This window comes from Zingiber officinale, chromosome 6B (assembly GCF_018446385.1).
Source record: "Zingiber officinale cultivar Zhangliang chromosome 6B, Zo_v1.1, whole genome shotgun sequence".
Lineage (NCBI taxonomy): Eukaryota > Viridiplantae > Streptophyta > Magnoliopsida > Zingiberales > Zingiberaceae > Zingiber > Zingiber officinale.
Window position 1 is genome coordinate 1,863,836 of NC_055996.1, and position 64,993 is coordinate 1,928,828.

At 38.7% G+C, this 64,993-nt stretch overlaps 3 protein-coding genes and 1 long non-coding RNA gene across 5 annotated transcripts; 1 reads left to right on the plus strand and 3 right to left on the minus strand.

Annotated features, from left to right (window-relative positions):
• Positions 1-1,876: 1,876 nt before the first annotated feature.
• On the minus strand, positions 1,877-16,953 carry LOC121991683 (pto-interacting protein 1-like). Its single transcript, XM_042545685.1, has 8 exons — positions 16,785-16,953; positions 15,334-15,481; positions 14,924-15,174; positions 14,726-14,852; positions 11,653-11,926; positions 11,399-11,531; positions 11,204-11,290; positions 1,877-2,256 (listed from the first exon to the last, which is right to left on the minus strand). Exons 2-8 carry the CDS (start codon positions 15,416-15,418, stop codon positions 2,125-2,127), a joined length of 1,089 nt encoding a protein of 362 aa, XP_042401619.1. The 5' UTR covers positions 15,419-15,481; positions 16,785-16,953; the 3' UTR covers positions 1,877-2,124.
• Positions 16,954-35,323: 18,370 nt separating this feature from the next.
• LOC121991684 (E3 ubiquitin-protein ligase ZNF598-like) lies at positions 35,324-39,965 on the plus strand. 2 transcript variants are annotated; one of them, XM_042545686.1, is made up of 7 exons: positions 35,324-35,674; positions 36,050-36,355; positions 37,171-37,379; positions 37,459-37,507; positions 37,748-37,837; positions 37,946-38,008; positions 38,102-39,965. In XM_042545686.1, exons 1-7 carry the CDS (start codon positions 35,507-35,509, stop codon positions 39,722-39,724), a joined length of 2,508 nt encoding a protein of 835 aa, XP_042401620.1. In that variant the 5' UTR covers positions 35,324-35,506; the 3' UTR covers positions 39,725-39,965. The 2 variants fall into 2 exon arrangements, with proteins under 2 accessions (XP_042401620.1, XP_042401621.1); XM_042545687.1 differs by having other exon boundaries at positions 36,111-36,355.
• A 3,722-nt stretch (positions 39,966-43,687) lies between these two features.
• LOC121989865 lies at positions 43,688-44,928 on the minus strand. Its single transcript, XR_006114347.1, has 2 exons — positions 44,522-44,928; positions 43,688-44,203 (listed from the first exon to the last, which is right to left on the minus strand). It is a non-coding gene; the product is annotated as an uncharacterized LOC121989865 (long non-coding RNA).
• Positions 44,929-46,266: 1,338 nt separating this feature from the next.
• LOC121991685 (protein WHAT'S THIS FACTOR 1 homolog, chloroplastic-like) lies at positions 46,267-50,241 on the minus strand. Its single transcript, XM_042545688.1, has 2 exons — positions 48,715-50,241; positions 46,267-46,747 (listed from the first exon to the last, which is right to left on the minus strand). Exon 1 carries the CDS (start codon positions 50,224-50,226, stop codon positions 48,973-48,975), a length of 1,254 nt encoding a protein of 417 aa, XP_042401622.1. The 5' UTR covers positions 50,227-50,241; the 3' UTR covers positions 46,267-46,747; positions 48,715-48,972.
• Positions 50,242-64,993: the final 14,752 nt, after the last annotated feature.

The window sequence follows — 64,993 nt, forward strand, 5'->3', positions numbered from 1 at the left end:
TTGGCCGAACCTAGCTAGGAGGAGAAGAAGGTGGTTGGTGGTTTCTCATCTCGGAAGATCGTTGCCCACACAACGTCCAAGGTTAGAAGAGGAATACGGTAGAAGATCAAGAGGTTTTTCTACAAGGTATAACTAGTAATTTTTCTTTCCGCATCATACTAGTTATTTATGGAAATAATAGCAAATACAAGAGGCTTACGATTCTAGTATTTCGAATATGGTTTTCGATGATGTGTTCTTTTGTTTTATTTTTCCTTGTGATTTGATTGTTCTTTTCGGTTAACCTAAAGTTATTTTAGGAAATTAAATATTAGCTTTCTATAAAAGGTTTTGTCTAGTCGGTGGTGGTTGCTCCTATATCCAAGAAGGTCATGTGCCTCGACACGTCAGTACTGGGAACCAATTATGGAAATTAATATTTAATGGAATTAATAACTTAAGGAGACTTGGGTCGAACGTGTTAAGTTCCGCAGGAGATCCAAGTCAAAACCTAAAAGAACAAATAGATTAAGTTTTGGATCAAACGTGTTAAGTTCCGCAGGCGATCCAAAATTTAATTTAAAAGAACACATGGTAGCTAGGAAAAGGTTCAGACCTTTGTACAAAATTTTTGTACAATGGAACCTATAGGTTTTCGGAGTAGCAACCAACACTGCGAACCGGTCGAATTTTATCTGTGGAAGGCGCCTTCCATAGCCATGAAAGACGCCTTCGGGTACTGTTCACCCGAAGGCAGTTTTGCTTCTTTATTTACTTTCTTACCCTGCAACAAATGTGTCAGTCCAAATTACCTTGCAAGACAAGTGTTAGCACAATATAAAAAATAGAGTAATTAATTTCTGTTCTCACAGGACCAGAAACTAGTCAAGATCTCAGTTTAGGGATCCCAAATGGACCTAAACTAGATCGACGTCTACTGTCCCTCAACTGAGACGCGCCCTTGCAATTACTCTCCTCCAGTGACTTACCTTTACTTACCCAGAGCCCGTCGACCTAGCTGGACTTCGTGCCAGCTATTCGGTCGGTCCGTTGACCTAGCTAGGCTTCGTGTCAGATATCCGATCAGCCCGTCGACCTATCTGAATTTCGTGCCAGCTATCCGATCGGCCCGTCGATTTAGTTGGATTTCTCCTGCACACTCAGTTGAAGTGTTAGATCACAACAAAACTAACTTAACCTACTTTGTCATTCATCAAAAGCTGAGTTAGACCATTAGTACTAACCGTACCAATAAAATTAAGTACTCTAAACTAGAATCGAGTATATTTTCTATCAAATTGAACACAACTTTCTAATTGCTCCTCAGATTTTTTAGGTATAAAAAAAAAATCTAAAAATGAATATAATTATTCTTAAATACAACATTTTAAAATAGAATCGAGTATATTTTCTATCAAAATTGTCCCTCATATTTTGTAAGTACAAAAAATCTAAAAATAAATATAATTTCTGTTAAATTCAGCACTTTAAACTAGAATTAAGTATATTTTTTATCAAATCGAGCATAATTTTTTTTCTACTTAATATAATTCCTCCTAAATTCAGCATTATTTAAAGTAAATCTAGTATATTTTCCATCCAATTGAATATCATTTAAAAAAAATCTAATATATTTTCCATCCAATTGAGATGGAAAAAGAGTCGTGTTCAATTTGATATAAAATATACAAGATTCTAATTTAATGTGCTGAATTTAAGAAGAATTATATTTTTTTTTAGACTTTTTTTTTACCTAAAAATATTAAGAATAATTAAATAAATTAATATCCATTATATTTAATTGAGTGAAAATAAATTTTGTTTTAAATTTTCCCTTTCTTTTAAGGGTGGTCGAAGGCTATTTTGAAAGTGCATCAAAATGAATCGATCTCAGAGCTTGCCTGGCCAACAAGTCCTATCACTTTGCCATCATATCGAATTTTACAAATGCATTTAGAGCAAGAAAGCAGAATGCAACTTGTGGAACAATCCGAGATCATACCCACAGGACAAATTCGAGTTCGAAGGATATTCAAAACTAGTGGGCAGAGGTTTGAAATAATGGATCCATCGAGAACAATGGTGGTATATAAAATCTACAGGTTAGGATAGGACTGCACTTAACTCTAGACATATGATTAGGGTTCACATTCCAGGGCCTTCTCCAGGTTGGCCAGACCGAGTATTCAGTAGCGGCTGTAAAGCTTTGACGACGATGCTCATGTTTGGCCGGAAATCAGCTTCATATTGCACGCATAATGCGGCCACAGCAGCAAACTATTCGACAAAATGAAAGCATCATCATGTCCTAATTATTTAAAGTTCATCGTATCCTTTCACAGACTTGCATATTATCAGTGTATTCAAATTGATAAAAATTGCCAATGACAATATCAAGGTCCAGATTGCTAGCATTATATATATTTTTTAACCTATGAATACAATGAAAGTAAAGTGATAATAGGTCTTTGAGTCGTGCAAAATCAAATTGGACTAAATTCTAGTTACGAACTTCAGACAGAGGAAATAATCAAAGTAGTTTTGCTTGATGTCTCTTTTGGTATCAGACTTCAAAATCTCAAGAAAACTATTTCTGAGAAAAAAAAAATAACTGAAGATCTCTAGTAAATCATTTTCAATATGGAAAAGGAACACTAAAAAAACAAATAGAAATATTAATTTCTAAAATTAGATGATTTGAAATATAATTACTGTTACTTTGCAGTTGGAATGCTGAATTACTGAGTTATAAACCCTGACGTGCTTACACGCCCAATATAACCTCACTTCATATGGGATTTACATCTGTAAGATTTCTGTGATAACCAAATTTAGATTTCCTATAAAATCTCATGACATGGAGAAAGATCATATAACAAACAAGCACTAGAAGAAAGTTCATTAGTTTGTTATGGGATTATGCACTAGAAGAGAGTTCATTGATCAAGCACTAGAAGCAATTCATTGGTTATCAGATAGAAGTATAATCAGGTTCCCCAGCACACGTAGATAGGTGAGATGGGTTTAAATAGCATTACAGTAGTTTTATATAAAGCTGTTTTACCTTCTAGATATTAGCATCTATAACAATATGCCAGATTTGTGAGTTTGTTACAACATTCATCACTATCTAAAAAAAAAATATGTGGCTCTAAGCTGCTTATGGGACTATATAAGCTTAAGCAATCAAAATCATAATAATTAAGCAAGCTAAATCAATAGCCATGTCCAAGCTAATGTGGGTGGTTTGACTAGACAACTTTTTCAAATAGATAAACAAGAAACATATTTTATTTCTTGCCTTAATCAATGTATACATTTTCTTTGCTACAGGCTGTGTTGTTTGTTAACAAGTATTACAATATTCGACTACAAAGCATATAGATATATATCTTTCTATATTTTGGATCTCTTAGGAAATTCATAATCCTTTGAAATTCCAAGTCGCAGTGGAGTTTCAGTTTTTTGTCGAAATGAGGCGGTGTTGTTAGTGAAGTTTTGAGAGGAAAAGATAATCTTATTCATAGACAAGAGCAGTATAAATACATGAAGTATTACCTAAAATAAATACCTAATTACATATTCTAATTTATAGGAAATTGACAACTAATTACGTGATTGATAACTTATTACAGGGAATAACTATAAATACAAGATATTAACAGCTATAGCAGAATATTAGAATCTTCTAAATTATGATAATTTGACTTTCCACACTCCCCCTCAAACTATTTGATAGATACTCATTAAGCTGAGTCTGAGATTAAGTTCACCGAAGTTGGGTCTGAATAGAGCCTTGGTGAGAACATCAACAACTTGTTGATGAGAAGGAACATAGTTCATCAACACAATCTTATCTTGTATCTTCTCATTGAGAAAATGCCAATCAATTTACATGTTTTGATCGATCATGTTGGACAAGATTCTTAGCCATTGCCATAGCTAACTGATTGTCACACATCACTTGTATAGGACCTTGGAAACTGATTTTGAGCTCTTTTAGCAATCGTTTTAACCATATTCCTTCACAAACACATTGAACTAAGGCTCGAAGTTTTGTCTCAGCTAGGGATGGTAATTTCACCCGAACCCGATGGAGGATCCGACATCCGACCCGAATGGAGGAGGGTATGGAGGGACTATCAATACCCGATACCCGACCCGAATACCCGATTAAATAATATATATACATATATTAAAGAAAATTTTCTTTTTCTAAAATCAACTTACTATTTTTTTTATATTAGTAGGAGACTATATAGATATTTAATCTATTTTTTAATTATATATATATATATATATATATATATATATATTTAATAGGATGTTAATTTTAATATATTTTTGTTGAATGATAATAGTTCGATAGAAAGAAGAAAAATTATACGTTTAGAAGATATTCGATTCTTTAATGGGTATGGGTATACCCATCGGATATCCTATACCCGATGGGTATGGGTACGGAGGATATAGAATCCGACCCGAACCCGACCCATTGTCATCCCTAGTCTCAGCATTACTATGAGTAACCACCAACTGTTTCTTGCTGCGCTAAGTGACCAAATTTCCCTACATAAATGAACAATAACCAGATGCTGACTTTCGGTCACTCTTAGATCCTACCGAATCAGCATCTCTAAAGATTTTCCCAGATCGATTTGTTATTTTTTTTAAAAAAAAAGTCCTTTTCCAGGATCTCCCTTCAAGTATCTTAAGATTGAATGAACAACATTCAAGTGATCAACCGAAGGGTTGGTAAGGAACTGGCCGACATAAACTCATTGCATAACTGATATCTAGTCGAGTGTGAGTGAGGTAAATCAATTTACCTACTAGGTGCTGATATTGCTCCCTATCAACAGTTTCTTCTTCTATTCTAGCCTTCAATTTGATATTAGGATCCATAGGAGTTTCCGATGGACGACAACCACTCATACCAGTTTCAAGAAGCAAGTCTAACACGTATTTGTGCTGAGAGACGGATATTCCTTAACGTGATTTACTGACTTCCATGCCAAGAAAATATCTAAGTCCTAGGTCCTTCACCTCAAATTCTTTGGATATGACAGTTTTAAGTCTTTTTATTTCCTCTTCATGGTCTCCTCTCAGTACTATATCATCGACGTATACAATTAGAATGGTCACCTTACCATTTGAGGCCTGCTTAACGAACAATGTGTGATCGGCTTGAGATTGACAATAGACATCCAACTTCAAGACCTTGGAAAACCTCTCGAACCATGCTCGCGATGCCTGCTTGAGTTTACACTTTCCCTCTTGTCCAACCATTCTCAAATCCTTGTGGAATCTCCATATATACTTCTTCAACTAAGGTGGCGTTTGGTTTAGGGGTTTGAGATTGAGGGAATGGATTCATTCTCAAACCTTGTGTTTGGTTGATGGAATAGAATTAAAATTTTGGAATGAAATCTAAAAACTTGGGTATTGATGAAACCCACCTCCTCCCTTGGGTTTTGATGAGAATGAGAGTGAGAGTTTAAGTTTTGGACGAAAATACTTTTAATATATTTGTTCAATTTTTCTTTCATATCACTTTCTCTCTCCTTGTTCCCTCTCATCATACTTTCTCTCTCATCCTATTTTCTTCTCTTCAATCTCTCCTATCATATACTCCCTCTCCTCATTTTCTCTCATCATACTTTTTCTCTCTTAATTCTCTCCTATTACACTTTCTCTCTCATCATACTCTCTCTTCTCATCCTCTCCCATCACACTCTTTTTTCTCATCACATTTTCTCTCTCATCATGCTTTTTTTCTCATCATACTTTCTTTCTCCTCAATCTCACCCATCACTTTCTCTCTTCTCATTTTCTCCCATCACACTTTCTCTCTCTTCATTCTCTCCCATCACACTTTCCCTCTCCTCATCCTCTCTCATCATGCTTTCGCTCTCATCACACTCTCTTTCCTCATTTTTCCTCATCACACTTTTTCTCTCATCATACTTTCTCTCTCCTCAATCTCACCCATCACACACTCTCTTCTCATTTTCTCTCATCACACTTTCTCTCTTCATTCTCTCGCATCACACTTTCTCCTCATACTCTCTCATCATGCTTTCTCTCCCATCACACTCTCTTTCCTCATTTTTCCTCATCACAATTCCTCTCTCATCAAACTTTCTCTCTACTTAATCTCTCGCATCACACACTCTCTCATCACATTTTCTCTCTCCTCATCATCTCTCATTATGCTCTCCCATCACATTTTCTTTTCTTATTTTCTCTCATCACACTTTCCCTCTCTTTATTCTTTTTCATCACATTTTCTCTCACGACACTCTCTCTCATCATATTTTTCTCTCATATTCAACTTTCTAAAAAAAAAAAAAAAGGTCAGCCCGGTGCACGAAGCTTCCGCCATGCGGGGTCCCGGAGAAGGATCCATTGTACGCAGCCTTACCCTGCTTTTTGCAAGAGGCTGTTTCCAGGATTCGAACCTGTGACCTTTTGGTCACATGGCAACAACTTTACCGTTGCGCCAAGGCTCCCCTTCTCGTATTCAACTTTCTCTCATATCTAATTTTTTCTCTTATTTTCCTCTGAGGGTAAAAAAGAAAATTTTAGTTTATTCCGATAGAAAATATTCAACTAATCAAACATTATTTTTAAGAATGATATCCATACTCATATCTATTCTCATTCCACAATACTATGATTCTCATTCCTATTCCAATTGCTAGAAAAGAACCAAACGCCACCTAAGTCTCCATTCAAGAATGTATTTTTCACATCCAGCTGGAATATTGGTCACTCTTGATTTAAGACACAAGATAGGAGAACTCTCACAGTATTGAACTTGGCAACTGGAGCAAAGGTCTCATGATAGTCAATCCCGTAGGACTATGTGAATCCTCTTGCTACTAGACGTGCCTTAAATCGATCAAAACCTCAATTTGCCTTTTGTTTCATAGAGAAAATCCACTTACATCCAACAACTCTCTTTCCAGGTGGTAGTGGTGTGAGTACCCAAGTCTTATTTTTCATTAGAGCTTGATATTCTTCAAGGATAGCAGCATGTCATGCAGGACTTTGTAGGACTTCAAATGCATCTCTGGGAATATGGATTTTATCTAGGGTTGACACAAAAATCCTAAACTTCCGTGATAGACTGGCATATGACAGATGATTCTAAATTGGATGCATTGTACTGGATCTGGTCCTTTTTCGAAAAGCAATTGGTAGATCCAAGTTGGAGATAAGATTATCTAATGATTTAGAATCCATGGGCTTTGACTGTGGACTAGTTGTTGGTTCAACCTGTGCTATTTCATGCATTATTGGATTCAGAGTTGATTCCTGGTTGTGCTCAGTCTGTTCCAGGCGTTTTCTCCTCGTGAAAACTTTAATGGACTTATCTGGAAGATTAAGATGACTGTGTTCACTATCGAAAGGCTGAGGTTGGTTCGCCAAAGGAGGTTGGTCGACCAAATGAGGTGGTGGTTGATTGTCAGAAGGTAGCTGAGACACATGCAGTAGAGTGTTAATGAGAGAGGACCAGTTCCAATTCTAAGATTCAAGTGTACAAAACTCCCCCTGAATTTTGGAATTGGAGAAGAATGGACGTCTTACAAAAAAAAGATGACATCCATGGTAGTGTAGAATTTATTGGTTGTAGGCGAGAAACATTTGTAGCCCTTTTTATTCGAGGAGTACCCAATGAACATGCATTTAATTGCACGCTCATCAAGTTTACTTGCAGAGAGTGAGTTGCAATCTAATTCTGGGGCATATAACACAACTTAAAGGGAAAGCGTGGGTGTCAGACATATAATCCCTCTTCCAATGACTTTGGATCGTGATCCATTAGCTATGTGTACAGTTTAAGAACCATAGTATGAAACAGATGTAATAAATAATCTTATATCACCTGTCATATGGTCAGAGGCGCCAGAGTCGACTATCCAAGAGGAGGATGGGTGCTAATTTGTTACATGAAAGGCAAAATGTTCAGTACCTAGAGAATCATCAGCGGTTGCACCCTACTCCACAAAGGTTGTTGTATTGGTAGTGACTTGAGACTTGAGGATTTGCCTGAGAGCATCCATCAGTTCCTTGGTAAAGGGAGATGTTTTTGGTGCATCAACAGTAGTAGTATTGCCTCGATGTTCATACTTTCATGTAGGCTTCCAATTTGCAAGTTTGCCATGCAAATCCCAACAAGTCTCCTTATAGAGTGGCCTGGTTTCTCACAATGTTCACACCGTGAGTGTCCTCTTCGTAGAGCAGGGTTTGGAGGTTGCTTTCAGGCAGCGAGAGGTGTGGATTCTTCTCTGGCAGTGGCTAAGGCAGAAGAATCAGGCAAATGTGTCTTGATTGGAGTGCCCATCATGATCCTTTTCCGGCTTTCTTCATGACGGACTTCAAAAAATACCTCTCGGAGATTAGGGAGAGGTTTCATGCCGAGGATTCAGCCACGCACTTCATCAAGAGACTTGTCAAATCCCATATGAAATTTGTCAAGTCCCATAAGAAATTTGAATACCTATTTAGTCTCAATGATTTTCTTGAAGTATGCAGCGTCGTTGGTGCACTTCCACTCATGGGATTCAAAATGATCCAATTGTTGCCAAAGCCCTGTTAATGTGGAGAAGAAGGTAGTGACTGATTGATCTACTTGGCGCAAGTCTTGGAGAGTGCTTTTGACATGGAATAACTCCATGGTATTGTCGCTGATTGAGAATGTTCACGGGCAGCATCTCAAATTTCTTTTGCTGATGAGTGGAGGAGAAAATTTTCTCCTATTTCGGTGATCATGGAATTGATAAGCCATGACATGACAAGGTTGTTTTATGTTCTCCAATTTCTGATTTTTGGATCACCAGCAACAGGTTCAACGGCTGCCCCTGTGAGATGATCATCACGACCACGATCGACCACAAACATCATCATGGACCAGGACCATTGAAGATAATTGTGACCATTGAGTTTGTGACAGATGTTAAGGGCAAGGGAGGAGTCGGCTGGTGTTTGGGAACTAATTGGTATATCGAAAGAAACATGAGTGTTTGTGGCAAATGAATCGTCAGAGGTTTGGTTGGAATAGGCCATGGATTTTGAGGCAGAAGTTTTAGACTGAGAAAGAGGTTGCAGTGACTTAGACAGAGAGATGATAGCTAGGGATGACAATTTCACCCGAATCCGATGGATAATCCGACATCCGACCCGAATGGAGGAGGATATGGAGGGAATTTTTATACCCGATTATAATAAATGGGTATTCGGTTATGGGTATTTCGGGTATGGGTATGGAGGCGGATGTGGTAAAATCCTACCCATACCCTACCCGATACCCGATATATTTATTTATTTATTTATAAGCCTCATTTTTTATTGGGAAATAAAAAACTTTAGCTTTTCCGTTTTAGAAAAAAAACTTAGTTTGTCTCTTTATCCTGTTATCAACACGCATCTATCTTATTTTCCACGGAAAATGTTCACCCGATCGAAGGAGGGCGAAATGAAGAAGAGCTGACAAGTACATTGAAATATTTTTTTTAAAATGAGAATGGTAGGAAATAATAGGATGATGGGTAGGATATGGGTACCCGAAACTCCGACGGGTATGGGGATGGGTATGAAAGTTAAATACCCGATGGGTATGGGGATGGGTATGGGTATAGATATAATAAATGGGGATGGATACGGAGGATATGAAATCCTATCCAAATCCTACCCATTGTCATCCCTAATGATAGCTTCAAGGTTAGCCTTGGCTCTGATACTCTGAAGTTTTGGGAGGAAAAGATAATCTTATTCATAGATAAGAGCAGTATAAATACATAAGGTATTACCTAAAATAAATACCTAATTACAAATTCTAATTTAGAGGAAATTGACAACTAATTACGTGATTGATAATTAATTACAAGGAATAACTATAAATACAAGATATTAACTATAAATATAAGATATTAACCGCGGTAGCAAAATATTAGAATCTTCTAAATTAGGACAGTGATATTCTAAATGAAAAAAATTGTTAAAATATGCCACATTGAATTCAAATAAGTTTTCCCCCATTTGATCCTCTTTCACTTAAATTTTCAATTTTTAATAGGATTGTATCAATTAATTGAATCTAAAATAATTTTATTCACTTCTTACTTTAATATGTGCCAAGACCAATTTATATGTTTTCCTCCAACCATCTTTACCTCTTTACTTATTTCCTTGACAAAATATAACTACAAGAATTAGATAATAAATTGAATTAGAATTTTGGATAACCAAGAGAAAAATGAAACAAACATTTCCAAAATTCATCTTGATATGTGTCAAGTGTCAACACTATCGCATTGAAAAAATATGCAGTGCCAACCAGTATCGAATTTTGATAATTAATCGAAATGATATGTATTCACCATGTAATTTTGATAATTAATTGAAATGATATGTATTCACCGTGTCACTTTTTATGATACGAGATCTCAAACTAATAGTATAATTGTTAAGAAAAATGTATTTATTTTTAACTAGTTACTTAAGACTTGATATAGTACCTAGTTTATAAAAATGTATTTTTATATGCATGATGAATTATTGCTAATATAAACTATATGTTATTTCTTATTAAAAAATGGACAACATACTACAATGCATCTTGTAATGACTCAACTGCTTATTTCCTAGCAAGTGTTTTTTAGATTTTAAAATTCATATAATCTTGAACAATGTTTTATGTGTACATACAGGCTTGTATTGCTTTTTTAAGTATTTAATGTCATATGCTATATATTCGTAGCTTAAATTTCTCATTTTAGACAGATTATCCATAATTTACTATTTAAGTAGCCTTGTTTAAGTATTTAGATAGATATATTTATTTTTTCCTTGTCAAATTCATGGTAATAGAAATGTTATCAAGCCCAATACATCAGTTCTAAGAACTAGATTTACTTGGTTATTAAAAAATTTATATTGCGTATTTTATAAGGTTATCAATGAAAAAAAAATCTTTAGTTTATGTTTGAGCTAGCCTATATTCTCAAACTTAGTCTAGCTCTACTTTGAGCTCATCCATATTCACAAACTTAGTCTAGCTCACCAACCTTTCTAGTTCTTAAGTGAAAATTGAGCTCAGTTTGAGATTGAAAGAACTCAAACTACACTAAGCTTCTAGTCATTCTTTCGCTTTAGCACACTCTATTTCAGCCCTAAAATTCAACATGAGATACTACAAAGTAGAGTATAAGATGATTACCTTGGCAACTGCTTTGGGGGGATACTCTGCATTTAGCCTCGAGTCAATACATTGTCTTACTTTGTCTTCACTGAGTCTTGGTGTTGCCTGTATATTTTCAATATGCCAAATGACTTAAGATGATTTATCTAGTCAGCTTTACATCATCACTCCATTACATAAAAAGAAAGAAGCTAAAAAAATCAATCACTTTACCCAAGTGACAAGACTTTGTTGTCCTCTTGGTAATGTGTGATCCACAGGCTTACGACCGGTCAAAAGCTCTAATAGAACGACCCCAAAGCTGTATACATCACTTTTAGAGCTAAGCTGACCAGTCATTGCATACCTGTAGGCTCCAACAAAAAACTCAAATCAATAGCATGCTGATTACCACGTAACAAGTATAATTCAGTTGCACAATGGTTCTAGCCTGAAATGTAATCGGCAGACAAGTTACAATAACTTACTCTGGTGCATGATATCCAAAAGTCCCCAAAACTCTAGTAGAATGAAGTCGAGCAGCCATATCAGGAGCTTGATTTGATAGGTCAAAATCGGCTATTTTTGCAACATCATCATCAAAGAGTAAAACATTGCTGGACTTTATATCACGATGAATGATATGAGGTTGGGCTTTCTCATGCAGGTACTCCAGTCCTTTTGCTGCTCCAACAGCAGTCTTAACTCTTTGATGCCATGACATCACTGGACCTGGCTGTGCTCCTTTAACTCCTTTTCGTCCTATCCATAATTATAGACTTCAATTTGCTACTTTCAAACAGAAATCACTTTTAAAAAAAATGCTAGAGATAATCTTCTGATCCATCAAAACTTTAAGCACTTTCATGGCAAGCTTGATAGATGACATCATATGACAAAGCACCAAACAGCATCAACATGATGATGAGGGAATCCCGTCTATTGCTTCACTCTTTATATCTACTTTAGCATTTAGCTCAGCAGCAAAATAAACAAATGATTTGGAACCATCTGATCATGTACATATGTGTTACTATCAATTACTGAGAGAAAGGAGATCTCAATAAAAGGTATAAATGATGAACATTTTAACAGTTGGAATAATCATGAGATATATCACATTCAATTGGTATATACCAAGAGATAAAGGGTAGCTTAGTGCATGAAGCTCCCGCCAATGCGGGGTCCGAGGACGGGTCTTGGTGCTCGAACCCATGACCTCCAGGTCACGGCAACAACTGTTGCGCCAAGGCTCCCCTTCAATTGGTTGTTCAAGAGAAAAAAAAATGATTCAGATTAATATATGTGGAAAATTGTAGTTTCCTATGTTCCTTGAGTAATTCTACTTAATTGTTTAATCAGTACATTTCTTTGTAGCTATTACTTTGTACATGTGAGCAAGAAATATAGACAAAAGCCAGCCATCCTTCTCACATGAAAAGCAACTTAGGCACTTATATTCAATCCTTGATATTAACATAAGCTGAACAATTACCTGTTCAACAAGAATAGGAACATGAATATCACCACAACATCACCACAAGTCCCTCTACTTGAGTGATGAAAAGGGCAGTTTAGTGCACAAAGCTCCAGCCAATGTAGGTCGGACCACACTGGGTCTATTATACGTAGCCTTACTCTACATTGCAAGAGACTGTTTCCGCAACTCAAATCCATGACCACAAGGTCACACAGCAACAACTTTACCGTTGTGCTAAGACTCCCCTTCACTTAAGTGATGAAATTAAGCTTTTATTGAATTTTGTTTCGAATATCATCATATAAGAAAATAGCACTGTTTAAGACCCATTGTCAAATGAAAACATCAGAATATCAGATTGCCAATGAAGGATGAAGCTCTCTATAAAAGAAATGGACAATCTTAAACCTGTCTAAGACAGACAGTTTGCTAAACTCTGAGGGCAGAAGCAAAGTGAGATGTTTGAAACTTCATAGGTCAGACTGAGACAAAAGGAAGGCATTTAGGAGGCATCTTAAAATTTGGCCACACTTTTATCTGAAAGTGATACAACTACTCCTGAACTTCAACGTTGACTGGCACAAATAAGATTTGTTTGTAAATAATTTGATTAATAAATGAGTGTTACAAGGAAACTAAACCTTTTTATCAGTTGTAATTCAATTTACAAACTGACAGGCTAAGGGAAGTAAAATGTGTAACGAGACTATTGATGCAACATGTCTTCCTCAAAAGGGGGTCTTACTGTCATTGTCATCATCATCATCATCAAGACATGTCTTAACATTGACTTTCTCTGTTCATAGATTTAGACAAATTTAACGTTAGCTGTCTGGGCCTATTGCAAACATCAACTTATTTATTGGGCTCGAAACTGGTAATGACAGTCTTACTTAAAAAGGATTAAGATTCTTAAAATCCGGAAACCATGTATATATATACACTAAGGACTTAGTGTATATCCTACGTACAATCAGATAATGCTCTTGATGTGCTTGTATGATGTGTAGATGACCTACAATATGCAAGTTAATATTTGTATATGCGAGAAATGTGTTGTTAGTGTATGCAACCGAGTCCAGAGATGAGCTGAAATCAAATTGTTTGAAATCCAATCAAATTTGACATCCTCAAACCTTTAAATACTATGAAGTTAGGAATTCAATAGTGAAGTTTGTATATACAAGTTATAACTTGGCATTGTAAGTGTTAATAAATTGCAGTTGAAAAAATAAATAGTTTGTTATGTTATTTAGTATTTTTTTTCACATATAGATTTTTTGTTGGATAATCCATATGCTATGTGATAGATGTGAAATTTCTAGCTTCATAGATTTATTAAATTAATAAATTGTGGGGTAGATGTGAGATCTTCTTTTGGCAAAAATCAAAGATGCTCTTTTTTTAATCATCAAAAAGGCACCCCTGTTTTTTCCCAAACGTAAAGGGTGTTTGACCTAAAGTGTTCTTCTATAAATATCCTAATATCCAGTAGAATCCATTGCCTACCTGGGAAAAAAAAAAAAGACTAAACATCCAACTGATCTAATGCACGTGCCCAAACAAACTCATGTAGCGAAAATTAGTACATGAAATTATATTTAAAAATGTAATAAATACCAGAGCAATATAAATTTTTCCATAAAATTTTTAAAAACTTTATAATTTTCAATATATTTATTAAAATGTATGAACTACTACATGAATCTCATTAGATGTGCGTGTTAGACCAGTTAGGACCGATCTATTTTTTTTGGACAGGTAGATAAGAGCGTAGAGATTTATGTGGGATTAAAGTGGTAAATTGGTTTAAAATAAGGATGGACACCCATGAGATATGCAGATGTACAATTAAATTTATTCTTCATGTATTGCTATATACTCTCATCAATATAGTTAAAAATAAATATTTTGACAAAATATGTGTCCACATACGTCTGCATCCCTTATATGAGCTGTGCAGCAAGTGGTTTGATCCTATATTGTTTGTATGTGTTTTTTAAAACTCACTTTAATATATGTACCACTGTAATAACATAAGATTACAATAATGGACAATTTTGCTTCAGAAAGGTTCATACCATGAAGAATGTCATGAAGAGACCCCATTGTAGCAAACTCATATGCTAATAGACGAAGATTTCCTTCAACGCTGTAACCAACCAACTCTACAACATTTTCATGCTTCAGCCGTGACACCATGGAAACCTGTAAAAATTTTCATATGAGCATGGTATCCCAACTAACAAGGTTGAAATAAGTATGAATAATAGGAAAACCTGTGCCAAGAACTCTTGGTCGGGCTGCTTGCTTGAGTCTAACTTTTTTACAGCTGTACTTCTCCCATTCTTTAGGACACCAAAATACACTCTACCAAATGAACCCTCGCCAATTAGAGCTTCATCGCCAAAATTTTGGGTGATCTCCCTTATCTCATCAAGAGGAATAGCTGGGACTGCAATAGGCTGCGCTTTAACAGTTTGTATGCCCTTAGAGGGAGGATTTGCAGTTTGATATGTTCCATCACTTCCTATAAAATAGTTATTTATGTTCATCAGAACTGGAAAAAACGCTACTGATGCTCAGCAAGGAGATTTAGTCATTCAGTTGAAGTGGCAGAATAATACTGATTTAATTTGGGATAGTACATGAAACAAAAAAATCTGGCAACCATTTTAGGTATCCTTACCAGCTGATTGGTTTGCCACATAAGGACTGCCACTGGCAGCAGTTCGATTAATGTCATTCTCTTCACAGCATCCAAAACACGACATAATGTGTTTTTTTCAGAATGCTCCAGATATGCTGCCTGACTTGTAATTTGAAACTCAGGAAACCTGTTTAAAAAAAGGAAAATCCAGCAAACACTGTTGACTCAGTTTGTAAAATAAACAAAAGTCACAAAACACATATAGATTGGATCTGAACAGTTTATGCTGGTATAGTATGAAAAAAATAAAATGCAACAAGATTATTCAAAAATAAAAAATGAGTGTATCAGAAATGCAACAATGTAGCTTGTCCTTTATTGATTTTTGGAAACATATGTGAAAATATTAAATATCACAAAAAAATAAGTTACATAAAATAGTTAATTCAAACTGTATATCCCTACTTGATGAAAACCACACAAAATAGCCACAGTTGAGAGCTAACAACTACTAAACTAGTTTTAAAAAGCATTTCTTTTTCTCCAATGCAAACAAAATATTGTTAATTGTGCAAAGTTATAAATGTAAACGATCCTCCGTTCCTTTATACAATTCAAAGCAAAAGATTCACAACAATGCTTTAGATGTTGCTTTAACATACAAAGATTCTGATGGAGTTACACCATAAAGTTGCAGGTCAATTACTAAATCTTTAAAAGAAGATGAAATCAATAAATCCACATAAACTTAATGGACTATCTCCTGGAAGGATTTAAAATCAGTAAGGAGTTACTCTAGCTCATATAAAAGATACAAAATTAGATGGGAAATAATGACTGCACCCAGCAAACTCCTTCCTGTAAAAGATAAACACAAAAAATACAGGCAAAATGTTGCTTTGCTAACAGATCTGTTTCCAAATGTCTATGTTTTTTATTCATTAACACATGAACAAGAAGATCCTTATGTGAAAAAAATGACATATGACTTCATGCAGAGGTATACCACCTGCATTATCATCGAGTTGTATTGGAATAGATGTGCAAGCGAAACAACTTTCAGTTCAATCCCCTAATTCTTCCATTGTTTCGGCGAGTAAAATAGGCCAAACAGTAGGCCAAACGGAATTGAGCCGAGAACAAGAAAACAAAATTTGTTGTAGCAGAAATTTGGAAGTTTAAATAATAATTAAAAAAAAACGCTGCTGTATCAATTATAGTATTGCTAATATAACCAGTAAGCAACTTTTACAACAGAAATTTGGCACCAGAATAGAGATGATTTTTGCAATTCATAGCCCTTAATGAGAAAAGACTCACGGATTGGAAGAAAAAAACATCAAAGTCCCAAATAATTACTCAAATTTTCGACGATCACAGATCCCTCATAAGTCGAAGATGACAAGCTAGAAATCAGTCAAAGTAAGAACTTATAAATTATACTTCCACAAACACCGAACAGATCCGATAGAGAGCGGTTGAAAACTGACCTCGAGTAAGGGGCTCCGATCTTAGAAGGCGAAGAGCGCAGGACAGCCGGAAAGGAAGGCGAAGCGGGACAGTGGTTCGACCTCGCAGGCTCGCAAGAGTAGCCGTCGATTAAGGACGCATTCGAGTAACCGTCGGTGAGCTCACCTACCGATTAGCACTGACCAGCAGGCCAGGTCCAGCTATACAATAAAGGAAATTACTAAAAGTAAAATATATATATACATACCTTTTTCTAAAATCATTTTTGGGCTAAAATATAAAATTCCAAAAATGCCACTGTCCGCAGGGCTAAAATATAAAATTCCAAAAATGCCACTGTCCGCATAGAGCACCGATATGATGTACTGGTGTGCAAATGGACCTAATAAATATTTTTTAGTTCTAGCTCGTTCGATTCATTTGCCCTCTAATAAATAATAGGTTGATAAAGGAGTTAAATCGAGTCTAATTTTATGATGTTTAAATTTATTTGATAATATAATTAACTCAAATTAAATTGATCATAAGATGAATAAGTCATTGAAATAATTATTCAATATTGATTTGAAATTTTTATGAGTTTAAATTTAGTTCGATTAAATGTTATCTAACTCTGTTCAAATTTATTTAATTATTTAAAAATTTTATATTTTAAAATTATTTATTATTAAACTTGATAATATAAATTTATTTATTTATTTAGTATAATGATAAGAGCTTTCTCAAGGAACATTATTTATGAACACATATGTTCAAGTTTATTTATTTAGTTTAAATAAGTTATTCAAATTTATTCATTAATTGATATTGAATTAACATAAAAATAAAATTTATTAAATAGAACATCAAACTTATTTACAACGTTGATTTACCATCCTACCTGATACGGATGTTATACGCGGACCCCTAGGGTGGCAATCAAAATCAAAGGGGGGCGACCAACATGTCACTAACCCATGGGGCTTTATTCCTCATCTAGCGCTGAGGTCCTCAATCCAAGGATGACTGGGCCACTAACCAGCCAAACCTAAAGGATCTAGTGTTTCACTCGTATCAAGATAGTGTATATCTAATTACTCATGAGCCACTTGGGTTTCGGAAGGGATCGGTCGACCACAAAGTTATCCGAGAATATACTCGGCAAGGTCGCAAGGATCCAGTCTTCCAATCTCAAGATACAACTCAAAGTGAGGTGTGTCAATCAAACAACCGGTCTCATTTTTGTTCATGCACCCATTCTCCTTCCTATATACTATCGGTTATAATGTTGATCAGATTTATAAGGCTCAGTATCCTTATCTCCGCATGATAAATATACAAGGCAAATCTCTAAAGGAACTTGATTGGACTTCTAGACTCAAGTTATCGCTATAAAGACAATGCTCCAAGTATAAAGTCCATCGGCTTAAAGTACTGATCAGGTATCGTGGAGCTCCACTCCCCAGTCTTAAGAAGCAAGTAGCCCAGCGCATGGTCGGTCGGTCATAGATCCGACCGGACCTATAGGATTTGGCTCTCTATTACTTTAGAATCAGATCTTCAATGTCACAATATAAAGTCGGTCGAGTAAAAGTACGGCTGAGATACATCTTCAAGAGCTACGCCACTATAACATAAAGCAAGTCGGCTAAACGTCTGACTGAGATATACCTAGAAAACAACAATATCAGAGAATTATAACAACTTGTCAGAGAATAACAACTATTTATCAGAGAATATTCTTTTATTATAATGTGATTATTTACTAGAACCTTCTTCGAAGGTGATTGTATTGTCTATCAGCCGACAATTTATAACAACATATTCCTTCAACCGCCTAATTAATGACACAAGTTATAAAAGATAAAAGAAGTGCATATATGGATAATGAAAGATTTCCCAGACGGTTATTGTACACTGCCTTAGGTTGTACGTCTTTCCTTACTCGATAATCTCTAACATTTTTTGTCACCTCATGATTATGGAGGTTATGAGAGGTAGTACATAAAGGAGTCCTCTCTATTGGTAATGTATGCTTTTACAACAGTCTCATTTGCGTGTACACTTTCTACTATTCTTGTCTCCATTTTGTCCACTCGAATATCGTACTAACTTGAGCATCAGAGGTCCTTCACCAGGGACCCCTTCCTTGATTTTTGTGCACTGACATTCTATTTACCCATTTAAGTGTAGAGAGGTTCTTCACTCCAGATAGTAACCTTTTCTCTGATTAAAAGTCTTCTTTCGATCAGCATCTGAGTCACCTATCCAATGCTTCATCTCTCTGACTTTTAGACAGAATCACTACTAATTAAAAAAAACCTACAAGTTCAATTACCATAATGCCCTCCTTTGACAGGTTAATTCGATCTTAAATGTATAGGGACTGCCTGCACACACATGTGTACAACCTTTTTTTTTAAAAAAAAAATATATCAGAGAGTGCATCTGAGGTGGTGTTAGCCCCTTAACTTGATGGCAAGGTACTTCGGTGGTGCATTTGTAGGTTGAATCAAATGTGGTGCTTGGTCGCCCCACAAGAAATTTCTAAGGTAGAAATTACCCCTGTGACAACTGGTATCAGAGCAGGTTTGCAGCCCTGGGCACAAATTGAACTTCGTCGAAGGCAAAATGTGAAAGATTTGCCTAGTGCACTTGTTGTTGTCGATGCCTTGGTGGATCTTCGCATGAGCAAAGATAATTTGAACACTTCTTTATCTTCGAAATCTAATTTTATTTGTAAGGATAAGAAAGGAGAATGGAAGAAGGATAACAAGGAGGGCAAAAAGAATGATCTAGGGAACAACCAAGGGAAAGGAAAGACGGAACATTCGGTTGTCCGGGAAAAGGATAACTTGAAAAATCAGGGTTGTGTTCTTGTGCAATGAACCTCATTTTGCCAAACGTTGTCCAAAATGTGAAAAGTTAAATGCCCTCTTGGTGGGGAATAAAGGGAAAACTTATGAACAAGAAGTTTCTACTCTTGTTAACCCTTTATAGTTTTTAAATCCAATTGTTGATTATGAGTTTGTTAAATTGCTAACCAATATGTCAGAGGACATGACGCGGGCTAATTCTCTACTCTTGCACACTTTCGTCGAGTTAAATGGGAAAAGTGTGAATGTTATGGTAGATACAGAGGCTACTCATACATTTGTGTCTACCAAGTTGTTGAAAGATTATGGATTGTCAATAATCAAATGCCCAAGCTACATCAAATTGGTGAATGTCAAGGCGCATGCAGTTGTAGGTATGACTTACAATGTACTTTTAACTGTTAGCACTTGATGGTGATTCAGCTTGAAGATTTTCAAATAATCATAGGTATGGATTTCTTGCGGAAGACAAAGACAATGCCCATGCCTCACTTGGATGGAGTAATAGTGATGTAGGAGTCAAATCCTTGGTTTGCCCCTAGTGTACATTCTTATGGCAAGGGCAAAACAAAAAAAAAGGGAAGACGGACATCATATCTACAATGCCACTAAAGAAAGGCTTAAAGCAAGGCGAAAATTTTTACCACATGATGATAGAATAACTCTACAGCGACATTAGAGGGGCAAGCCAAAGGAGCCGCGATGAATATTACATACTTTGAAAATTTGTCTACCACAATCATGATGGAAGACATGTCATCAACTTTTGGGAAGCCACTAATGAAATTCATAGAAACTAAAACCCAAGTTTTCTCTAGAATAGGTAGCGGTTGAAGTAGTCATGCTTCCTTCTTTCACTATTTTGTCTTGTTGGCACACAAGACAAGTTTTAGCATAAGCTTCCGTGTGGTTTTCCATCTTTAGCCAAATGTAAAAACATGCCAAAAGAGCAAGCATCCGCTCAACACCTAGATGTCTAGCTCATTGTGGGTCATGAGTTTCCTTCAACAACTCTCCGCAGACTACCCACCACAGGTATGAAGATTCTCCCTTCTTGTAAATTAGGAGATCATCCTCGATCCAGTATCGCTGTATGACCCTATCTCTTACTTGCTGCACCAACTTCCTATAAGTTGTGTCACTCACAGCAACAACCTTGATTCTTTTTATCATATCCGATTCTACTCTTGAGATAGAGTAGAAAGTGACAAAAACTTTCTTCCAATTCAATGCATCTGCTACTTGATTAAGTCTTCCAGGTTTATGCTCCCAAGCAAAATCATAGCCAAAAATTCTTACCAACAAGTCTGCTTAGGAGACAATTTCTTTTGAGTGGTAAAGAAAGTGTTAGCAATATTATCAGTCACAAGAAATCTTGTTACCAACAAGTATACTCACCAAACCTATAGGCCATGAACAACAACAATCATTTTCTTCTCATGAGCAAAATATTTTTGTTCTGCCACATTGAGTTTTCTACTTTTAAAGGTAATTGGATGACCTTCATGCACCAACATATCGTTAATAGCTTTTTTAGAAGCATCAATATGTACTTCGAAAGGCAATTCGAAGTCCGGTAAGTGCAACACTGGTTCAAATGTCATAGTTGTCTTCAATTTCTCAAATGATTCCTTACATGCATCTGACCATTTCTACCGCGCATTCTTCTTCAATAAGTCTGCTAATGAGGCAACCTTGTTTGAATATCCAGCAATGAATTTGTGGTAGTAGTTTGCCAAGCCCAAAAATGATCGTAGTTCTGGAATAGTCAAAGGAGGTTGCCACTCAACAATGTCGAGCACCTTTTTTGGGTTCATCCGAACATGACAATTGTTGACCATGTATCCCAAGAATATTATTTCTTGGCTAGCAAACTCGCACTTCTCTTGCTTTACAAAGAGTTGATGCTTCCTTAGTCAATCGAGCATCATCCCCAAGTGCTCCAAGTGCTCTTCCAATGACTTGCTGTAGATTACGATATCATCCAAATAAACTACAACAAAACTATCAAGAAAGTCATACAACACTCCGTTAATCAGATTGCAAAAGATAGTAGAGGCATTTGTCAAGCCAAAAGGCATGACCAGGAACTCATAAGACCCATAATGAGTCACGCACGTTGTTTTAGCCTCACCTCCTTCTGTAATTCTGACTTGCCAATAACCTAATCTCAAGTCAAGATTTGTAAACCATGATGTCTTGCTTAATCTATCCAGCATATCTTACACCAACCGAACATGGCACTTGTTCTTCACCGCTATTTTGTTCAAGACCCTGTAATTCATGCACATCTTCAAGCCACCATCTTTTTTTCTTTTGGAATAGCACTGGTGCACCAAAAGGAGCCTTGGATGGTCGGGCATACCCTGCTTCCAACAATTCATTCAATTGTTTATGTAATTCAACAAGTTCTAAAGGAGATATATGGTATGGTGAACTTGCAAGAGGGATAACACCAGGGATCAATTCGATTTTGTGGTCGACATTTTTCCTTGGTGGCAAGCGTTTTGGCAACTTCAAAGGCATCACGTCTTCAAATTTAGGCATAATGTCTTTAACACCAATAGATAACTCAATATTCTTGTCAGGTTTCATGTCAATTAGGGTAGCCAAATAAGTTATTTCGCTCGCTTTAAACTTTTTTTCAGTGACATTGCAGATATGATTTCGTCTTTCCTTTTTTCTGGCCCTTACCATAAGGATGCACACTAGGGACAAAGTAAGGATTTAACTCCTACATCACTATTACTCTATCCAAGTAAGGTATGAGCATTGTCTTTGTCTTCAGCAAGAAATTCATGCCATGATTATTTAAAAATCTTCAAGCGGAATCATTATCATATTTGCTTTTCCACCCCAAGCGCCAACAATTAAAGGTACATTGTAAGTTATACTTACAATTGTCTGCGCCTTGGCATTCATCGATTTGATGTAGTTTGGGCATTTGCTTATTGACAACTCATAATCTTTCACCAACTTGGCAAACACAAATATATGAGTAACCCCTGTATCTACCATAACATTAATACTTTTCCGATTCAACTTGACAAAAATATGCAGCAGTAAAGAATGAGCATGCACTATATCCTCTGACATATTGGTTATCAATTCAACAGACTCAAAATCAACAATTAGATTTGGCAACTATAAAGGGTTAACAAAAGTAGTAACTTCTTGTTCATAATTTTCTCTTTTATCCCCTACCAAGAGGGCATTTAACTTCGCGTATTTTGGACAATCTTTGGCAAAATCAGGGTCCTTGCACAAGAAACAACTATGATTCTTCAAGTTATCCTTTCCTTGGCTAAATATTCCGTCTTTCCTTTCTCTTGGTTGTTCTATAGATCCTTCTTTTTGCCCTCCTTCTTGCCATCCTTATTACATTCTCCTTTCTTATCCTTACGGATAAAATTAGATTTGAAAGATGAAAAAGTGTTCAAATTATCTTTGCTAATGCGAAGATCCACCAAGGCATCGGCGGCAATAAGTGCACTAGGCAAATCTTTCACATTTTGCCTTCGAAGTTCAACCTGTGCCTAAGGCTGCAAATCATATAAGAAATTATACAATTTGTCCCCCTTGGACATATTCTGAATATCTAACATCAAAATACTAAATTCTTTGACATAGTCTTATACAGAATCGCTCTGTTTGAGGCATTTTAGACCATTTCATGTAAGCCATGACGTGTTGCTTGAAAGGAATTGATCCTTCATTTCCTTCTTAAATCGATCCCAAGTATCAATCTTCTGTCGCCCCGCATTTGCATCGTCCACCATGCAAGTTCGCCGCCAAAGCTTTGCATTATCAATAAGATACATGCTTGCAATTGTCACTTTCTCAGTTTTAGGCACTTTAGCAATCACATAGTACTGTTCTATATCCAACAAAAAATTCTCGAGTTCCTTGGCACTCCGTGTGGCTCCAAAGGATTTGGGTTCAGGAACTCTTACCACCAGACAATGAGGCCCCATTTCTTCACCATAAGTCATTACTATTCGTAAAACAATAACTTTATAGCACATATCCTCATTATTCTTCCGAATTTGCGCCTTCTCCATTAGGGACTCTTGGATTTGTTCCATATTAGACTCCAAGTTGAGAATCTTTACAACCATATTGCGAACATCCTCTCCACCCAGAACCGCACTAAGCAATGCTTTAAGAGAAGAAAGTCGTTCTCTAATTTCATAGTTGCCACCAGCCATACTTTTATGCTTTGATACTAGTTGTCACAGTAATTTCTATCTTAGAAATTTCCTACTCGGTGACCAAACACCACACTTGATTCAACCTACTAATGCTGCCGAAGTGCTAGAGAATGCACAAGACAAAGGCACTAGACAAGCACCAACAATAATACACCAATGTACAGGAAAAAGCTCCCAACTTTTTATATTAACACCAAAGGATTACAAGTTGACTCTCTTGACAGATTACTCATACATTCCTCTCATGTCCCTTTGTTATTACCCAACCATGCCTATTTATAATTCACAAGCAAAAGTTAAGTTTAGCGGTTACAAGCGATTGCATGGTAGTTTCATCAACTACCATGCCACATATCCCAAACTGTCATCCACATCATTTACTGCCCTGGCACCATGTCAAAGGCTAGCAAGCACCCTTATGCTTGGCCCATGGTTTTGCTTCATGGGCTTGGGCCGAATGAATAGCCACCTTGTTGCATCATCCTTCATGTTTCACTCCATGCACCCGCTGCATGTCATGACTCACGTTTTCTGCAAACCATGCTTGGTCAAATGCTCAGAGAATGTGCATCCAACCTTTGCATCTATTCACCATCATCAAGTCGACCTTTCATTCAACTTGTACTTGGACAACCCCCGCGCGCTACCATAAATCCACCCGCTACTTGGCATGTCTTGTGCACATGCCCAATATGTTGGAACCAAGGAGCAATGAGTCAATCCTTGCGCCCAACCTTACCATCAAGTTAAGGGGCTAACAAACATGGCATGTCTTCCATCATGGGGGTGGTAGATAGATTTTCAAAGTATGCAGTATTCATCATGACTCCTTCGTCTTGCCTCTCTGATGTTGCTGCAGAGTTATTCTATCATCATGTGGTAAAAATTTTTTGTTTGCCTAATGACATTGTGAGTGACAGGGACACTTAGTTTACAAGGAGATTCTAGACGTCCTTCTTCAATATGATGGAGACCGATCTAAAATGCTATATTGTAAATCATCCGCAAATCGATGGATAGACCAAAAGGATCAACCATGTACTCGAGAAATACTTGTGACATTATGTTACAACAAGTCAGAAGAATTGGTTGGGGTTGCTAGACAGTGCATAATTCTGCTACAATTTGCACAAGTCCTCAGGCATGGAAATGAGTCCCTTTGAGATAGTGTTGAGTCAGCAGTCAACAACTCCTATGGAGATAGCCAAACAAAAGTCGGGAGGAAAAATGCCCTACAACCTATAGATATGTAAAGGAAAAGTAGGAATTACTCGAGGAAGCCCAAGATAGTCTAAGGAAAGCGGCCAAAAGAATAAAAAAGTATGTTGTAAAAAGTGAAGACCCTTAGAATTCTCTATTGAGGATAAAGTGTTGCTGAAAGTCACTCCTTAAATCTGGAAGAGAATTAGTAGCAAGAATGTCTATCGAGGCTTAATTGCCAAGTATGATGGACCCTTCAAAGTTGTAGAAAAAGTTGGGAATGTGACTTACAAGTTGAATTTGCCTGAAATGCTAAAGGTACATCTTACATTTCATATAAGTTTATTGAAGAAGTTTCATGCAAATGACATGGATCCATCAAGAAGCAATGCAAACAAAGCTCCACCAGTTGTAAGAAATCAATTTAGTGATGATGTTGAGGAAATCTTGAACCATAGAACATTTGGAATGAGCAAGAAAAATAGAAGGATAAAATTTTTGGTTCTGTGGAAGGGAAGACCCAAATCAGAGGCTATATGGGAAAGAGATGTCACCCTTTGGTAATTTGAAAAGCAAGTTCAGGCATACTTACAGTAGCATTCGATAAGGGCGTCGAGTTCTTCTAGTAAGGGTGATTTGTTAGCCCCTTAATTTGATGGCAAGGTAGGGCAACGATTGACTCATTGCTCCTTGAATCTAGCATATTGGGCATGCGCACAAGGCATACCAAGCAGCGGGTGGATTTGTGGCAGTACGTGGGAGCTGTCTAAGCACAAGTCAAGTGGGAGGTCGACTTGACGATTGCGAACAGAAACAAAGATTGGACATACAGAATCTGAGCATTTGGCCAAGCATGGCTTGTAGAAAACGTGAGTCATGACATGCAGCGGGTGCATGCAATGCAGCATGAAGGATGATGCAACAAGGTGGCTATTCAGCTCAAGCCCACGAAGTAAAAGCATGGGCCAAGTACAAGGGTGCATGCTAGCCTTTGACATGATGCCAAGGTAGCAAATGATGTGGATGATAGTTTGGGACATGTGACATGATAGTTGATGAGATTACCATGCAACTGCTTGTAATCGTCAAACTAACTTCTGCCTATGTGATCCTGTCTGAACTAGGAGTCAACGGACGCTGGGGACGTGGCGCTCCCTGCTGGATCCTTGAGTGCTCCGGCGAACCTGCAACAGAACCGAGCCGAGGGGGTGTCCCGGCGACGGCCCTCCGACGCTCAAGTCAGGCGAGGAAATAGCAAAGAAGTGGCTTCAGAGATCCAGACGCGCGTACCTCCGGTGAAGAAATGGAGACCTTATATAGAACTATCGAAAGAGCCCAGGCACGTCAATCGAAGCAGTCATCTGCTTTAGACCATACCCAAGTATGGGCCTGTCAGAAGAGCATATATGAGACCATACTGCTACTGTATCCACCTCTCCCTGATGTGACGGCGGGATCTTCCATCGTGCAATCTCGTGTACGGCCTTATCATCAGACGTGCCTTCTCTGACATCCCATATCTCGAGACAAGCGCATAGGCCGCTCGACTACCTTTGTACCCTCGCCCTTATCTTGGCCGAGCGGACCACCCGCTCGGCCCTTAGGTCCCAGCCGAGCGGACTTCTGCTCGGCCCTTAGATCCTCCTGCCTTGGCGTCAGAAACCCAAGCCCATGGATGGGCTATCTATAGCTCCGCTCGGACCATGATCCGTTGGGCCAGCCCTCCATTCTTACCGCCGGATCACTTGCCTTCCCTTCAAGTCTAGTCGAAGGAGGCAGTGAGTCCGACTGACTCCGAGCGGGCGGTCGTCGCCTTTCCGTTGCTTATAGTATCCGTAAGGCCGTTCAGCCCTTCATCCAAATTCAGCCGTTCGGCTCTTCATTCCGGTTGTCTTGTCGCTCAACATGGGTGTTTGCTTGTCTAGATCTTCTCGGAAATCACGCAAATCCTTTTCATTAAGTCGAAGCATGCGCGGTATGGGCGCATTAATTGTGCCTGGCGACGGAGCGCCACGTGGCTCCTCTTGCGCGGCGGTGATGCGATGGGACGCTGGTTATTTCGAAACGGACGGCTAGATGATGACTTCGTCTTCCGTGACCTGCATCCAACGGACGAGGCCGACCAGCCTCGTTCGTATAAAGCCCTCGTCTTCTCCGTTTCACGCCGCATTCTCTGTTTCATCGCGAATTTTCAGTCGAAGGTGCCCGCTGCTGCTGCATCATTCCGGTCGTCCCAGCTTTCGCCTCTCGGTGGTCTTCGGCTCTTTGGTGATCCTTTCTGTCCACCTTCCCTCAGTAAGCTTCTCCCCTCCCCTTACTAGGCCCTCCCAACTTGTTCTACCTTCTTTGCTCCCATTCCTTCGATTTCTCGCCGTCTTTTTGCTCCTTCGAGATGGCAAGCTCTTCTGAACCCGCTGTTGGAGTTCATGGCCCTTGGTACCTGACTATGGAGAGCCGATTTGATGAGGAGGGCGCTCGGCGCCTTGTTCGGACGTATGGGATTCCCGATAACTATGAAATAGTTGTAGCCGACCCGTCTGACCGGCCCCATGACCCGCCGATCGGCACCGTTTGTTTCTTTTTAGACCAATTTCAGGGCGGTCTTAGATTTCCTACTCATCCCTTTATTTTGGAGGTTTGCAATTATTTCCGCATCCCGCTCGGCCAACTTGTGCCGAATTCCTTTAGGCTGCTGAGCGGGGTAGTCGTCCTCTTTAAGCTGCATAGTATCTCTCTTGACCCCAAAATATTCCACTTCTTTTTCTACCCTAAACAATCCGAGCCGGGCACATTTATCTTCCAAAGTAGAATAGGCTTTAGATTTTTTGATAATATGCCGACCTCCAACAAACACTGGAAGGAGTTTTTCTTCTACATCCGACTTCCCGAGCGGCCAGCCTTCCGAACCAAATGGCAGACCGCTGTGCCGACTCAGCCGGAGCTCGGCAAGTTCAGAAGCAACCCAGCCTATCTTCATGCGGCGAACTGGTTATCCGGTCAGCGATACAAGATCGACCAGTTGCTTCTCAAGGGGGTGTTGTATATTTTCGGATTGTCTCCCGTTCGGGCAAATCTCCCCATCCGCATGAGTAAGGATTCTTTACTCTTAGTCTTTTTTGTCTAATTGATTTTAATTTCTTTTACTGCAGCTGAAGTCATGTGGCGCTCCAAGGCCACCGATCACCTGAAGTTGAAGTCCGTGGAAATCGAAGCGGCGACTAAAAGAGAACTCGCCGAGCGGGGTCTTATCCCCAGCCGCCCGGCAGCTACAGGAGAGGGGGGGACGCAGTCTGCCCCTGAAACAGAAGCTGCCTCATCCGCTTCGGCGGCGGTTGAGGCGGAAATCGATCCTGTTTCCTCGGCTCCCGTCGAGCTGGGCGTTCCCCAGGTTGGAGATCCGCCTTTGGAGGTTCGGCGGAAACGTCGAAGAGACCCCCGCCTTCACTCAGCCCAAGAGGGGGAACCACAGGCGCCGATCGGCGTAACTTCGCCCGACCGCACGCCGTCACGGATCGGGACCCCTATGGCTTCGCCTGCCGCACAGTCTTCTGGCTCTCCTCCTCGACCTCGCCGCCGCTTACGTCGGTTGGGCGAAACTTCCACCATAGGGGAGTCCTCGCATCAGGCGGCCGCGACTGAAGAAGCGCCGTCCGGCCACCCTACTATCAAGACTACTCTCCGATTCCCATCGGAGGAATATTTGCTGTCTGCCGATCGGCCATCGAGCCCCGTTCACGAAATAACCCTGACTGGTCCGCTCGCCAAGCTCTTCGAGGACGCCCAGATTCAGGTGGCCCTTATGACGCCCAAGCAGCTCGGCGATAACAATATGCAGCAGGCCACTCAGGTAAACCCATCTTCCTTCCCATGTCATGCTATTGTTTGATTCCTGACATTATTATTTCCCTTACAGCGCTGGGCTGAACAAATTGCCACTAGCCATCGGCTAGCCGAGTTGGAGGGCCTTCTGGAAAAACTCCAAGTGTCGGAAGGTCCCTCGGCCGAGCGGGAGAAACAAGCTCTTGAGGCCGAACAAAAGAAGGCTGCCGACCTGGCTGTTGAGGTAGCTCGGCTAGAGGACTTGGTGAAGAAGCGTGACAAAGAGGTGAAGCGCGCCGGTAGCCGGAAGAGGCAGGCGATCGCTGACCTGGACAAAATGAAAGTAGATGTCCATGCGCTAAATCAGCGATCTAAGGATCTGGAGGCCCAGCTGAACGCCGAACGGGAGGTCCGTTCGGCTGAATGCACAAAGGCTGAAGCAAACTTAAAGGCCCTCCAAGATTCCTTAACTGCTTCCCGGGCGTTGCTCAAAAAATACAAGGAGGGAGAGCCGAGTCGCCTAGCCGTAGCGCGCCAAGAATACATCCGCTCAGAGCGATTTGGCGAAAAGTTTGGTGGCAATGTCTCCTCAACCTTCCTCGAGGCGGTCAAGGTCACCACGGCGTACTTCAAGAAGGGGGGGCATCTTCCTGCTGACCTGAGCATTCCCCCTCCCGAACTGGCGGCCATGATCGACGACATCCCGGACACCTTTTTTAATTTTGAGGATCCGGAGTGATGTGGGTTATTCAAGCACTTTTTGTACTTCCTCCGCTCGGCGGATGTGAAATTTTTGTACGTGCCGTTCGGCATAATTTTTCTTCTAATGAAACGATGTCCCTTTTCCTGTCTTCTTACTCATTGTCCATAATATTCTTCTGTTTGCTTAACATTAATGCTTGTAAAATTTTCGCCAATCGTGCTCTTAAGCTTTCTCCCTCACGCGTCCGATCGGCTTGGCTCATTGCATAAAGTGCGAGTGAGCAGACCTACTCGCTCTGCACGTATCCTGCTTGCGTGGAGTCAACAGACGCCGAGTGTCGAAGGACCAACCCCCCTTCGGGCCTGAATGCTTTAATATTTATAGTTTCCGCAGTTTCTTACTCCGATATCCGTTCTTCCGCTTGGTATATTTATAGCCGATCGGCGCGGCTCTCGATTTTTAACGACGGTGCTCGTCGGCTTTCCGCTCGGATTATTTATAGACGCCGGCCCGTCTCTCGATTTTTAACGACGGTGCTCGTCGGTCTTCCGCTCGGGGATTTATAGACGCCGGCTCGTCTCTCGATTTTTAACGTCGGTGCTCGACGGCGCGGTTATTTATAGCCGGTCGGCGCGGCTCTCGATCTTTAACGACGGTGCTCGTCGGCTTTCCGCTCGGATTATTTATAGACGCCGGCTCGTCTCTCGATTTTTAACGTCGGTGCTCGACGGCGCGGTTATTTATAGCCGGTCGGCGCGGCTCTCGATCTTTAACGACGGTGCTCGTCGGTCTTCCGCTCGGGGATTTATAGACGCCGGCTCGTCTCTCGATTTTTAACGTCGGTGCTCGACGGCTCGGTTATTTATAGCCGATCGGCGCGGCTTTCGATCTTTAACGACGGTGCTCGTCGGTCTTCCGCTTCGATTTATAGACGCGGCCCGTCTCTCGATTTTTAACGACGGTGCTCGTCGGTCTTCCGCTCGGAGGATTTATAGGCGCCGGCTCGTCTCTCGATTTTTACGTGTCATCCTTTAAGCGGTTATTATAGCCGGTCGGAGCGGCTCTCGATCTTTAACGCGGTGCTCGTCGGTCTTCCGCTTGGATTATTTATAGACGCTGGCTCGTCTCGATTTTAACGTCGGTGCTCGGCGGTCTTCCGCTCGGATTATAGACAGCGGCTCGTCTCTCGATTTTTAACGTCGGAGTTCGTCGGTCTTCCGCTCGGGGATTTATAGACGCCGGCTCGTCTCTCGATTTTTAACGTCGGTGCTCGACGGCGCGGTTATTTATAGCCGGTCGGCGCGGCTCTCGATCTTTAACGACGGTGCTCGTCGGTCTTCCGCTCGGATTATTTATAGACGCCGGCTCGTCTCTCGATTTTTAACGTCGGTGCTCGACGGTCTTCCGCTCGGGGATTTATAAACGTCGGCTCGTCTCTCGATTTTTAACGTCGGTGCTCGACGGCGCGGTTATTTATAGCCGGTCGGCGCGGCTCTCGATCTTTAACGACGGTGCTCGTCGGTCTTCCGCTCGGATTATTTATAGACGCCGGCTCGTCTCTCGATTTTTAACGTCGGTGCTCGACGGTCTTCCGCTCGGGGATTTATAGACGCCGGCTCGTCTCTCGATTTTTAACGTCGGTGCTCGACGGCGCGGTTATTTATAGCCGGTCGGCGCGGCTCTCGATCTTTAACGACGATGCTCGTCGGTCTTCCGCTCGGCCACCAGACGCAGATGTCGCTTGTTGCTCCTGTCGTTCGGCTGCCTCTTACTGTTTCTGCTCCACAAGTTTGGCGGCCCTCATCTCGACCAGAGCGTCCAACTCTTCTTGTGAGAGTGCCACATTGTGTATCCTTCCAGCCTCGTCCATTGTCTCTGCTCAGATGCAGGAGCGTTCCCACAGACGGCGCCAAATTGATCCTGTCTGAACTAGGAGTCAACGGACACTGGGGACGTGGCGCTCCCTGCTGGATCCTTGAGTGCTCCGGCGAACCTGCAACAGAACCGAGCCGAGGGGGTGTCCCGAGGAAATAGCAAAGAAGTGGCTTCAGAGATCCAGACGCGCGTACCTCCGGTGAAGAAATGGAGGCCTTGTATAGAACTATCGAAAGAGCCCAGGCACGTCAATCGAAGCAGTCATCTACTTTAGACCATACCCAAGTATGGGCCTGTCAGAAGAGCATATATGAGACCATACTGCTACTGTATCCACCTCTCCCTGATGTGACGGCGGGATCTTCCATCGTGCAATCTCGTGTACGGCCTTATCATCAGACGTGCCTTCTCTGACATCCCATATCTCGAGACAAGCGCATAGGCCGCTCGACTACCTTTGTACCCTCGCCCTTATCTTGGCCGAGCGGACCACCCGCTCGGCCCTTAGGTCCCAGCCGAGCGGACTCCTGCTCGGCCCTTAGATCCTCCTGCCTTGGCGTCAGAAACCCAAGCCCATGGATGGGCTATCTATAGCTCCGCTCGGACCATGATCCGTTGGGCCAGCCCTCCATTCTTACCGCCGGATCACTATGAATTATAAATAGGCATGGTTGGGTAATGACAAAGGGACATGAGAGGAATGCATAAGCAATCTGTCAAGAGAGTCCACTTGTAATCCTTTGGTGATAATACAAAAGGTTGAGAGTTTTTTCCTATACGTTGGTATGTACTTGCTGGTGCTTGTTTAGTGCTTTTGTCTTGTGCATTCTCTAGCATTTCGGTGGTGTATTAGTAGGCTGAAGCAAGTGTGGTGCTTGGTTGTCGCGTAGGAAATTTCTAAGATAGAAATTACTCTTATGACAAACGACCATCGAAGGGTGTGCAAGCCATGTCTGCACGCCCATGATCAAATTAGCCTCTTCCACATTTCTTCATATATAGACGGTGAATCCCACATCATTGGTGTCGATTTGTAGGTCGTTAGTTTGACTTAGGAATGAAACGGGCATTCAAATACAAATAGATGGAAAGCGTGACCTAGTTGCAGGGCCCATGCCAACTTCCACCAATTACAATACAAGACAATTGCCCCCGGTGATTGACGCAATTCGACTTCATCGTTCATCGGTTTGTTGGTTGGTCACGGGGCGGTTAACATCTGGCTGCCTGCTTTGACTTAGTTGTTCAAAAACAGAATCATTGATGCATTAACTTTGACTTAGTTGTTCAAAAACAGAATCATTGATGCATTGACTCTGAAAAAATTAGAATAGTGATTTCCTTTTTTATTTATTTATCAAGAATTTTTCATCCAGTTCTTTTATTAAATTTTTCTATATTGATATTTTAAGATATTGACTCTTCCATTAGGTTTGCAAGTTGAACCTCAGAGGTTGACTTATGAATGTCCATTTGAAATTCTTTTTACAATGATGATCCAGGTTGATAGATTCGATCTCATATAAAATTTTTCATCGATCATCAGGATAAATTGGAAAGTGCATATGAAAACTCATATAGACAGCTAGCGTTTTTAAATCCGCTTCTCATTAGAGAAAAAGATGTTCTCCTTGGGCCTTCACTTCCGTGGAAGGGATTGAATTACTAGTGAAATCTAGATTACGGCCAACTTTATGAAAATTCCATTAATGAATCAACTTTTTATAGTTAACTTGTGGAACTTTACCTCATTGTTTTCTTGTAAAAAGAAAAATTAATGAAATTATTCAAGTGGTGACTAGACTCGTTAATTTGGATTGGATCCGTCGAGTTGACCCGTCCCGTCAAATAATTTAAGTGGGTTGGGCTAGAATTTTATCTACCCAAGTCTGCGACGAGCTAACTCGCCTAGGCTCGCGACCCACGTGGGTCAGCCCGCGATGAGCTTGAGTTGGTTTGCGGATTGAGAAACACATGTAAGCCAAGTTATATGTCAATTTATTATCTTTCTCTATCCATTTATATTTAAAATATCTGTTTTTGAATATATATGATTGATGAAACCTTCTGAAGTAAATAATTAAAGATATGAAACTTTTTTTAAAAATATTTTATAGGTCCGTGGGTTGGCTCGACCAACCTTGGCATGACTTAATCACACCTAAAAAATTGATAAATCGGGATTCTTCTAATTATATTAATTTTTTATGTAGAAAAAGACGATTAATCACAAGTGACTACCCACCATATTGTCCCGAGAGGACTCCCAGCATCCTTTGGTTGCACGTCTCATTTGAAAGTAATAATTTAAACGTCCTACAACTGCACCATAACCTTCAGGGCGACTTAATCACATATAAAAAAAAATGATTAACCAGACTGGATAAAGTCAATCTTGGGGTGACTGGCTCAGTCACACTGAAATTTTCCAACGACCACTAGAATAAATCGAGAAGTACTTACAATGAACAACCCATAATCTTAGGTCTTAATCACACATAAGGACTTTGCTAATCTTAAATTATTAAATTTTGCGAGTAATAATTGAAGAATCACATGTCTAAGCATCCTCCTAAGAGCATCCACAGTGGGAGCTCTTTCCGAGCTCCCACTGTGACGTGGACTTGGTGAAAAACCTCCCTCCCATAGTGGAGGGAGGTTTTTTGATTAAAACGAAGAAGCGGCTCCGCCGCTGCGGAGCCGCTTCTTCGTCTTTTTTTTTTTTAATAATTAAAAAAATGTGAAGGAGAAATTTAAATTTTATTTTTTTAATAATTTCGTCTTTTCATTTTTTTCATGTTAGCAAGTGGTAAATTTAAATTTTATAAAAATTTAATGGTGTATAATGTAAAATATGAAGGAGAAATGAGAATTATATATAATGAAAAGTGTGGGACCCATGAAGGAGTTGTTGAGAGGTTTTTTGATAGTGGAAAGAGGTGTAAGGTTTTTAACTTTTGATGTGGCGCAGACGTGACAACGAAGGAGCTCACAGTGGGTTTTAACCACTGTAGATGCTCTAAAAGAGCATAATAAAAATTAAAAAAATATAATATACACATCAATTATCCAAAATTATAATTTAAAATCGAAACAGATAATATAAATTAGGTGACTATTTAATCCATTATTATTTTTTATGTATATAAATATATGAATTTCCATATATATATCATTTGCGTCGCCCATGGATGACTATCTAGTCAAGGCACCCCAAAGTGAACGCACTAGGGCGCCCGACTAGACAATCCTCATGGGGAATGCTCATGGCGAGTCGAACAGGATAAAAACTATATGTGGCTAAAATTGGGGTGCCCTAATTACTTTCGGGCACCTTGCTCAAGTCGAGACAATAGAATCACTTTCGAGCATCTCACATCACTTAGTTGTGCGGTAGAGGCGTGCACGATAGGTGCTCAATGTAATAAATTTTTCTATATATTTCCATTATATTACACTCACATACGTGTTTCTGTACAACTAAAGGGACATAACAATGAGAGTCATCTTTACTGTCACATCACTCCCTCCTCAATCGTACAATAAACACATGCATATAAAGAGATCGAATCCTCTAATTCACTTTTTATATACTAAGAGATGATTTATAATATAATTACGATCAAATTTAGTCACAATTATATTATAAATCATCTCTTACTCCATAAAAAAAATAGACTTGAAAATCCTTGCTCGCATGCGTGGGGCATAGCTTAAAAGAACCCTATATATATATAATATAATTTAAATTTTCCTTTCGATGGTATTTTGGATATTATTTACCTCACAACTCATACCTCAGAGCTCACAAGGATTCTGTATTCCCGTTCTAGAATTTTCCTCATCTTTCTTATTACAAAAATTAATACATTCATTTGATTAATATAAATTAATTAGGTTAAAATTGCAGCCGATTCGGTTCCGACCGACCCAAATCGGCCGTTCGCCTCCCCCTAACCGCGTCTGCTCGCCTTCCCCCAACCGCGTCTGCTCGCGTTCCCCTCCTCCCTCTCCGTCGATCTCGTCGCCGACCTCTCGTTCTCTCTGTTTGCGTGATCTCCGATCTCTGGCTGTCCCTGATGGATGATAGCTGTGCGGTTTGCGCCGATCCCCTCGAGTGGGTCGCGTACGGTCCATGCGGCCACCGGGAGGTTTGCTCCACCTGCGTCGTGCGCCTCCGATTTGTGCTCGGCGACCGCAGTTGTTGCATATGCAAGACTGAGTGCCCGATGATCTTCGTCACCAAGGTACCCCATATAGGGATTTGCCCCAATATGTTTCTTCTGTCGTTTGTTCTCCTTCTCAATTAGATATATTTTTTTTTTCGCTGTCTAATTAGGATTTGCTTGTAGAGATAGAATTTTTGCATTAATTTTGATATCTGCAATGTTCTTTTCTCATATACCAACACAATTAAGCTCTTTAGCACTGTGATTGTCATGTACTGGTAAGATTTATTCCTTTCCAATCTCTTTTCCGTTGGTTTGAACTCATTTTGTTAATGATTAATATGAAATTGCGTAGCTATGCTTTTTTTCCATGTTCCTTGCATTATATATTTAAATTGTATGGCATTTAGATGTTTTTTTTTTACTTTTCATTGCTAATGCTGTAATTAACAGGCTCTTGGAGATTATACTAGAGTCGTAGCTGATTTTTCAGTTTTCTTAACTGGAGGAACAGAAGGAAAGACTGGAGAATATTGGTACCATGAAGATACACAAGCCTACTTTGATGATGCTGACCATTACAAGATGGTAAAAGCGATGTGTCGTCTTTCCTGTAGCATCTGTGACAAGAATTCTGAGAGTCAAGGTGGTGAGGGCACAAAGAGGAGAACAAGATTTAGGAGCATAGAACAATTAAATGGCCATTTAAGGCATCAACACAACTTATTCACGTGCAACCTATGCTTGGAAGGAAGAAAGGTGATTTAACATAAAAATGTTTTTTTGTGACTTATTACTGTGTATGAGTATCCTTAATCAACTGGGGAAGATTAAATTTCTTAATTGCTTGATCACAGTTTACATGCCAGCATTGAATCTGATTCCAAATAATTAACCTGTTTTCTTAGTGCTTCTGTCGAAAGAGCCAAAGAGGCGCTAAATTTCATTGTGACTTTTCTGCATGCTAAATTTCTTGCTGGTTACCTTGTTTTTTTTAGGAATTTGTGTTTCCTTTTCTTCTTGAAACTCTCTTTCTTAAAACATGTAAGTTGATGCCCACAGTACGGATACACACAGTTCAAAAAGCTGGAATAGACCAGCCTGTTTGACTAGATAATTGAGAACTAGTTACACCTGCTGGTTCAGTCCAGCCAGAGACATTCTACCTAGCAAAATAGGCAAAAAGGTACATCATCTCTGATTTTGATAATTGAATTTGCAAGTCAGTGGAAGTTACAACCTAGTTGCTTAAAATATTATATGCGTTTATTTTTAATTTTTTTTGTAAATACCTATTACGACAATCTCTCATTATCCTCAAAGCCTTAAGCCAGGCTAAAAAATTCTTGTCATCATGGCACAAAGTTGTTCACAAAGCTAATAATTGCAAAAGCTTGTGTTCGGATCTCACTGATATAGTTATAGGATCATGACTTTTCTTGGGGACACAGTAACTAGGGTATTGCTTTTTTTAACTTCTCATCAAACAAGTTTATTTGATTTTTTGTAATTTATTGCCAAGAATCAGTAGAATACCAGTGCCCTTGCTGAAGAACTTTAGTAATTTCAAACAGGTTTTTATTTGTGAACAAAAGTTGTACACAAGGTCACAATTAAATCAACACAAGAGCACTGGGGACTCTGAGGTGGATGGCAATGAAAGTGAGCGTGGAGGCTTTATGGGTCACCCCATGTGTGAGTTCTGCAAAAACCGATTCTATGGGGATAATGAACTTTATGTCCACATGTCAACAGAGCATTATACCTGCCACATATGTCAACGGTATGATTTAGCTCTTTCCAGATGACTTCATTATTTCCAAATTTCATGGACATTTTTTCACTTGTCATGACAAATGCAGGCAACATCCAGGACAATATGATTATTTCAGAGATTATAATGACTTGGAGGTATTGTAGTAAATCTCTACTTTTATGTAATTCTAGAGAAATTCACTGCAGCTGTATATATAAACACTTGTTTAAATGTGTATGCCTTGCCTATGTTTATGTAGTCAAACCTTTTGCATCATGTATTTAAGGTCAAAATATCAGCGAAATAATATCTGATGATTATGAGAGCAGCATTTTACCGGTTCAGAGCTTTTAAATCTCTAATTATCTAACTATAATATTCTTGTTATACAACAGATGCATTTCGGCCAGGAGCATTTTCTTTGTGAGAATGAGGCATGCTTAGAAAAGAAGTTTGTTGTTTTTCAAACTGAAGCAGAGATGAAGGTGAAATTTTGGAGAAATTCGTGTCTCTTTTCTCTTTGTATTCCTTAAACAATATCATGATTTGACAGACAGAATAATTCTCTGACCTTTATATGCATTTCCTTACAGAGGCATAATGCCCTTGAGCATGGGGGGAACATGTCACGTTCCAAGCGAAATGCCGCACTTAGGGTATTCAACTATCCTGAATTTCCTCACTCCTGAAACAGTTTGTCCTTTAGTTTATTTGTTGAAGTATTCTTCTCATTCACATTCTTCGTTCAGATACCAACTAGCTTCACGTATCGGCGGAACGAACAAGAGCAGCACCGAGGAAGAGGTCGTGGATTCCACCGAGATCCATCTGACAATCAGTTATCTATAGCGATACAAGCTAGCCTTGAAACAGCAGCAGCTGCTGATGGTAGATTTCAGGATTCTTCTTTTGGTGCTCATTCGAACTCTGAGCATAGGAGGGCGAGACGTGCCAATGCATTTGCAGGTTCCTCAGAAGTCTCAACTGTCAATGAAGGTCTGGAAGCATCTGTGAATCAAAACACTAGGACAACTCCAATACTAGAAGAATCCTCCTTCCCTCCTCTTTCTGATAGAGAACTACTAGAGCCTTCTTCTAGATATGTTCAAGCTCTTAGCCAAAGTTCCAGAAATCCTGTCAAACTTAGGGAAGAATCATTTCCTCCTTTACCTGGTGTGGCTAATAAGCCAAAGCCTACACAGGGATTAGATGGCTCTTCTGCAAATTCACTTGCTGCCCGGCTCCAACGTCACAGAGGCTCTATTGTGATTAACTCTGCTCCACAAAGGGCACTAGAGTATCATGAGATCTTCCCAGCTGCTTCTCAATTACGAACCGCGCCAAATAATGTCATCACATCATCCACTTCTACAAGTTCTCAACCACGAGCAAACCGGACAAGAGAAAATGGATTTAGATCACCTTCATCTGCTAGTTCTATTAATTCAGATGCTGCTAATAGGATGAGGCATTCAGTATCAGCTCCCAACCTAACTGGTGGGAGTTCTTCCAACCAAGCTATTCTGAGTGTCAAGGGAGAGGAATCATTGCCTCTAAGTAACCAATCTCATACTTCCGTGAGTGATATTCACACTGCTAATAAATCATTGGTAGAACAGATTCAAGCTAGCTTGGGTATGGATGAGGACAAATATAGTGCATTCAAAAGCATATCATTAGAGTATCGTCAAGGTGTGATTAATACTTCAGAATATCTTTCTTATGCTGAGCAATTTGGCCTGTCACATCTTGTTCTTGAACTGGCTCGTCTTTGTCCTGATGCTCAGAAGCAGAAGGAGCTAATTGATGCTTACAATGTGAATTTACGGAACAAAGGACGTCTGCAAGAAAAAGCCAGCAATATGGATGGTAGAAAAGGCAAGGGCAAAATTTCAGCCCGAGCTGAAAGTAAGGCTAAGAATACATTAACTGATAACTTCCTGGATACAGTAAAGAAGCTGCAATTGAATCAGAAGGCTCAGGAAGAAGAGGTGGTGGAAGTGCTTTCAAAGGATGGCTACCGACTTTCTAAGGATAAACCACAATCGCCCAGAGTTTCCAACTCAGGTGCAACTAATGTCAATTCAATTGAAATTAGTGTCGACAGGGCACCCTATTCTGTCACAGACATAGCAAAGCCAAATTTGACTGATGGTGGGAGCGGTAAGCAACGTAAGAAGACATCAAAATTCCATAGGACACGCCTGGGTGATGGTTCAGCAGCTGCACTTGATCTTTCTCGCAGAGATGTTAATCTTGAAACACAAGAGAATGGAGCCATTAATGGTTCTTCTGAAACCATACCGATCCGAGGTGTTTGGCGTAGTGGCGGTGCACAGAGACTTTTCACAAACTCTAGTAAGAATGCCTGAAATGCGTCGATTTCTTTTTTTTTTCCGAACGTCATGTGGTTGATTTGGTAATCTATATGTATCAGGTTCTGCAACAAATGCATATCTGATGCATCGATACTATATTTTGCCATTTGCGACTCTTTCGCAATTATATTTTGTGTAATTTCACATGTTTCCAGAACCTTTTGAAATGTGCGCTAAGGATGGACAATGCAAAGTTTTGTGGTGGTCAGACCACATTTTATATATTGTTCGAATAGATTTGGCAAACATTCTCTGCACCTGCATATTAGTTGTCTCACTATGACTCCCAGCATAATTTGTCTAGTATTCTCATGCACGTTTCATTTAGCAAGGGAACAACTTAGCTTAGACCTGACCACGGTTCTGAACCATCGGTTCGACGATTTCAGGTAGGTCGATCCTTAATCTTAATCATTCAAGATGATTACGGTTTGGAACCGTCGATTCACGATTCGTCATGGTTAAGATTATTATGTTAAAAAAATTATAAATTAAACATTAAAAATTACACATTGCAAATTAAAATTTATTGGAAAAAAAGACTTATAATTATTTAAGTTGTCTACGTATTCCCTTAGGGGAATCAAAGCCCACGTAATTCTTTTACATTTTTGTTCTTTTACATTTTCATTGACTTTCATTTTCCGTTCCTGTCGTATTCGTTCATTCAGTATCAAAATCTTCAATTTCGTCATCTGAAAGTTGTATTTCTTGGATTCTTTTCTCCGCTTTGGTCCAATCATTCAGTAATATTTGAGCTTCCAATAAGTCAGGAGACAAAGTTGATTGCCGTTCATCTAATATGTTGTCGCCGACACTGAACGTCTGCTCCACAGGCCACAGCAACAGTTGACATTGGACAAGTTAAAATTTTTTTTGCGATCACGGAGAGGACGGGAAAGTTTTGAGCCTTCTGTGACCACCATTTTAAGATATCGAAATTTTCGCTATTTGCTTCATTGAAATCAAAAGAAGTAAAATAATTCTCAAGTTCCTGTGTGGAACTTGAGAATTCTCCCAGACGTTTTGTCTGTTCTTTTAATACAAGTTCTGCTTTTGTAAGTTTTATATTACTACTAGTAGTTTGTTGTATTTCAGAAATATTAATGTGTTCCATATTTTACATAATATTAATTATAAATATCATATAAATAAATTCTAATATTATATATATAATATTAACTAGATCAGGAGAAGAAGAATTTTAAATTGGAATTAAAGCGTCGTAATATAAAGTTAACATTTCTGGCAAAACTTCTAATTTAAATCTAGGATCTAAAACAAATGTAATTAAATAAATTTCAGGAATAAAATAAAAAATATTTTTTCCATTTAGTTTTCATAGCTAAGATGCAAGGAGATAAAGATTCATTATTAATACGTCCGTTTAAAATTAATACTATATTAGAAAAATTTTCTAAAATTAATTGAGTAGTGGGATAATAAACACCGAAAAGTTGTTCGGTTGCATCATTAAATATTTTTAAAATTTCATAAATACTACTGTAAATATTACATTGTTGTGAAAATAAATATATATTAGTATTAGTATTAGTATTTTGTGCAAAAAATGAACATAATAATTCTTTATATTCAAATGAATCTTGTAATAATTGGTATGCTGAATTCCAACGTATTGGTACATCACATGGAAATTTTTTAGGTCTCATTTTATTAGTTTTACAAAACCTACCCCATTATTTCATTATAGATGGATGAGATCATAAATAAGAAATTGCAATTCTAATTGATTTAATATAACTTTCTAAAATTTTTAAATCATCTTGAACACATAAATTTAAAACATAGCATACACAACGAATATGAAAAAATAAACCGCCAATAATATGTTGACAAACAAATTTTAGATCATTTATACAAGCGGTATTGGAACTAGTATTATCTAATAATATTGAAAATATTTTATGAGTTAAGCCATATTCTTCTAAAATTAAATGTAATAATTGTGTGATGTTATGAGCATTATGTGATTCATCAAACACTTTATAAGCTAACAATCTTTTTTGGAGGTTCCAAGAGTTATCGATCCAATGACAAGTCACACCCATATACGAATGTGTTTGCCAATGGTCATTCCAAATATCGAAACATAAAAAAACTTTATTATCTAATTTACTAAATTCATAAATTAAATTCTTTTTTCCTTGTTTTACTAATTTTTTAATTGTATAAGTAAGTGTAGTTCTAGAAACACGTTTAGCAGATGAATTAAGAGATTCTTTACAAAAATCTTCAATTGTGCATTTAGATCCAAAACTAAAAGAAAGATGTTCTACGGAAACAAATTTAGCTAATGATTCTCTTAATTTATTATCCGAATATAAAAATAAACCGGAATCGGTACTACCGCTAGTTGAAGAAAATCTTGATAATTGTGTTTGAGAACGGTCGAGTCCAAATTCCGTCGGATGCTTCGTTTCTACATGTCGTTTCAACGAACCATAGCCGCCGCCAGCTTGGAATTTGTAGGAAGCATTGCAGTGCTTACATTTTGCACGCATTTCTCCCGACGGAAGAGTGACATTCTCAAAATGTTTAGTGAAAATATAAGACTTTAGAGAAGGAAGTTCCCGAACCTTAGAAGTAATTGCAATGGTACTTTCTTGTCTTTCGGGTGTCGGATTCGGAAGATGCTCGATCTCATCATTGGTGGATTGAATGTTGGAGTCCTCCTCCCGCGGATTCATTATTTCTTTTCTCTTCCGAGCTCGAGATGACACACCTCCGCTATCTCCTTCCATTATAATTGAAAATTGGAAACGAAAACATGTAGAGAATACGAAATTGAGATTAAGAGTAGAGAAGATGTGTATGAAAATGATGAAATAAACTCTCTATTTATAGAGTTTTGATAGTAACGGACACTAAATCATACTCATTAATCAAAAAACGATCAAATGATCCTAACCGTTGAAAAAAATACCCACCCCCCCCCCCCCCCCCCACTCTCTCCGAACGGCTATGAACCGTCGGTTAACTAGCGGTTCAAGCTGGTAAAAAAAAATGTTGAACCGGTGGACTGAACCAGCGATTCGTCGGTTTTGCACCAACGGAACCGGAACCGGCCCGACCGGTTCCGATTCGATCCGGTGAACCGGGTCAATGGGCAACCGGCCCGTTGACCCGATTACGGGCCCAGGCCAGACCCAGCCCGGGGTCGGGTCTACTCGTTGCCCATTGACCCGATTACGGGCCCGGGCCAGACCCAGCCCGGGGTCGGGTCTACTCTAGCTTATGCAAAAAGTATGCAACCTTTCTATTCTTAAATAGGTTTGTTTACTCGTATGAACAGGAGAAGATGGAGGGGGCAACTCCAATAGATCATGGAAGGCAAGGGATGGATTGATCCGAAGGAACGTTGCTGACAGACAATCCCTCATTCATTCTAAGCGTATTTCGTGGAAACACGAGAGAATACAGGGTATATTATTCTTAACATTGATCTGGTTGTCTTTCGTTTATTACCTTATTATTGGTTACTTCATATGGGATGTTCAACAAAAGTCGAAAGATAACACATTTCATACCATACAGAGGATTCGAACTAGTAGATGGATCCAATACCATGCCCGATAGAAAATTTGAAGATATAAAGGGAGGGAAGTTCAACAAAGTCGCAAACTGCCTGATTATGGAAGTTATTCACTTAAAGAAGGCATCAGACAAGGATTCATCCGTGCCTTAGTAAAAAATTAAGCTAAATAATTATAGTAGGCCATTCCATCTTAATTTATCTATATTACTCAAAATGTAAGTATGAACCTGTGTTGTGCTTCTGGGGGTCCTTGTAACTCATTCATACCCTTAAACTTACATTTCGAGCACCAAAGGTAAATAAAGTGAAATGAGCAAATCTATAGGGTTTAAAATGTAAGTGCAGAATTATCACTATGCTCTTTTAGGGGCCATGAACTCATGTATACTTTCAAATTTGCATTTTGGGCAATGTAATCTATTAAACCAATGTGAACATGCAATGCTCAAAACGTTGAGTGGGAGGCCACCATTACATTCTTAAGGGTGCGTTTGGTTCAAGTTATCATGTATAGTCTTAGTTATGTGATTACCAAGTAATTACATAACCAAGGTTATCAGGAATAAAACATAACCTATTAAATGTTTGGTTCAACTTAGGTTATGCAACCACTTAATTTTACATTTACTAATTTACCCATTGACCTTTTGAATTAATTTAATTGAATAAAACTCTTTTTCTCTCTTCGTTCTCCCGTGACTTCTCTTCTCCCCCTCTTTGTTGCCGCCACTGAACAGAGCAAGGAAAAGGGGCTTCCCCTTTTTCTTCTTGTCGCCGCCGACCAACAAACGATCCTCTCGCCGCTGTCATGTGGATTTTGAGTGTTCAACTCTCTCCTGGCATGGCCTTCCTCCAAAACCCTGCTGTCTATAACAATTGTGATGTTTTTCGCATTGGCGCCACAGATCTCGCAACATCTGCATCCACAGAACAATTATTTCTAGCAATAAATAAAGGAGTAACTTCAATGTTTGATGTCTTTAATCAATAGAAATAAGCACAACTCCAGAATTTTCTACCACTTCAATCAATAGAAAGCTTGAACTAGCAGTAAGGGAAACGATTCATAGCTTAAGAAAACGGATCGTCTTGCTTGAACAAACTAGATCTAGAATCGACTTTGTCGGTGTGACCAGATTTCAGACACCACAAACGAGATGAGGGAAGAGGAACTCAAGGAGATGAACGCGGATCAAGCAAAATCCAAAAGTCAAAATGCACAAATTGCCCTTTACCACAAACCAGGCCTCGGCACAGTGGCGATGCGCGAAGCCGAGCTCGCCCTTGCAACGACACCCCAGCAGGATCAGCTCGGAACCCCCCTCCCGGAACGAGAACTCAAGTGGCAGATCCGGCACATCCTATCCCCCTCCCTCTCGCTGCCATCCCCGTCTGCCTCGCAGCCGCCGCATCGCCCCACGCCTGTGGCCACACAGGCACCCTTCTCCACCGCCTCCCCCGCCGTCTCTGTGGCCTCGGGCGCCGCTGCCACCGGACTACTCGATTCTGCTCCATTTCGCTGCTCGTTCCCCGTTATTCGTGGGGAAATCGAGGTTGCTTCTAGCTTTGAAGAATTCGGAATCGCCGGAGCCGCACGACAAGCGAGCGGAGATCAAGAACCGATTTCAAGGAGAGGGGGGAGAGGATTATGGAGGGTAATTTTGGAAGAAAAAAATGATAACCCCGGAATCGTCCAAAACCTTATATTTCGGAGGTAATGTAATTCCGGGTTGCATGCCGACTTTGCTGATGTGGCGGGAATCGCTTATTACCAGGAATCACTGATTACCTAAACCAAACAAGGTTTTTGTTGATAACCTATCAAGGTTATCAACGATAACCCCCAACCAAACACCCCCTAAAGGTCATAAGACCTCAAACGTGTCATTAGACTTGCATTTTGAGCAATATAAGTCTATTAAGGTGAAACATTCATTTCAACTTGATAGACTTATTGTGCTAAATTTGCAAGTGTGAGACAATTAATGTGCTCCTAGAGATCATAGAAACTTATGCATGCCCTTTAGTTTTATTTTTATTTTTAATTTTATTAATCTAAGTATCCAAACCTTTGGCCTGATTAATCATGGAGATATAGATGGTCTTTCACTTGATTCACCTATCGGTTCTTGACACAACAACCCCACTATCACAGTAGTTTGAGCATGCGGGTGTAAATTGCCCTGCATGAGAATCAAATGTTAAATTGCCCAATTGTCATACGTACGATTCGATTAATTCTGAAAGTGACCGATCCCATTTTATAAAAGTTTTTCATCAATCATCAGGATAAATTGATGAATCTGACACAACAACATCACAAGTAATTTAAAAAATTAATCTTTAGTAGTAGAGTAGGTCAATTAAGATGAAAATTTTATTTCATAGAGATTTAGTTTGAAATTATCAATATGCTTTTAAAAATCTCACATACCCATACAGGCCCTTTTGAGCAATGTAAATCCAATTTCACCATAATTGACAATCGTATATGAGTGCAGTGGAAGATCACTAAGTTGTCATCTGAGGTTCAATCCCCAGTTACGATGTATTTTAGTTTTTTTTTTCAAATGGAGCGCGCAATCATTGAATACTGGGCTTCTCTGACACCCACCGCGAGTATTTCCCAATTTACTCTAGTGGTCGATGGAAAAATTTCATGGGACTGGATACACTGTAAGAATTTTTCTTCAATGGGACGATAAATCTAAAAATGCTAGTAGTAAAAATTTTCCTTTGTTGGGACGATTTAAAATGCTAGTCACTTGGATGGATCTACTTCTTAATTTATCCTATTGACCAGTAAAATTTTTTTATAAACTGAACCAATCACCTTCCGAATTAATTGATTCGAAAAATTCGATACCTAGCTTATAAAAAAAAAATGTAAGAATACATAAAATTTAGATCCGTGTAGCTCCGTCAAGATGGATTGAATTTAACAAGGGAAGTACAATGCCAGAGAAGACCAATAAGAATGTTTGCCATCAATTACGCTTTAAAGAGAGAATATAAGATCTGGGCAAGATAAATTACAGTAACGAAGTAGGACATTTTATGTAGATTCAAATCACATTAAGTTTGCGCATCAGATGAGCCTTTATCAAAGAGAGTGCACCATTTGAGAATTTTATAACTTCACATGCGTAAAATAAGAATGTTAACATAACACCTCTCCCAGATTCCCTGTTTTTGATTGCTTTATCACAGTCCACTCTCACCATTTCCTTATGAAATGGCTCAGCTTGTAGATTGCCAAGCCTTTCGATCTATTAGGTTGAAGCAAAATGCATTTTAATGGTTGCTCAATTTCAGCATAGTCATCATCTTAGTAGCGCATGTGTATCCTCTATTATCTATCATCTCTCCTTGAATAGGTGTTTGATCTCCTCAACAAAGGACCTCAGTCTGTCCTTGTTCATAGTCGTCATCACCTACAGCATCGTGCTTTTGGTCCTTGACTGCAAGGATAGACAATCACAATGTGTTAGTCTGTCATTGTCAACACAGATTGGCCAACGTTTTGTAAGCACAAGCATTTAGTGCATTTTAATCTGTTCCAGTCCCGAGCCAAGAGGAGAAACAGTTGGATATCAAATTATGTTTCTCTTACCAATATATGAAACAAAGACATTCAAGGTTTGAGGTACATGCAGCCATGGATTCCGTCATGGTCAAGTAGTGGCAGTGAGAGATTACCTAAAACTCTTTTCAAAGAGTTACATGTTTAAGCAATGGTCCTCATCCACATCATCAGAAAATTGAGATCTAATGCATAGTTTTGATTTATCTCGGAAATTTTATAAATCACAACCTGTGTTTCCGAAATATACCAGAAAACATCCCTAATGTATTTACCAAAGCACACTCCTCCATTTTCTGACACACTTTCATTTCTAATTTCTCAATAACCACAAAGGTCACCAGCTGATTTTAGCTTCCTCAAGCTGCTTTTGTTTCAGCAATAGTCAGTACTTTAGGTACCTTTGGGATGTGAATAGCTTAGGATTTGTTTGTGTGTGTGTGTGTGTGTGTGTGTGTGTGTGTGTGTGAAAATAAACTCACTTGTGAGATCTTTCATGAAAAAATATCATTAGCTTGTTGATCATTCTAGGTGGATCAATGCTAAGCAAGTTAGGTTTAGAAATCAACTTGTTGGGTTAAGTGAGTTGTTTAAGCATCATTAGGATGTAGATATCTCCAAAATGCATGTTTTAGGTGGAAATGAAATCGCACAAGATTTCAAGTGAAAAAATGCTATCAAAAGATGATTTCAAAATTAGCTTGTTAACCAAGTTATGCAAATCTAGCTCACATAAGCTGCTTTTGAACCAACTTATCAGGTCAAAGTGTATTGTTTGGGCACCATTGAGGTGTGAAATATCCAAAATGCATGTTTTAGGTGGAAATGAATTCAAGTGAAAATATTGTCACAAGATATAAATTCAAATTTGTTGACCATGGAGTGCAAATGAAGCCCAAGTATGCTGAAATCAAGTTGTTTAGGTCAATATGAGTTATTAGGTACCACTAGGATGTGAATAACCCCAAAATGCATGTTTTATGTGGATCTAAACTCGCATAAATTTCAAGTTAAAAATGTTTTCAGCAAACATGGAAAACAGTATAGATTGATCTTAGAAGCCTCCTTTTGAAAGTGGGAAGCCACCTTATATCAAGTTCATGTAGAGATATGAAAAGGCTGAATGAGAATAAAGAGTATTCGGAGTTTTTGTGTTTTTGAAAGTAAGGAAAAGATGTTTAGCATTATTAATTTTATGAATTGCTAGTTTGTTTGATTCTATAAACGTCTTGTAGTTGGACAATAGCAACAAACTTTAATTTCTTTCTAATCTCATCTCTTCTCCTTCCTATCCTACTTCCATCTCTTCTCTCTATTTGTACCCCTACTATACTTCCACATCATTGAGTAACTAAGATAAGATTGACAAGTAGATTCTCAAACAATATACAAAGAGAATTAGCAGCAGTTTCAATCTACAAAATGCTCAATGTGAAATTAAAACTATAACCCAGCACATGTTTTTAGATCGCACAATGCTTACATGTTACGACATAGATTCAGTGAATGCTAGACTAATGTTAGCAAAGAAGTATCCAAGATACAAAAATAGCAGCATCAGAATCTTTTTGCTTCAGAATTCTTTAGGTAATATAATGGATCCTTTGTTATTGTGAAAACAACTAGGTCAAAATTCAGGCTATGAAAAAATCTAGTAAGTATAACTCATTTTCTTTGATGATGAAGAAACCATTCTCTAGGTTGTTAAACAAGATAGGATTTTTTTTTTCTTTCAATGTATCAGTTAACAATAAAAGCAGAATAAACAAACAGCAATTGATTCAAAGTCCTTAAACACAACTTCCCAAGAATAAGAAAAAAAGGATAGCCAACAGAGTGACTTACAAAATATCTTCTCCGCGGAATGGAATTGAGTTGCAGGAGGTTAGTAGGGGCGGTGGTTATTGAATTCCTTTGCTATTCTCCACTTGAAGCTCCTGTTGCTTGAACCACAAAGCATAGATTATCATACTGAATGCATCATATCAACAATCCTTCATGTCAGATTAAAGTTTAAACTCCATCCTCATCTGAAATTAGCTCAGCCTGCAAATGCCAAGCTTTTTCCCTATCAATTTTGTTAAAATGCAAATGCTAAAGCTGCTAAATTTCAGCAGTTTCATCCTCAGGTAGCTCTGCATTCTTCCTTGCCATTAGCTCCAGGTCCCTCTTCATGGCCTCCTTCTTGCTCTTCAGCTTCTCAAGGTACTCCCTGTGCCCTTCGTCTAGCATTTCCTCAAACTGATCCTTGATCTCCAGCAAGGGATCCCGATCCACAAGCTCCCCTTGGTTGTAAGCCTCCCTTAGCATGGCCGTCTTGATCCCACCCTTGAGCGAGAGGTAGAAGATACCCGGGTGCCGCGTGAAGGCATTGGAAAAGGCATTAGAGAATTGGAACTCCTCGGAGAATTTGCCGATGATGGGCACGGCCATCCGCTTGAGCAGAGTAAGCGAGAGCACTTCGTGGAGCACACCTACAGTTCGCTTCTCCAATTCGGGGGAGGCCGGGTGAAGCTCCGAGGTGCTGGCGTAGGGTGATATATAGGGCAGTTCCAGCCAATCTCTAGTCCAGTCGCGCATCTCCCTCTTGAGGTAGAACCCTGGAGGGAGGCAGACATCGAAGTTGGGGCGCATGCGCACGCCGGTAAGTCGCGCCTCCTCCTCCGCCCGCCGCTCGATGACGGACTTGGCGTAGTCGTTGTCCCAGGAGACGAGCTCGATGAAGGGCTTGTCACTGGAGGCATGGACGAGGCGGAGAAGATTAGGATACCGGGGGACGAGGGAGCAGATGAAATCATCGGGGAGCCCGAAGTCGCGTTTGGCGTTGAGGAGCTTCTCGGCGGGGAGGGCGCGGTGGCGGGAGATCATGAGGAGCTTGCAGAGCTTGGCTAGGGCGGCAGGCTCGTTCTGCGCGCGGAGGTGGGCTTCGAGGGCGAGGAAGGAGCGGAGGCGGGGGGAGGGGCGGACGAAGGGGACGTGGGGTTGCCCCGGCTTGACGGGGGCAGGATAGAGATCGAACAGGTTGGGGTAGCGGGCGAGGAAGGTGGAGATGCGGATGGGGAGGCGGAGCCGCTCCCGGCGCTTCTCGAGGTAGCGGAGCGGCATTGTGTGGCCGGGCTCGAGAAGCACCTCGCGGACGACGCGAGAGCAGAGGCGCCAGTGCTTGTCGCGGTCGATGGCGCCGTCGAGGAGCCGGTCCTTGCGCCAGGGAACCTTGAGGCTGGAGATAGAGGCCCAGCCTCCGAGGAAGAACCACGGAGGCGGCCGCTGGAGGCGGCGGCGGAGCTGAAATGAGGATTGCATTGTGCTTCTGTTTCCGCTCCATAGCAGACTAGACCTCAAACAATTGGGCCCCATCTCCTATTTGGGCCGATTCAGCCCATTTCGACGGCCATGAAGAACGGCCGGAAGTCATCGTCGTCCATTTCCATTTATCATCGCCGTGTCGAAGTTTTGCAGTTCTTCAGATACAACGAAAAACAAATGATCAGGGACGTCGTTCTCTTCGTGATTATCAATCCCCTTCTCTACGCATCGATCATGTTGTTTGGCGGCCCGCGATGCCCCGGATTATGGTGTAACGGTAAAATATCTAAATGGTCATTCAGATATTCACAGTTTGAGTCCTAATTATGATGAATTTATAGAAATTTTTCTTCTAAATGAGGTACACAACTAAAAGATATTGGACTCCTGAGCTGCCCGCTACGAGTGCTTCTCGATTTACTCTGATGGCCGATGATAAATTTCTGTGGGACTAGATCGATCGACTCGATGTTATCCCGCATGATTAATTTTATTTTTATTTTTATTTGACAGCCCACGACGATAAAACATATTCATACAGTTAATTAGATATTCACATGTCAATTCTTAACCACGGCGCACCACCGAATTAGCGTTGACGGCAGAGTGATGAGCCCTTCACATTACCCCTAACTATGTATTATTATTTTTTTAATACCCATATTAAATTCTAAATCATGGACAAAAATAAAATACGAAGCCAGGTCAAATAACATAATTACCCCTAATTATGTATTATTATTTTTATTACACATATTAAATTCTAAATCAGTCAACTGAATTGAATAATGCACATTGCAGCAAACAATGTCAAATATAATTGAACAAAATAAATTATGTTGCAATGGCCATAAAATAAATTGTAATTATTATATTACGATAATAACTATAAAATTTTAATTGTTATAATATCAGAATAGTTATAATTTTCTAGAAGTTTAGAGATTTATTTTATTTAAATAATTGGCTGGATGTCTTTTGCAAAAAGACACTCCTGTGATCTTTGCTCTAAAATAATTCGACTTTCTAGCAAAAGGTTAAGAAAAGAGACTTATTAATTTTTTAAATTCAAATATTTAATTTTTTAAATCGATTAATTTTAGAGATAACAAATAATTTTACTTGACTAAGAGCATCCACATCAGTTACCCTATCCAAAGATTTTACCCTAAATTTTGGATAGGATAACTAAAAACTCTCTGCATCAGTTACCCTATGCATTCTCTAAATTTAGATTTGATGAATAGTGATTCTCTAAATTTAGGGAATGAAACCTCTACCCTAAAAATAAAATAATATTTCTTTTTAATCTCTCTCCTTCCACTCAATCTCTCTCCTTCCACTCATTCCATAAATATAATAATAAAAAATAGAAGAAAGAGAAAAAAATAATAAAAAAATTAAGGATAATAGAAATTTTAGGGTATTTGATGTAGTGTACAGTGAAAAGTGATTATCTAAATTTAATAAAGTGGGTCATTTACCCTAAATTTTAGATATAGTAATAAACAAACTGATGTGGATGCTCTAACAATACTGGTTGTTCTGCATATATTCGCGCGGCTCTTGCGTTTTTTTCTTTGTTATAGTGGAAATAAGATGTTCTAAGTGGTATGCTATAGATATTTACTTATTAGAACTCCACCTAAGTTTTTTTGTCATCATTTCCAATTGAATGATCCATTAATCCAATTTGAAGAAGGTTTTAAGGCTGCATTTGGTTAAGCTAATAAAGTTTGTAATATCATCAAATTTATAATGTAATGTAATTAATATTATATTACTATGTTGGTGAAAAAGTTATATTATCTATGTAATATTTAATTAAAAGGATGATTACAATCTTTTGTTTGGTATATATTATTTTTTTTATAAGGAATGTAATTCATATTATTATAAAATGACAAAAATATCCTACGACTTTTGTCAGATATGGTTGGCAGCCGTGGTTGGCGATGGTGGTAGCACCCCTACCGGCAACAAGTGGTGGCGGCCGGGCGACGGCGACGGTGGGAGGCGGTCGGCAACGACTGATGGCGACGACCGATTGATGCACGAAATAGAATAAGGGTATATTTGGCACATTAAATCTTAAGGTTGGAATGTAATCGAGAGTATATACTATTAGCCCTATAATATAGATTACAACAGTTTATTATATTTTGTAATCCAGATTACATTACATTACATATTCAAAAGTATACCAATTAAAATAATCAATCTTATAATGTAATTCTGATTATATTATAAGGCTAATTACCTTCACCAAACGTATCTTAAATGGATAGATATTTTTGAATGGGAATCAATGAACTTTTCATAGAACCCATTTTACTCATACGATTTTGTTGGAGTAATCGGTGTGACCCTAAGTTTTGATGTTTGACAAAGTTTTAAGTTAGGTTATTTGTTATATTTGATATACACAATTAAGTGTGAAGGTAGCAAGTACAACAAGCAAAGTCTAAGTGGAAGTCTTGGCAATGTAAGTCTAAATTTGATCTTGGCAACATAAGTCCAAGTGTGACTTACCGAAGGTAAAGTCCTATAGTGAGGAGCTATTGGCAAGCTTGAAGTCGCAGAGGCCTGAGGTGAGGAACCTCTTGAAAATAGACGACCCGATAACAAGGACAAAGCCAAAGAAAACTCTTGAAGGTAAAGTCCTTTAAAAAATAATTTCAAAATAATTTTAAAAAATCCTTTAAAATTATTTTATTTTATTTTTAATTTATTTTAAAAAAATCCTTTAATTTTTTTTTAAAAAACCTTTTAAAATTTATTTTAAAACCCCTTTAAAATTATTTTAAAAAATCATTTTAAAAATTATTTTAAAATACTTTAAATTTTTTTTGTAAAATACCTTTAAAAATTATTTTAAAAGGCATCATCGAAACAAAAGAACTGCCCGATGCTACAACTGCAATGAAGAAGGGCACATCAAGGATGACTGTGCAAAATTGAAGGAAAAGGACAAGCACAAAAAACCAACTTCCTCCAAATACAAGACCATGAAGGCCACTTGGGATGATTCTTCATCCTCTGATTTCAAGGTAGCAGCTTCTCGGGACTAGCGCTAATGGCTAACCATCAAGAAGAATATGAGACCAGCTCAGAGATGAGCATAGATGAAGGGGAGGATCAGAAGAAGAAAGTTGCGATGAAGCGGGAACATCAGAAATTGAGATAAGTGAGGTACGTGCTCTAACCCCTAAACAGTCTTTTCGTTTTATCAAAATTCTTACAAGAGACTTAGTGAAATCAGAAAAATAGATTGTTGAGTTAAACAGAATATTAGATAACCTGGAATCAGAGAATGAAAAATTAAAATTGTAAATTGAAAATTTGAAATCAGATACATCTTGTCAAAAACCAAACATTTTTCAAAAGTCTAACTTTAAGATTTATGAAAAATTAAACTGGTATATTAAAAAACATTAAGGACAACTTAGAAGAATACCTAAAGGATTGTACCCCTTAGATATCTAAGTAACCCAGTAGAAAGGAACCTCTATTAGGTTCCGAAATTATATCTAGATTAAAACCTTCTGTTAATCAAGGCTTTCAGAAGAAATTAAATGTTCCAATTCCTTAAAAGGTCTTGTCTAGAAATGGTTGATGATCCAATAACCAAGAAGATCTAGTGCCTCGCTACAGTCTGGAAATCGATTATCGAATTAAATGTTTAATTAACAAACTGACAAGCAATTAAGATAATGCTTTTAAATTCTTGTCAACTATTTAAGCGTTTCAAGTTTTTTTTTTGGAAATTTCTAACTTGGAAATTATTTCAAATTTTGTTTAACTTGGAAAATTTGAAAATTTTCAACTTGAAATTTTTTTCTTTCTCGGAATTTTGTAATCTGTACCTTGTTTTTTTATGTGTATCCTATTTTTTTATGTGATCAAAGGAGGAGAGATAGGTAGAAGTTTAGGGAGAGTTAGAATATTTTATCAAATTATTTTATTTTATCAGTATTGCAATTTCTTTTTTGCAAACTTTATGCTTGAAATGATGTTAGTTCTGTAATTTCTTTAAATTACTTGTTTGTTTTACCCTAACTTGAACTTGGGTTGATGCACATCAAAAATGGGGAGATTGTTGGACCCCATGGTCATTTTGATGTGATCAACCAAGTTAGGTTGGGTCCTGTTTAATTTTGATCCCTGTGTCTAAGTGTACAGGAGCTTAGGAGCACAGGAAGTCGAGCGGAAGACACAGCTGGCGAGAAGGACAACACGGGAAGAGAGCCGACGGGCTCGGTGCGTCCGAGGGGCGAAAGAGCTACGGAAGAGTATACCGGTGAACGAGAAGAATGTACGTGACGTTCGAGGGATGAGAAGTCGAAGCGAAAGTCTGCTCGAGGAGAATGCCGGAAATTGGGTTCAGGTGAGCCCTATTTCGGTTGGCCGCAATCACCCAAGCGATTGGAGCTTCGGAAGAAGAAAAGAAGTGAAAAGAAGTTGGAGTTATTTATACACTGCAGCATTGAGGGCGCCCTCCACATTAAGGGTGCCCTCCATGGCGTTGAGTGTGCCCTCAACCCAGTCAAAGTGACTGTTATGTATTTGGATAAAACTTTATCCAAATGTCACGCTGAGGCGCCCTCCATGCTTATGGGAGGTGCCCTCAAGCTGAAGATAGAGTTTCCAGGTCCTATAAAAAAGGCCCCGGAGCTAGGAAATTAGTCGTCAACTCTTGTATTCAAATCCTAGCAACTGTTAAGCTTTCATTGTGTGTAAAAGGCTTCTCCGTCTTTAGATAAAAAGATTCTTTCTGAGCTTTGCAACTGCCTTGGATTAACAATCACCTAGGTTGTAACTAAGTCAATCCCTGAATCTTTTCTTTAATTCTGCTCTTTTATTTTTTATTTATTGTTACACTTTAAGAGTTGAAAGAACGAGGAGGGTATTTTTTGTTTCAGGCAATTCACCCCTCCGCTCTTGTCGGCCCACTGCGCCAACAGAGAGCTTATGCTTGTGTGTTGTTGTGTGTCCTTTGCCTGTGATCGCAACCTCTTTATATAGGAGCTCAGAACAATGACAGCGTTAATGATCCTAATGGTCATTATTCGCCGAGTAATGAAACACCCACCATTTCACTCATTATCACTCGACCGTTTTGATTTTACATTAATCTTGAATTTAATGCATCCGTTACATAGCAACAAAAGGTATATGTGGCAAAACATTTGTTATTCCACTTGGGTAAATTTTGCCCCGACCGGTCCGTCATTCGGCGCGCGCAGGTACCTTAGAGTTGTTCCATTGCTTTCTCTTACCATTGTGATTTCCTTTCCAACTAGCTTTGGTACCTTTAGGTTTCTATCCTCTTGACTGAGCTTGACTCTTGCCCTCGCTCAGTGCCTTCTTTTGCTGATTAATATGGTTCAAGTAGTGCTCGGTGATCAGGGCACTGCTAAACAGCTCTTCTGCGGTCTGTGGTCTATTAACCCCGCCGGCCACATTCAGAGCTATTTCGGGTCGGAGCATCTTCAGCATGAGTCTGACCCTTTCTCTTTCTGTACTGACCAACTCTGGGCATAGGCGTGCGAGTCGGTTGAATCTTTTCACAGCTTCGTTAACTGATAGGTCGCCTTGCCGGAACTCGGTGAACTCGTCATAATGCTTGTTTGTTACCCGCATATGGAAGAATTCTTCAAAAAATTCCGATTCGAAGTCCGTCCATCTCATTTGGTTTACTTGCTTCTTTGCTTTAACCCTGTCCCACCACATCCTGGCATCTCCATAAAGGCAGAATGATGCACACTTGATCTTTTTATGTTTGGGCTAGTCCAGTAGCTCTACTATACTTTCCACAGTCTTGAACCAAGCCTGGGCGTCCCATGGTTCACAAGTACCGGAGAAATTTTTCGGCTTCAGCCTCTGCCACTGGATTAGGTAAGCCTCTTGTCGAACTACTGGGGTAGGGCCTATCGGTGGTACTAGTGTAGCTGTAGGCACGACTGGCATCGTATTCGGGTTTACTGGTGGGGTGGTAGTGTTGGAGTGTATACTGAAAGCCTAAGCTTTGTAAACATTCATTTTGAATAAAGAATCACATTTGGTCAAATGATCTACATTTAGTTGTAGTTGTTCAATTAATTTATATTGTAGATAACATAGTATGTGGTGTCACATACAGAAGATGATGTTATCAGTACCTTATAAATTATAAACAGTAGCTCACGACCAAAATAGAAAGGAGCAAACCAATAGAAGGTCGTAGTGTAATTAGGTATCAGTTTATCTTGACTGTATAATTACACTAGTACATTTAGGGTGCGTTTGGTTGGGGGTTATGCTTGATAACCTTGGTTATCCATCCAAGGTTATCAACAAAAACCATGTTTGATTTAGGTAATCTATGATTCCCGAGTAATGTCTCATGCCCGACACGTCAGTAAAAGGGGCATGCAACCAGGATCGGAAAACCTCGGAAAACTGAGGTTTTTCTTGATTCCGGGGTTATCGATTTTTTTTTACCCAAAATACCCCTGGATAAAAGAAAAATGTGAAAAAAAGTAAAATGTAAAGGAAAAAATGAAAAAAAAATAAAATTAAAAATTAAAAAAAAAAAACATAATTTTTTTTAAAAAATACAAAATATTTAAAAATAATAAAAACATAAAAAATGGTAAAAAATAGAAAAAACATTAAAAAAATTTTAAAAAAAATAGAAAACCCATTAAAAAAAATTTTAAAATACAAAAAAAACATTAAAAAAATATAAAATAAAAAATAGAAAAAAACATTAAAAATTAAAAAAATTCAAAAAAAAGGAAAAAAACATTAAAAAATTTAAAAATTAAAAAAAAACAAAAAAACATAAAAAATAGAAAAAAACGTAAAAAAATTAAAAAACAAAAAATAATTAAAAATTGTTTAAAAAAATTAAAAATTAAAAAATAGAAAAATGTAAAAAATCCTAAAAAATAAAAAAATAAAAAAAACTTTATAAAATAAAAAAATAAATAAAATTAAAAAACATAAAAATAAACAAAATAAAAAAAATAAATATAGATATATATAAATTAAAAAAACATGAAAATATAGTAATATAGAATAGAGTTTAAATAATAATAATAATAATAATATTATTATTATTATTATAGTTGATTTTGTAACTAAGGGTAATCTAGTAAAATACTAAACTAGGTTGTTCATTAAAACCTTCAAACAAACATGTTTTTGTTGCATTACCTACATTGAACCAAACAACATTTGATTATATTTTATTCCCCATAACCTTGGTTATGTGATTACCTGGTAATCACATAACCTTGGTTATGTGATTACCTGGTAATCACATAACCAAGGTTATACATGATAACTTGAACCAAACGCACCCTAGAGTGTATTGAGTAGGACCATTTGAGGTCATTTCTTTTATACTAACTTTATAAAGAAACAAAGACCTCGGTTATTATGGAAGTGTGTGCTTTTAATCCTAATATAATAACAAGCACATATATTTGGTATTTATTTCTTTAATTTATCAGTGGGTGAGATTTAGTTCGATGAATCAATAAGCCCGATAAATTGGGAAATGGTATCACTTATAGTGTGTGTTGTTGATTATAGAAGGAAAATGTGTCATAGAGATACTAGGTTGATAATGTCCTCAAGAGGAGCTTATAAGGATTGTCATGTTAAACCCTGCAGGTGGACTTAGTCCGACATGATGATAAGGTTGAGTGGTACTACTCTTGGACTAAGATATTAATTAAATGAGTTGTCAGTAACTCACTTAATTAGTGGACATTCGATATCTTAAACACAGGGAGACTAACACACTCATAATAAGAAGGAGCCCAAAAATATAATTTGGGATTGGTGCGGTAGTTCAATAATAGTTCTCTAGTGGAATGAATTATTATTGATAAAATTAAGTTGTGTGTTCGGGGCGAACACGGGATGCTTAATTTTATCGGGAGACCAAAACTAATTCTTCCTCTCGGTCCCTATCGTAGCCTCTTATTTATAGAGTACTATACCCACCTATACCCACTTCTATACCCACCTAAAGGGGGCCGACCAAGCTAGCTTGGAAACAAGCTAGGGTCGGCCTAAGCATGAATTGGGGTGGCCGGCCCTAGCTTGAACCCAAGCTAGAGGGGTCGACCATATTAAATTAAAAAGGATTTTAATTTTAATTTTTATTATGTAGAAGATATAATTTAAAGAGAATTAAAATTAAAATATCTCTCTTGTAAAAGATCTACAAAAGATTAAAGAAAGATATTAGATTTCTTTCCTTATTTGTAGATTGGTGAGATATTTTATTTTCTCTTTAAAAATTATTCACATGTTGTAAAATTAAAATTATGGAATTTTTTTTTTATCAACCATGAAGAGATTTTTGAAGAGAAATTTTAATTTTAAAATTTCCGGAAACAAATTAGAAAATTTTAATTTGTTGATTAAAACTTGTCTAATTTACTTCCTTTTGATGTGGCCGGCCAATATAGTTTAATTGGGGAAATTTTATTTTATTTTTCTCAATTAAATCATGTCAAGGAAATTAAGGAAATTTTATTGTAATTAAATTTCCTAATTTGCCTAGGCCAAGGAATATAAAAGAAGAGGTGAGGGTGCCTTCATGGGAACAACCCTCTATTATTTCTCTCCCTCTTTTGTTCCTTGGTGTGGCCGGCCATCATCATCCTCTCCCTCTCTTCCTCTTGTGGTGGCCGAACCTCTCTCTCCCCTTGGAGCTCTTGTGGTGGCCGGATACTATTTGGAGAAGAAGAAGAAGAAGGAGAGAAAGCTAGCATCTCTTGGAGCTTGGTTGGTGTTTTGATCTTCTTCCTTGGTGAAGCTTCCTTATTGTTGGCCGAACCTAGCTAGGAGAAGAAGAAGGTGGTTGGTGGTTTCTCATCTCGGAAGATTGTTGCCCACACAACGTCCGAGGTTAGAAGAGGAATACAGTAGAAGAACAAGAGGTTTTTTCTACAAGGTATTGTTAGGGTTGCAAGGTTGCAAACATAGTCCCATATTGAAAACACATGGAAAAGATCATGGGTTTATAAGAGAAAGATATCTCCATTGACATGAGGCCTTTTGGGTAGAGCCCAAGAGCAAAACCATGAGGGCTTAGGCCCAAAGTGGACAATATCATGTCATTGTGGAGATATCTAAATTCTTTTCGATCCTACAAGTATAACTAGTAATTTTTCTTTCCGCATCATACTAGTTATTTTTGGAAATAATACCAAATACAAGAGGCTTACGTTCTAGTATTTCGAATATGTTTTTCGAAGTTGTGTTTTTTGTTTTATTTTTCCTTGTGATTTGATTGTTCTTTTCGGTTAACCTAAAGTTATTTTAGGAAATTAAATATTAGATTTCTATAAAAAGTTTTGTCTAGTCGGTGGTGGTTGCTCTCATATCCAAGAAGGTCGTGTGCCTCGCCACGTCAGTACTGAGAACCAATTATGGAAATTAATATTTAATGGAATTAATAACTTGAGGTGATTTGGGTCGAACGTGTTAAGTTCCGCGGGAGACCCAAGTCAAAACCTAAAAGAACGAATAGATTAAGTTTTGGATCAAACGTGTTAAGTTCCGCAGGCGATCCAAAATTTAATTTAAAAGAACACATGGTAGCTAGGAAAAGGTTCAGACCTTTGTACAAAATTTTTGTACAGTGGAACCTCTAGGTTTTCTGAGTAGCAACCAATAGGTAGGGTTTCCTTGCTGATTCATTAGAGCAGTGATCACTTGCTGCTGTTCTGTAACCTAACGCTGGAGTTCAGTAACTACATGCATCAGATTAGGTGTGGGTACTGTCTCATCGACTCTGTTATTGCGTCTTCTAGCCATGCTTATCTTCATGAATGACAACAAGGCTAGCATAAGATTATTACCATCCTTACTTACATTCATGCATACTTAGACAAAAATATTCCTTATCATACATAAAAGAAATAGAATAGGCATAGAATTTCTTACTTGGAGCGGCAGGATAGAGGCTTGATGTGTGTGTAGTGGAAAGACAGACCTGCTCTGATATCAACCTGTAACACCCGCCCTCCTCCTACTTATAGGGGGTAGGAAGGGAGGCGTTACGCGAATATACATACATGCATATGCAATCATTGCAGCGGAAGAATTTAAATTTTTAAACATGGAGAAACAAATATTTAAACATGTAAACATGTAATGCATGTGAGCATGCTTAGCATTCTTGCATATAACTTGGTTTAGTATCTATTTCTTGGAACATGATACATGATTATTTAAAACTAGAGCATAAAGCGTACTAATAAAGAGAGGATGAACTACTAAGCATGTATATTATTCTAATAAAGAGAGGATGAACTACTAAGCATGTATATTATTCTCTACAGGGGTAATTGGTACTTCTTTAAAGAAAGTCCCTGATAACTAACCTGATGGAAGTATAGGAGTCTAAACACAAGTATGAATATTAGTATGGGGTTCGAAGCATACGCTAAGTACCTAGTCGTCCATCACTTAACACTTCAAGCATAATAAGGAGGTTCTTAGCAATTCTTTAACTAAAAAAAGTGCTTATCATTTCAAGGTTTTATGGAAGCAAAAAGATAGTATAGTTCACATCAAGTAGCAACCATTAAAAGCATCAAGTAAAAGAACAAGTTATCATACAAAAACTTAGAACATGCATAAGTCTTGAAACACAAAACAGATCCCTTCCACCATGCCACTGCCACACACATCTTTGCCCCTCCTGCTGCTCCCTTTAGTTTAGTCATTCTTTACCCTTTTCTGCAGTACAAGGGAAAAATAAAACTATAAGCACATAGGCTTAGTAAGATCCTTTCCTACTCACAAAAGCTATAAATCATGAATTAAACATAAAGTAGTGACTTGTTCATTTAGACAACATATAGGCATATCACAAGAGTACATCATCTTAAAGCATAATAATCGCATAGCATGAAATAATATATATGCAAGATGTTCTTTTAAAAACATATATTATATAAATACTTAAACATAAATCTCAACATGAGGGTCCAGTATTGTACCACAAACATGATTTGCGCGCATCCCTAAATAAATCCGAGGTAGCTAATCTCAAACCTACTAGGGAACTAGGCCCGTGCTTCGACCTAGGGGCGATGTAGGAGTCCATCCCCTGGACCTTGCTAGGGTCCAGTACAAGCCATACAAAAGTAAAATAGCATATCATGTTCCTTATCATAACATAAAGAGTGCTCTTAGTCCCAATTTATAGGAAGCATCTCTTAAGCAATTCATCATACATAAGTCTTGCATAAGCATAACATGGTGACGTAAGATTCACCCAACACATAACATATCATAGGGAACCATTAGTAAGCATGATTGGAGTATTTGTTCTCTTCTAGCTCTAGTAGTTCTCTTGGCCGAAACTTACAAGGGCATAGTACTAGGTTTTAAGCCACATTAAGCATGGAACATCAAACTAGCATCACATAATACATGACATAACATGGGAGACCTTTAGCAAACATAAATGGGCTTCGGATTTTCCCTTAACCCTAGTTTCTTAAACTTGGCCGAAACTTACAAGAGCATAATCCTAGGTTTTAAGCAACATCAACCATGAATAGCATCTTAATATCATCACATAACATATTGGGTATCATGGGAGAAAACATAAGCAAGTCTAGTTGGAGTTTAAACTTTCCTAAGTCTTTTTATTTCTTCTTGGCCGAAACTTACAAGAGGTTCATCCCTAAGTTTTAAGCAACATAAAACATGGAGACATCAAACTAACATCACCTAATAGATTACACATCATGAGGAATCATAATCAAGCATGGTTAAAGTTTTGAACTCTTTTCAAACCCTAATTCATGATGTGGCCGAAACTTACAAGAGGTTCATCCCTAAGTTTTAAGCAACATAAAACATGGAGACATCAAACTAACATTACCTAATAGATTACACATCATGAGGAATCATAATCAAGCATGGTTAAAGTTTTGAACTCCTTTCAAACCCTAATTCATGATGTGGCCGAAACTTACAAGAGGTTCATCCCTAAGTTTTAAGCAACATAAAACATGGAGACATCAAACTAACATCACTTAATAGATTACACATCATGAGGAATCATAATCAAGCATGGTTAAAGTTTTGAACTCTCTTCAAACCCTAATTCATGATGTGGCCGAAACTTACAAGAGGTTCATCCCTAAGTTTTAAGCAACATAAAACATGGAGACATCAAACTAACATCACTTAATAGATTACACATCATGAGGAATCATAATCAAGCATGGTTAAAGTTTTGAACTCTCTTCAAACCCTAATTCATGATGTGGTCGAAACTTACAAGAGGTTCATCCCTAAGTTTTAAGCAACATAAAACATGGAGACATCAAACTAACATCACTTAATAGATTACACATCATGAGGAATCATAATCAAACATGGTTAAAGTTTTGAACTCTCTTCAAACCCTAATTCATGATGTGGCCGAAACTTACAAGAGCATGATCCTAGTTTTTTTTTCAATATTAAGCATAGAAAACACTCGAAAACTACTTGTATTGCAGGTGAGAGAGATATTTACATCCTCTCGCTTGGTTTGCTACAAGTAGAATACCCTTGGTGGAGAGAAAGAGAAGGCTTCCGCTTCTAGGACTCTCCCTTGTGTGTCTTGCTTTGTAAGAGGGCTTAGACCTTAGGGACTCCTCCTTGTGAAGACTTCCTAAGAAGGAATCCTAGGCTTGATTCCCAAAATGGAGGAGAAGGAGGCTAGTTTCGATGGAGGGAGGAAGAAGAAAAAGAATAGCTTTTCTTTCCCTTACTCCTATTTATTCTAAATGAAGGGAGAAAAAGAAAAAACCTTTTCATTCTTCCCTTCATTTACTCTAAATGAAGGGAGAAGGGAAAATAAACTTTTCATTCTAAGTGAAGGGAGAAAGGTGTCCCTTTACCTTCCCTACCCTTAACTACAATTTCCCTTTCCTTCCTAACCACACTCCCCCTTGGGCTAATGGTTCTCCCATATCACATAAAGCTTTGTCACTTGCTAAAAGGTTCAAGGTTCGAACCTTGGCCATGTTTCTTTTTGGTTTTATTTTCCTTTTTTTTTTTGGAAGAAGGAACCCACATAAAACTCATTCTAACCATGCAAAAATTATATAAAATTGCTAGAGATTTCATGGGTGTTACACTTACTGGCTGATAGTAGACACGATGTCCTTGAACTATATTGTCGTCTGTGTAAACAGTGACAAATCTCACCCAAGTGTAACGACCAGGCCCCTCGGCCCCTTGGGTGGCCCAACTGGCGGCTCATTTGGCGGCGCCTTGGCGGTCCCTTAGGCGGTCCAACTGGCGACCCCTTATGTCGTCGACCGACGACCCTCGGCCGTGCCGTTATTCACTAGGCCTTCCCACCCCTGGCCAGTGGATTTTTTACCTTCTCCAAGATTCGAACTCTAGATCTCCAGGTTAAATACTAGAGTTTATGAATCATGGTAGTCAAGTGAAAATAAATTGTCACGGCCCAGGGGAGTCCCTGTCCGAAGAAATTTCGGCAGCACCTCCCCTGTACGGGTGACAATCTGAAACTTCTACAATGCCCTCAGGGCCACATATACATCGGCCAACATGGCCGGAACAATAACAATAATATAAGACAATCACCCATGCAGTTAATAATTAACAAACTAGAACAGTGATAAGAAGACTAAAAAACAACCCTACTCGACTACACTCATAAAGCTTAAAACTGATATCCTACTCCACTACACTCGTAAAACACAAATCATAACGAACTTACCTCTTCTGCCATCCAGGCAGGCATGTAGCAAAACACATCCAACCCAAACCCATCGACAAATAAGAATCCATACAAGATCCAATTTATCAAAACAGAACAAGTCTAAACATAGTCTAAACAAGAAAAACTAAAAGATCAACACACGTCCTCGTGGACTGCAGGGGACTAGCGACTGGAACTCTCCGGACAGCATCAACCTGAAAATAGCAACGGAGGAGGGTGTGAGTCCAACACTCAGCGGGTAACAACTGATATGTATAATAAAGAAAATAACAACCAGCACTAATCATGCGTACAGTCTCCTGATACAAGAAGGATAAATGCAACTGAATAAAGCAGAAGAAAACTGTACTAACCAGGACCAAGGTATAAGTACAACAGGGTCGTCAGACCGAGAGTGTCATAAATCATGCGAATGGTGCATGCACAATACTGGCAGCATAGCAATATCCATGTATAAATATAAAATGCATACCATTGGCATATGATCCAAATTCATGGTACACAGATCAGATAAGGTGACCGAGTGGATAGGGCTGTGACAACCGTGCACTCTGCCATCACTGCCCCTGATGAGTGACCGAGTGGACGGGATGCTGTCGGAGTACACCTATCCTCCTACCCCAAATCATAAATGGGGGAGCTCAATGCTCTCATCTCCCAGTACACGATGACGGGGAGGAATCTCTGTCGGCTACCAAGCTGCGTCACACTACCCATGAGCGGACCAACGGAGCCAAACAAAGTCCAACCGCCTGCCGGCTACCACGCTGCTACACTAAATCAGCGGAGCCAAACAGAGCAGAACTGTCTACGGCTACCACGCTGAGTCACTAGACCAACGGAGCTAAACAGCAGAATTGCCACGCACCTGTCTGATATACCACTAACCCATGAGTGGTGGTGCATACAGATACATGTAACTGGCGATGTGCTTGACAATAATGGAGCAGACTATCGCACAACATGCAATCATGAGAGATAGTGCATGACACTAAACATGGCAATATCCTGAACAGCATAGCAATATCCATATATAAATATAAAATGTGT

What these genes read in the sequence shown, in the direction of transcription:
- LOC121991683 (XM_042545685.1), bottom strand. Translation starts at nt 15,418, where the DNA reads ATGTCGTGTTTTGGATGCTGTGAAGAGAATGACATTAATCGAACTGCT. An exon ending in TCTTCATGACATTCTTCATG is followed by an intron (nt 11,927 to 14,725) that starts GTATGAACCTTT and finishes AATTATGGATAG; the next exon opens with GACGAAAAGGAGTTAAAGGA. An exon ending in TTTGGATATCATGCACCAGA is followed by an intron (nt 11,532 to 11,652) that starts GTAAGTTATTGT and finishes TGGAGCCTACAG; the next exon opens with GTATGCAATGACTGGTCAGC.
- LOC121991684 (XM_042545686.1), top strand. Translation starts at nt 35,507, where the DNA reads ATGGATGATAGCTGTGCGGTTTGCGCCGATCCCCTCGAGTGGGTCGCG. An exon ending in AAACTGAAGCAGAGATGAAG is followed by an intron (nt 37,838 to 37,945) that starts GTGAAATTTTGG and finishes ATTTCCTTACAG; the next exon opens with AGGCATAATGCCCTTGAGCA. An exon ending in AGCGAAATGCCGCACTTAGG is followed by an intron (nt 38,009 to 38,101) that starts GTATTCAACTAT and finishes TTCTTCGTTCAG; the next exon opens with ATACCAACTAGCTTCACGTA.
- LOC121991685 (XM_042545688.1), bottom strand. Translation starts at nt 50,226, where the DNA reads ATGGGGCCCAATTGTTTGAGGTCTAGTCTGCTATGGAGCGGAAACAGA.